We start from the raw sequence: 72,089 nt of genomic DNA, 5'->3' as shown, positions 1-72,089 counted from the left end.
TCTTTCAGGAACTTGATGTGTTACTTCATTCTAAAAATTTGTACCTCTCATCACTTTGGAAAAATTATCAAACATTATTTCCTTCAATATTTCTTTTTTCCGATTCTCTAGTGTTTCCTTTTAAACTCCATTTTCTATAGATGTATGTCAGTTTCTTCTATTCTCACATCTCTTAACTTCTTCAGATTTTCTAACTCTCTTTGTACTACATTCTGGGTAATTTATAATTTATTCTCTTCCAGTTAATTTCTTTCTCCAATTGCATCTAAGTCACTGTTTATTTTGACTGTTGGATATTAATGTTCATGATTATATATATAATTGCAAAAGTTCTGGTTGGCTCTTTTTCAAATCTGCTTCTTTTCTTAATGACTTTCTTTTCTTCTTTTTTCTTTTCTCCTTCACTTTATGTATTTTTGTAAAAATTTGGACTCTTAGATGCAGAGAATTGAATTAACCATATGTCTCATACAGTAGTAACAGCTGCCACATGTCGGGCTCCCTAGAAAGCAGACCTGAGGCAGAGATTACACTGTAAGGATTTTATTAGGGAGAGTTCTTGGATTCAACATGTGTGGAAGGGGAGAGAAAGAAGCAAGACGCAGCAGGGAGAGAAACTGAGCTGTGGTGCCTCCCCGTGGAAAGCAGAGTGAAGCTGCTCTTTCCCAGGTGTCTCCAGCAGGGACAGAAGTCAGCCCTTTGCAATTTCACGAACTTGATGCAGACCACCCCAGAAAGGAAGGGTAACTTTGGATGAAGCTATTGTCTTCAGATTAGGCAATTCCCGGGGCTGCCCACTAAGGGCTTTCCCTTTGCAGCACTCCTAGTAGCTGGAGAGAAAGTCCTCCATTCCTGAGGAGAGTCTAGGCAGCAACTCACAGCAGCCGCTGCAATGGCTGAAGGCATGTGGCAAGCATTATATTTTCTCCACAGTCCTATGAGTTAGGTACTATGGTCAACTGTCATTTAGAAATGAGGAAGGTCAGGCACAGAGGGATTAAGTAACCTGTCTAACCAAAGTGACCCAGTTAATTAGATGGCAGCATTGAGATCTAAACAGAGGCCACATGGCTCTAAAGCCTGTGTACTTCCTACTATGTGATAGTGCCTTAGGTCGTGGCCTACTAGCATCCTCAGTCCGTACAGGAGCCTGTTACTACTTTATTTTATTATTGTTTTATCATAACTTCCACTGCTATTCTTCTCACCTATGCATAAATGGCATTGTGCTAGAGAAGTTACATCCATATATATTTTTTAAATTCAACCCTCTTTTTAAGATCTAACCATGTTAAGATGTATGCCTCTATGTCTTTAATCAGCCTAATAATTCATCACTTTGAAAATTTTTATCTTATAGTTTCTTTTAGGTATGATTTGACTATGTCAAGTTCTGGGGGTAAAGAAGGGATATTCTTGTTTGTTGAATATATAGACCAGTGGTTCTCAACCTTTTTAATGCCGCGACCCTTTCATACAGTTCCTCATGTTGTGGCGACCCCCAACCATAAAATTATTTTCATTGCTACTTCATAACTGTAATTTTGCTATTGTTAATGAATCATAATGTAAATATCTGTGTTTTCCGATGGTCTTAGGCTCTATAGCAGCGGTTCTCAACTTGTGGGTCGCGACTGTACAGCCTAAGACCATCGGAAAACACAGATATTTACATTACAATTCTTAACAGTAGCAAAATTACAGTTATGAAGTAGCAACGAAAATAATTTTATGGTTGGGGGTCACCACAACATGAGGAACTGTATTAAAGGGTCAAGACATTAGAAAGGTTGAGAACCACTGGTATAGACTCTTGATTGGGAGGGGTTTGTTCTTCGTGTCTGTTTCAGTGTTTGATTGTTGGAATGTAAGCTCCCTTTGTTCTGTGGTAAGTCCCAACTGCCTAGATTGGGGAAGTTCCTTCTAGAGCTATTTTGGGTTTGATTCTTCCATATGTTTGAGGGATAGCACTGGCTTTGAACAACGTTTATATTAGCTTATCAGTGAGAAACTCAAAATCTAATCCTACTTAAGGAATAAGATTGGCATTCTGATTGCTTACAAGAGAACTTGGCTAGACATCAACAAGAATTAAGGTGTTTTTTTTTTCATTTTATTCTCATGTTAGTGCGCAGATTTTTTTTCCTAGTTCTCGTTTGCTATGTGTGTAGTCCTTCAGAAATCTGGCTTCCATTTCAGCTCCTCTTCACAAGATCTTACCTCTGAAAGGGCAGTAAAACCCAACACTGTGCTGTTATTGGAACTAGTCACCTCCCTTCCCAGTTTGCTCACTTGCTTAAAGAACATGTGTAGTTCTAACATCTGGCACCTATGGAATTCCTGTATTTCGTGTTGACATCTTAAAAATGGTTTGTTGTATTTTATTCAGCATTTCTAGATATTATAGCTAGAAGGTCTATTAGCTTAGAGTCTTAGACTAACATGTTGCCAAAAGCAAAGTCCTCTCACTTAAATCATGTGTTCTTTCTGCCTGAGGTATATAGGGTGGAAAAAGAATAGTTAACCTGCTTGTATAGCAGTGGTCATTTCTTTTTAACAACTCTATTGATATATATAATTCATACCTTAAACCTCACACTTTAAAGTATACAAGTTCGTGAGTTTTAATATATTCGCAAAGTTGTACAACCATTACCATGGTCAGTTTTAGAGCATATTCATCACCACAAGAGACTGGTACTCATTAACAGTCACTCCTCATTTTCTCCAAATTCTCAGCCCTAGGCAACTACTAATCTATTTTATGTATTTATGGATTTGCCTATTATGTTGCTTCATTCACTTGACCTAATGTTTCCAAGGTCCACATATGTTGTAACATATATTCATTGGTTTTTATTGTGGAATAATATTCCATTGGACAGAAAAACCACAATTTGCTTATTTTTGTTGATGGACATTTGGGTTGTTTCCATTTTTAACTATTATTAATAATGCTGCTATAAACATTTGTATACAAGATTTTGCATGAATATATGTTTTTATTTCTCTTGGGGATACACATAGGAAAGGTGTGTCTGGGTTATTGGCAACTCTATTCCAAATATTTTGAGGGACTGAAAAACTGTTTTCCAAGATGGTTGCATCATTTTACATGCCCACCAGCAGTGTGTGAAGGTTCCAGGCCATTTTTAACATGCTAAAATGCCATGCATTCTATAGAATCTTGAGTTGTAGGCTACTGAGCATACTAACACCTATATCTATTCTTCTACTAAATCATTCTTCTTGCCTGGCCAGTGTGACTCAGTGGTTGGGCATCAACCTATGAACTAAGAAATCACCAGTTTGATTCCTGGCCAGGGCACATGCCCGAGTTGTGGGCTTGATCTCCAGTAGGGGGGTGCAGGAGGCACCTGATTGGTGTTTCTTCCTCATCAATGTTTCTATCTCTGTATGCCTTTCCCTTTCTTTCTCTAAAAATCAATACAAATATTATTTTTTAAATCATTCTTCTTGAATGTTCTACAAACACCTCAAATCCAACAAGTTCCAAATAGCAGTAATTATTTCTCCTTTACTATAAATGTGCTTCTCTTGTATTCACCAATTTGTTCATACAGAAATCTGGGCAGCATTGTAGGTGCCCCAGTTCCACTCATGCCCTGCTTTTAACCTTTGCTTCCCTGAAAAGAACTCGCAAAGTCATCCTGCCCTGTATGTCACAAATGTCATTGCCCTAATTCATGTTCTCACTGAAATCACTACAGTGACCAGTTTACAGTACTGATCTCTCTAGATTTGTTCTCAGCTGTCTGTCACCCCACCAGCCAACCTGCTGGGCATGTGGCCATTGTAAATGGCAAATGCAAATCCAATTATATCCTCCCCCAGCTTGACTTTTTTTTTTTTTTCATACTTTCCTATAATTGACAAGACAGTATGAGAATTCTATAGCAGAACATCCAGAACTCTACAAGATCTGGCCCACAACCACACTGCAATATCTGTCCTACCATTTACCACTGTACAACTCTGCTCATACAACACTGAGCTCCTTACCATTCCTCTAACTCAGTGGTCGGCAAACTCATTAGTCAACAGAGCCAAATATCAACAGTACAACGATTGAAATTTCTTTTGAGAGCCAAATTTTTTAGACTTAAACTTCTCCTAACGCCACTTCTTCAAAATAGACTCGCCCAGGCCTGTGGTATTTTGTGGAAGAGCCACACTCAAGGGGCCAAAGAGCCTCATGTGGCTCACGAGCCGCAGTTTGCCGACCACGGCTCTAACTAGCTCTACCACCTCAAAACATAGCCTTCAGAGTATACTTACTTACTTATCACCTAATTTGATCACAATATTTGAAGTGGGCAGGGCAGACTTTTATTTTTCCTATTTTACCAAAGATGAAGCTGAAGAGATCTGCCCAAAGTTTTACAAAGTCTCAGGACAAAAGACTGATCTCACATCCAGGTATTCTGATTCTAAGACATTTCGCACTCCCCCGTGCCACTCCCCATACTGAACATAGAGCCAAGACTGAGCTTTATTCAATTCCTGAATCTCATGGTATTCCCTCTTATTTCAGATCCTTAAATGCTATTCTCATTTCCTCTGCCATTACACCTCTCCATTTTCATATTACATCATTTGACTTTACAATGCAAGCTGATGTTTAACTATATGCTATTTTGTACTTTTTAATGGTCTTATGCCATGACTCCTGGTCTAGATGAGAACTGCCCACATAGTTTGCAAAATGTCAGGCCATGGTAAAAATTCAATTACTATTGCTTGGGTGGTTGCTAGATTCTTACCCTAGCTATCTCTCAGCCTTTATCTATGAGTTCCCTATAAAGCACAAACATTATATAGCATCATGTCAGAACATTTTTATAGTTTACTAGAGGCCCGGTGCACGAAATTCGTGCACGGAGGAGGGGTGTCCCTCAGCCCAGCCTGTACCCTCTCCAATCTGGAACCCCTCAAGGGATGTCCGACTGCCCGTTTAGGCCTGATCCCGGTGGAATCGGGCCTAAAGAGCAGTTGGACATCCACCTCACAATCCAGGACTGCTGGCTCCCAACTGCTCGTCTGCCTGCCTTCCTGATTGCCCCTAACTGCTAATACCTACCAGCCTGAACACCTCCTAACCACTCCGCTGCCAGCCTGATTTATGCCTAACTGCTCCCCTGCCAGCTTGTTTGCCTCCAACTTCCCTCCTCTGCCAGCCTGGTCACCCCTAACTGCCCTCTCCTGAAGGGTTGATCGCCTCCAACTGCCCTCCCTTGCAGGCCTGGTCCCTCTCAACTGCCCTCCCTTGCAGGCCTGGTGCCTCCCAAATGCCCTCCCCTGTTGGCCATCTTGTTGTGGCCATCTTGTATCCACATGGGGGCAGGATCTTTGACCACATGGGGGCAGCCATATTGTGTGTTGGAGTGATGGTCAATCTGCATATTACTCTTTTTATTAGATAAGACAGAGGCCTGGTGCAGGGGTGGGGGTCAGCTGGTTTGCCCTGAAGTGTGTACCAGGTCAGGATGGGGGTTCCCTTGGGGCATGGGACGGCCTGAGCAAGGGTCCTGTGGTGGTTTGCAGGCCAGCCACACCCCCCGGCGACCCAAATGGAGGCCCTGGTATCTGGAATTTATTTACTTTCTACAACTGAAACTTTGTAGCCTGGAGCGGAGCCAAGCCTCCTGCTCGCTTTGTGGCTGGCAGCCATTTCTGTTGGGGTTAATTCACCTCTATAATTGAAACTTTGTAGCCTGGAGTGGAGGCCTAGGCCAGCCAGAGCAGGTGGAAAGCTTGGCTTCCTCCGTTGCCGGGGGCTACCCTGGCCTCCCTCCTACTCTTCGTGGCCTCAGCCATCTTGGTTGGATTTATTTGCACTACTTATCATTATTATTTATATATTTATATTTAAAAATCAAGAATTATATATTGGTTCTTAATGTATATAATTTAGAGGGAGAAATGGTTTTCTCTCAACTAATTATTGATAGTTAAAGTAGATTATCTACTCTGAGTTCATTCACAATTTTATCAACCCTGGAAGAGATTATTCTTGACTCTCATTAATAAACTCTTCTGCCTGGCATCCTCTGACAGTATCTTACATCTCACACTAACATAAATCAGAGGTAAAACCCTCTCATTTCATAAACCACTGCTTTTATGTTGGTTTATATAGAACTTTTATTTATGCCAAATGCTTTAATACTTTGGGGCTTTATTATTTCTCTTTTAAAAAATCCCCATGAATTAGATAACCAAGTTTATCAACCTTTTATAGATGAGAAAAAATAATGAACTATTCATCTAACTGCAATTAGAACTCACAGCTCCAGCCTGTCTACTGCTCAACTTTTTATGTTTTCACTAGGGGCCCAGAGCACCAATTCATGCACCTTGAAAGGAACTGTGGGCCACAAGGCTGCGGTGGGCACAGAGGTGGGTCTCAGTCCATCCTCTGTGCCTCTGCCCGGCCCCTTCCCCCCCAGCCTCCAGTCCCCTGTCTGCTGGCAGCCCCATTCCCACCACCACTGCTCCCACACACAAATGGCGCCAGCCCCACTCATACCCACTGACGACAACGAGTGATTGGTGCCAGAGCCAGCAGTGGGTGCAAGCGGTGGCTGCTGCCCCAATCACCCCTCAGGAGCAGGGGTAGGTGAAGAAGCCCTCAGGGGCGATTGGGGCTGGCAGCTGCTGCTGGCACTCACTGATGGTGCCAAGTGATCGGGACTGGCTCCGGGCACCGGCAGTGGGTGCAAGCAGAGGCTCTAGCACCAGCTGCATGTGTTAGCGGGGCTGTCGTCATCAGTGGATGTGAGAGGTGGCTGCTGGCCCCGATCACTCCCTCAGGAGCAGGGGGAGGTAGAGAAGCCCTGAGGGGTGATCGGGGCCTGCAGCCAACTCTTGCACCCGCTGATGGCACCAAGCAATCAGGGCTGGTGCTGGGCCCCAGCAGAGGGTGCGAGCAGTGGCTCCGGTGCTGGCAGCGGGTGTGAGCAGGGCCAGCACCAGCAGCAGGTGGGAGCACCCAGTGGGACTGCAGTGTGCGGGAGCAAAGAATTTTCAGTAACCACCAGAGGCTCACCTGATGACACGACCGGTGCTCCACCGTGGTCTGGTGCCCCCACCCACCTGCTCCACCATCCCACGTCGGCCGATGCTCACCATGTTCCACACTCTGCCACCTGCTGCCAACACCCATCATGTTCCACACATGCCCCCTGGTGGTCAGCGCACATCATAGCAACTGGTTGTTTGGTTGTTCTGTTGTTCGGTTGTTCTGTTGTTCTGCTGCTTGGTCTATTTGCATATTAGGGTTTTATATAGAGAGATGCCATGTGTGTTTCTTTATATATGTGTATTTCTCTTTATATTTTTTACTCTCTGTGTATTATGTTAAGGTTTTAATCTCCTTCCAAAAAGTAATTAAAACTTATTTTTAAGAAATGCAGGGTCATTTATAAAAAAAAATTAACTTATTAAATCTCTAAAACAGGTACAAGTTAAAAGTTTTATTGGACTGCTGATTATTAAACTTTCTGAAATTCTGTGGGATATAATTTTGTATCAGAATTTACTCATGGGCATTTCAAATTATATGGACCATAAGGTGTTGACTAGTTAATGCAATTGCTTCAATTCACCATCATATCTGACACATTCCTGCTCATAGTATTAGTCAAATATCATTTAATTGATTGGCATTCTAAATCTAGGTTCATACTACATAATAATTACATCAATGTTAAAAGGATCATTCCAGTTCATTGGTCAACTTCAGTTGAACTTTGACAATAAAATGTTAATTTAAAAAGTATTTCAAGATAATGCAACCTAATTTGTTACCTGAACATTGCATCTTAACATTCAAATGAGTCCTTAGTCATCCCACTTTGTGTCACTTTTAAAAATGCCTTCCAGCACCAGGACTTAATGGATAAGTCCCCCCCCCTTTTTTTTTTTCTCTGTGGAAGATTTAGAAGAAATATCAGACACACCTGTGTATAGATACACACACACACACACACACACACACACACACATGCACCCTCAATTCATTATTATCTCGTGATTGCCTCCAAGCAATTCTCTTACTGTGAACTAATGACATTGTGTGTCAGGTAGAACTCACATATTCTCCAGACAGAGCTATGTTGCCTCCAGAATTTTAATTTTAAAATAGTATTTTTTCTGACTATGTGCATATTCAATAGGTGAAATTTGGAAAATGGGAAGCACTTTCACCTATTGAAGTCCTTTGGAGTAAGTCACTTTGTTCCTTTCCAGCTATAAGAATACAGATGATGTTCTGACTTGTACTCATATTCAGAAGTGTTCTTTGGTGCTTATTCCAGCTAAGATTGTTAATTTGGAACTTTGAACCGCTGAATTAAGTCATTTGGTCTAGAGCACCACTGTTCAATAGAAATATAATGCAAGTTACAAATGTAAGCCACATGTGTAATTTTAAATTTTCTAGGTTGTCACATTTAAAAAGTAAAAAAGAAATATGACATTAGTTTTTTTTCCCCTTTATTAATTAAGGTATTACAAATGTGTCCTTATCCCCCCATTGTCCCCCCACCTGCCCAATCCTGCCCTCACCCTCACCCCCTGTTGTCTACATCCACCAAAGGACTTGTATGCATGCGTATAAGCATGAGTAATAACATTAGTTTTAATAGTTAGTTTTGTTTAACACAATATATCCAAAATACTATCATTTTAATATGAAATATGTACAAAATTATTGCAGTATCTTTCATACAAAGTCTACTAGAGGCCTGGTGCATGAACTTCGTGCACTGGGGGAGTGTCCCTCAGCTCAGCCTGTATCTCTCCAATCTGGGATCCCTCTCACAATCTGGGTCTGCAACTCCCAACCGCTCGCCTGCCTGCCTGATTGCCCCTAACCACTTCTGCCTGCCAGCCTGATCACCCCCTAACCACTCCCCTGAAAGCTTGATCGATGCCTAACTGCTCCCCTGCTGGTCCGATTGCCCCCAACTGCCCTCCACTGCCAGCCCAATTGCCCCTAACTGCCCTCCCCTGCCAGTCTGGTCACCCCAAACTGCCCTCCCCTGCAGGCCTGGTCCCTCCCAACTGCCCTCCCTCCCTTTCAGGCCCAGTTGCCCCCAATTGCCTTCCCCTGCAGGCCTGGTTCCCCCAAACGGCTCTCGCTCCCCTGCAGGCCTGGTCACCCCCAACTGCCCTCCCCTGCCGATCTGGTTGCCCCCAACTGCCCTCCCCTGTTGGCCTGGTCCCCCCCAACTGCCCTCCCCTGCCAGCCATCTTGTGACCACATGGGGGTGGCCATCTTTCTTTTTTCTTTTTTTTTAATTTTATTATTTAAGGTATTACAAATAGTAGTACATATGTCTCTTTTTTTCCCCACTGACCTCCCCCTGGCCTCCCCTACCCCCCGCCACTTGCCTTCATCCCCACGGGTGGCCAACTTGTGACCACATGGGGGTGGCCATCTTGTGCGAAGGCATGATGGTCAATTGGCATATTACCTCTTTATTATATAGGATGAAATCTTTTGTGTAATATACACTTACAACATATGTCAATTCAGACTAGCCACAGTCCAGTGCTCATTAGCCACCGGTACTGTATTTGATAGCTCAGGTCTAGAGGTTCTCTTGTCATTCTCCTAAACAGCAGCCACCAAAAGCATTCTCATATCCAGACTGGTTTGTATTTAATATGCTAACAGTTCTCATCCCCAACAGATGCCAACCCATGAATCAATCAGTTAACAACTTTAGTAACAAACAAACAAAGAAACAAACAAAAATTAGTCTGTCAGTTTGGTAATAAGATTTAATCTTCAACTTAGCAAAATACTTGGCTAAAATGATAGCCATCAAGTTACTAATTTCATTCTTTTCTTCTCAAAAACAACGACAAAAATAAACCTTTTTAAGTTAAATTGTAACTGAGGACTGGGTATTTCCATGATGTCATATTATCACGAAGATATGTGTCAACAACTTAAATGATAGCCACATAGAAGAAATGGGAGAGCGAGGGGTGTGTTTCATCAGTCTCAGTGCCCAAGGGCAGAGATTGAAAACCTATGATATGAGCTAACACAGAAATCATAATTGGATGGCTGATTGAATTCATTATAGTTTGTGTCTTCTACTTGCCATCCTTTCTCCCATCAGAAGCATTACTCTCAAAATACATCTAACTGTGCAATACAATATTCTGTAGAGGAAGAAATACTTCCTGATTTCATGCTCCACAGCATTAAGATTGATAGGTCTGTAATTTTACCCAAAGTGGAGCAACCACAAAGGCTCTTCTTTTTCACAGATGAATATTTAATCCCTTTTGAAACATGCTCTGCTAGGTGCCACAGTAATACTTTAGCATCACAAGTTTCACAGGTGAATTACAAATTGCTAAAAGGCAGGACTGCAGTAGCCCAACTCATTAGATCATGGATATAGGACACTACCAAAAAAATCTGCTTCTGTACTCCACAGCAAGGAGAAAATGGAAAACTTTAGGTAAGTGTTTGAGAGGTTGTGATTAGACATATGTTTGGGGTGTGGTATGGTTTTCATATAAGTGGATGTTTTATCTGATTTGAGTTAAAGTGTTAGGCAAGTAATTTATCATCTCATTAGATGCCCAGCATGTGATTGAAATCGCGCGAGGAGGCACCCCACCTCCCACCGTGTGAGGAGGCATCCCGCAGGGGGCCAGGACCTGCGCATGAATCACGCAGTACCGGCCGCCGTGGGAGTCAGGCTAGACCGGCGCCGCGGGAGGCCGGGACCCATGCCTGACTTGCAGTGTCCCCTGGCCCCCCTGCCTGTGTCCGCTCCAGGGCCACCCGAGCCACCGCGCCAGCTCAGGCAAGCCCCCCTTTCTCTGTCTCCGTCTCCGCTCCAGGCCTCACCTGCACGCGCAACCTCCTCCTGTCCAGTCGTGATCTGTTACGGTGTCCCGTCCTAATTTGCATATTACCTCTTTTTATATATATATATATTTATATATATATATATAGAGAGAGAGAGAGAGAGAGAGAGAGAGAGAGAGAGAGAGATCTAAAAGTACAAGAAAGACAAGGGAAAGAGGCATAGGAGAAATAAATTAGAAGAGAAACTTGTGAGTTGAGGAAATTTGTTGTACCCATGTTGAGATCTAATAGAATGTCAGTAGAATTTATTTGTTCCTGTTACTTTTCCTGCTTATATTGCTTTAGGAAAAGGCCTACTAGCTACTCAGCTAATATCAGTTTCCTTGAGTAGCAATACATCTGTTTATTGCCCATTCTATTGAAATGGAAAGGCATGGTCTCACATATTTTTGTTATTAAAAAAGCATTATAAGGTGTCCATGTTTTATTGAATAATAAGTGCACTGAATAATGTTGTGGTAAACTTTCAGTGACTTTAGTTTTATATAAGTCTTTGATCCTTTCCATCTTAATGCAAGAGATGAAAACAGAAACCAACTTTCATATAGAAAAATGTCCTGATGAATCTGAACTCAGAGTTAAGTTTGACAAAGTATTAGTTTCTGATTAGAAATGGATTTTGTGAAAACAGAAATGGATTTTGTGAAATTATGATTGTTCTAGAAATAAGAAGAGCAAATGCTTATATAAGCACATGCATCAGGTACCTCTTATTATTCGAAGTGCTTTGCATTATATTAGCTTTAATTCGTACAAACACCTTCAGATGTAGGTACTTTTTTTCTTCTTCTTCTTAGAAAGATGAGACAAGTTAGGCATATAGAGGGTAAATAACTTGTTCAAGGTCACTCAGTTTATAAGCTGGTGCTGGGATACAAAATCCAAGCAGACTGGGACTAAAGGCTCACCCTTAACTCTCTCTGCAGTATGTGGTCATCATGCCCGGGAGTGGTCAGAATAGTGTTCCTATGAAGTCCTTAGGTTGAAAGTCATATTGGTCTTTAAAACTTTCTCAATATGCCCCAAATTTCTATCAGTCAAGTCTGTCTTTCCAATAAACATAATTTCCAAGAAGTCCTAATTAAGTGCATGTAATAAAACCTATAATGGCTTACATAGTAGCACAAAATGTTTGGCAGTATTGATGACAGGTGTGTTGTTTTTTTTTAATTGCTGAGCTATGAGAAATAGAATTCTGAGAAAACTGAATTCAGAACAGAAATCTCTTAGGTCAGGAAAAGGAATCCATAAAAATATGAAATCAATATCGATTTAGCCAAAAGTTCACTTTGTTCAAAATCCAACAAGGCTTTAAAAACTCAAACCCAATACAAAGTAAACAAAAAGTGAAGGATAACTGTTAATTCAAGTGTCCCATTGTTTCATTTCTCAATTTTTAAACTCAGTAGATATTATAATATAATCATAGCAAATATACTTTTAACATATATGGATCAGGTTCATTTCTAAACATTGTGATTAGAGTATTTATTGAGTTCTCACATAAATCCCATGCAAAAGATAGCATTATTATTCCCACTTTAGAAATGAGAAAAACTGAAGTGCTTGATTTTATTGTAGTGTAAATTCTATTGGGTAGGCCAGATAATTTCTTTAGGTCAAACTTAGTAGCCTGAGTTAGTAAATAATAATGAAAAAATATTAAGAGATCATTAAAATCCCCATTTCAATTCCACATCCATCTGAAATTTAATTGGCCTTTACACAAGAGCCAATAACCTACCCATTTGATTATAGCATTATTTTTAGAAAAAATAATTTTGTATCAGGAAGCTTTATGATATATGAGAGGGGAGGGAGAGAGGAATTTTGTATCTTTCTACTATCCACTTTCTCTTTCTCCATCCTCAAAAACTGATCTATAGTCTGAATGCACTTTTTAAAAAGTTATACTTTAAAATTGAGTGTGAGAATTAATCACAATTAAACTTCTTGCAATTGGTTCATGTGGGTGATCACAAACCACTTCACAGAATCTAATTCAGAGATAGATGGCCCCTTAGGCTCCAGGGGCGGGGAATGTCTTGCAATTCCTTCTAAAATAAGAGCTCTCCTGAGGAAGAACTATCCCTTTTAAGTTTAGCTTCCTGTGGAAATTAACTCTGAATTCCCTTGAAAAATACTGTTATACAGCATGGGATTAATTTTTATAGGCCAACATGTGGGCCTATTACTTCAATAATTCTTTATCTTTTTTATGTCATACACTCCACAGAGAAACCTATGCAATTTAAGAACTCCTCACACAAAGACGTGTATACAGATACACAAATTTCAGAAATTGTATAGACCCAATGGAGCCTATATATGCTATGCTCTTTGTAAGATATCATATACACAGATGAAGACCAATTGAGTTAAACTAAAGGATAGGCTAGCGATACTAAATGTCAGAGGTTGGGGATGTTTCTTTGAAACATCTAAATTCATGGAACAAGAGCATTCCTAACTCCTAGTGGATGTGGATTATATCATAAGAAACATTTATTTTAAAAACCTCCTAGAACAAAGGAAAGGAATTATCTTTGAAGCACCTCACTGCTGGCCTCCTCTTCACTTTGAAATGATGTGTCCTTTTTCAGTGAGTCTCTCTCTTAGGAATACATACAAGAGAATGAATCATGTTCACCTGTAATAGAAGGGGAAAGGATGTTGCTAATTAAGAGAAGGGCAATTCAAACTTCTTCGTAGCCCTGGGGAGGAATACCCAGGTGTGCTGAGACAGATATGCTCAAAGAAAGAAAAAGAGATGCTCTATAGTCAAACACACAGCACTCACCCTTCTTTCATGAATTGATTTTCCCACTGGGTGACATCCTGGCAAATTCTGCTACCCAACCAATGATATAACTAAGTAGTTGAAGTTGAAAGCTGGGTCAGATAGAAAGAGAATGTTTAATCTAACAAGAGCAGCCTCAGTCTTTGCTGTGAAGGGAAGCTGACTTAACAGGCAGTAGCAGATTAAATAGGAAGCTGAAACAGGAAGAAAAAAAAAACATATTAAATCATTAAAAAGTGAAGATAGAAGAATGTCAATGCCAATTATTTAGAGAAAAGGCAAAACATTACCATAGAATTTTCAATAAGATAAATGATATCTGCGTTAGATGTGCAAAAATAGGTCTTTTGTTCTCAGTGCATATTTTAAATTAATGCTATTGTTTAATTAATAGACTGTAACTTTATGCATTAAAGAAAAGAGTAGGTCATTTGAACATTTTAGACCATAAAATTATGGTACTTCTGGATCTCAAAAACAGGGACAGCCAATGTTATTTCAAAGTTTGGAACATAAACCCGCTATGTTTGAATTACATAGGGTATTTTTTTAAATTCAGATTCTTAGTCCCCACTGCCCTGTTGAATCAAAAACATATTGTAAAGTCTAGGAATCTTCATTTTAACAACATCCTAGGTAATAAGCCTTCTAAAATATGAGCTCTTCAGCTATACCCCTACTTGGAATGCTCCAGAAAAATGTTATCATAAGAAAAGTAGCTCTCCATGGAAATGCCCTCTTCACCCAGTGTTATAGAATAAGATTTTTCTCCTTGTTCACACTGTTCTTCCTCCTCACCAGTAAAAACCCATTTACTATTTGGGAGCTCCCACCCTCATCCATTCTTCACCCTATTCACTGCCCAGAATGGTTCCTGTGGGGTAAGAGTACAAGTGAAGATGCCAATAAGAGGGAAGGGAGGGATAGAACTCTTCATTCCCTAATCTCACTATTGCTACTTCCACTTAATTAGATATCTTGTCCAGTCACCCCCATCTGGGTCCATACTCTCACTCCAGTACTCCCTTCCATCCCCATTTGAAACACCTGGATAAGGTAAGTAAGTCCTGTTGGCTACAGTTCGCAATGCTACATTGCATATTTACAAGTTTCTAAGAGAATAGATCTGTAAAGTTCTCATCACAAGAAAACTATTTTGAACTATGTGTGGTGATAGATGCTAACAAAACTTTTTTCCGGTAATCATTTCACATACAAATATGAAATCATTATGTCGTACACCCAAAATTAATACATGTTATATGTCAATTATATCTCTATAAAAATAGAGCTACAGGAATATCTGGGAGAAAAATTTAATTATTTTTGAGAGGAAATAATGTGCAGAGAAGGCTCTGCAGAGGCGATGGCATCTAAGAGGATACCTCAAGAGGTCAGTGTTAGGAAAGAGGAATGGGCTGGAAAAACAGGTAGCCAAACAGAGCGGACCTCAACATTGATCAGGGCCTGGAGGCAAGCCAGAACAGGGCACACTGAGATCTGCAAGTAATCAGTAGACAGAAGAAGGGAGGAGCAGGTGGGTGGGAAGAGATTAAACTCCAGATGTTGGAGAAATAAGACATACTCAGATCCAGGAGGGCATTTCCTGTGCCAGACTGAATTAGGGGCATGTCCTGAAAACATGAGAAGCCATGGAATGGTGTCATAAATTTTCTATTTAGGAAGATCATCCTGGCAAAAGTGAAAATGAGTTGTCCTGTAAAGTACCTGGCACTTTGCAAATTCTAATAAGTGACATTATTTATTAAATCATTTGTATCTTGTATTATATATTAAATCATTTGCATCTTTATTTTTTTGTTTTTTATACTTTTTATTTATTTTTAAAGTATTTTTTCAACTACAATTGACATACAATATTATAAGTTTCAGGTGTACAACATAGTAATTAGACATTTATATACCTGACAAAGTGATCTCCCTAATAAGTCTAGTGCCTACTTGACACCATACATGGTTATTACAATATTATTGACTATATTTCCTATGCTGTATTTTACAACCCCATGACTATTTTTATAACTGGCAATTTGCACATCTTATTCCCTTCCCCGTTTACCCATCCCCAACACCCCTCCCATTTGGCAACCATCAAAATGTTCTCTGTATTTATGAGTCTGTTTCTGTTTCTTTTTCATTTATTTTATTCTTTAGATTCCACATATAAGTGAAATCATACGGTATTTATCTTTCTCTGTCTGACATTTCACTTTGCATAATACCCTCTAGGTCCATCCATGTTGTCACAAATGGCAATATTTCAATCTTTTTTATAGGCAACTAATATTCCATCATATATGTACCTTAACTTTTTTATCCATCCATCTATCTTCTTCCATCTCTTGGCTATTATAAATAACTAGTAGCCCATTTGCAGGAAAATCCTGCAAGCGGCTGTTGCGGCCACGTACGCTGCCGCCGCCTTTGCAGCCACCACGCCTGCACCCGCACACCACTGCCACCCGCCCTGCCCCGCCCCGCCTGGGCTTTCCCTCTGGCAGCCACCTTGCTTTCCGCTTTTCCTCCCTCTTCCTTCTAAGTTGTCTTCAGTCTTCATTCCACCCTCCCTCAGTGTATGCAAATAAACCACCATCTTTGTTGGGTAATTTGCATACTTGCCCTGATTGGATGGTGGGCGTGGCTTGGGCTGGTGGGCGTGGCTTGGGCATAGCGAAGGTGCGATCAATTTGCATATTACTATTTTATTAGGTAGGATTCTGCAATGAGCATAGGGATGCATATGTCTTTTTGAATTAGTGTTTTGTTTTCTTCAGATAAATAACCAGAAGTGGAATTGCTGGATCCTTCTTTGTTTCTTATTATAGCTTTTGTTTTAAAATTGATCTTGTCTGATAAATGTATTACTACCCCAGCTTTTTTTGTTTTCATTTTCACAATATATATTTTCACCCATTACTTTCAGTCTGTGTGTGTCTTTCCATCTAAAGTGGGTCTATTGTAGGCAGGATATATATGCATTTGCATCTCATTGATTAGAATAACCATGTGTTATGCTCAGGGGATATTTTTCAGGGGAGTTTTTCCATACTGAGGCACTGTGTGTGTTGCTTAACACATCACAAATGAAGTTATTGGTATGGTTACCAGCAGAAATAGTGGAAGCAATTCTGAACAATATTAACAATTTCCCATGTAAAAGACAGCTCCACAACTAGTGATGTTCAAACACATGCAGGATTTAGAGCACAGTAGCTCTGGCTCCTTATATATCTACTAGTGGCCCGGTGCACGAAATTCATGCATGGATGGGGTTGGGGGAGTTCCCTCAGCCCATCCTGCACCCTCTTCAATTGGGGACCCCTTGGAGGATGTCTGACTGCCGGTTTAGGCCCAATCCCAATAGTTGGACATCCCTCTCACAATCTTGGACTGCTGGCTCCTAACCACTCACCTGCCTGACTGCCTGATCGCTTCTAACTACCTCTGCCTGCCTGCCTGATTGCCCCTAACCCCTTTGCCTACCTGCCTGATCACCCCTAACCTCTATCCCTGCCTGCCTGATCGCCCCCTAACTGCCCTCCCCTGTTGACCTGATCTCACCCCCAACTGCTCTCCCCTGCTGGCCTGATTGCCCCTAACTGCCTCTGCCAGCCTGATCTTGTCCCCAACTGCCCTCCCCTGATGGCCAATTTGGTTCTGATTAGTTGGTTTCTATGCCAGTGTCAAAAGCTCCACCTCCACCCTAGCTGGCTTGGCTCAGTGGATAGAGTGTCAGCCTGTGGACTGAAGGGTCCCAGGTTTGATTCCGGTCAAGGGCACATGCCTGGGTTGTGGGCTTGATCCCCAGTAGGGGGCATGCAGGAGGCAGCCAATCAGTGATTCTCCCTCATCATTGATGTTTCTATCTCTCTCTCCTTCTCCCTTCCTCTCTGAAATCAATAAAATATATTTTTTAAAAAAGCTCCGCCTCCTAGGCAGCCATTGGCTCCTCATAGTTCACCCTGATTTGATTCTGATTGGTCAGTTTCTATGCCAGTCAGTGTCAAAAGCTCCGCCTCTTAGGCAGCCATTGGCTCCTTACAGTCCACCCAGATTTGGTTCTGATTGGTTGGTTTCTATTCCAGTCAGTGTCTCCGGGCCTGATTAGAGAGGCAGGGCTGATGAACAGCTGCCATGGAGGCTGTGGATCAGACCCTGCCTCTCTCTTTGGGCCTCTCTCCGGGCCTGATCTGCAGCCCCCTTGGCAGTCAGTGCTGGGTTGCCGGGGCAACCCAGCACTGACTGCAGGACTAACTTCCAGTGTTCAGTCGAGCCTTCGGTTGGTCATTATGGACCCTGGGTTTTTATATATTAGGATCTGTGTAAGGACATCCTGCAATTCAGATTGGTATTTTAAATACCTGACTGTTTTTAGTAATAGCTAGGACAGTTGATTGCCCTCATTACTCAAGATTGTAACCTAAACTTGTCACCTTCCTTCTTTCATTCACAGCATCAAACCTCAGGAATAAGCCTCAAGTGGAATGAACCCACACAGAAACTACTGCAAGTGGAAGCTGAGAACCTAAAAATTCCAAAGCTATTTTCTTGTGTTGGGATGCTGGGGAGCTTTGCTTTAGTGCCAATGAAACAGAATCACTTTTCGTGTAAAATTTTGAGGCTGAAACTGAATACCATCTATGAAGGCACCACTTAGAGCAGAGCCTTAGTGTAGTAGGTCATTTATCTTCCCCAGTAACATTCATTAGAAATGGGCTTGCCTCATTGAGTGTCTTGAGTCTTCATGAAATGTTTTAGAATCACTTATTAGCTTGAAAACAAAAGTCACAACCAACAATCATCCCCAAGAGAGATACATGTGAGTTACTGACCAATAGACAAGTAAGAAAGTCAACAGGTTCCTTGTGAATCACTCCACAGTGAGTGAACTTCTAGTTTGAAAAGACGATAGCACTAAAAAAGCCCACTTATTTTTATTAGGATTATTTGCACTGGCCTGCCTAAATTTTTTAAATCCATGAGTGCTCTAACACCAACCATAATGCTTATTTTGAAAGTTCTCATTTCCTGGTGTGTGTTTTTTCTTTTTATCTGGTTTTCTTTCTTTCTTCTTTGGTTATTATTTGAGAGTGATCACATTTATTCATACACATTTTGCAAATGTGTATCAAGTGCTTTTTAAACAGTACTGTGTTAAGTAATATGGACATAACAAATAAATATAAATTATTTTGAATGTTGAAAATATCTAAACTGATGTGAAAATATTTGTGAGGTTTTATTTAAGTTTGGTCACTCTCTAGTGGCTATTATATCATTTCCTGTGCTTATTTTGTTAATATGAATACTATAACTAATCCTATCTAATAAAAGAGCAATATGCAAATTAACCATCACTCCGCTACACCCACCAGCCATGCCTACCAGCCAATAAGAGTGAATATGCAAATTAACCCCAACTAAGATGGCTGCAACCACAGAGCGAGCAGGAAGGAGGCTTGGTTTTCCCTGGCACTGGAGGAAGCCAAGCTTTCCACACACCCTGGCTGGGCCAGGCCTCCACTCAAGGGTACAAAGTTTCAATTATAGAAGATAAATACTGTATTTTCCGGCATATAAGACAACTTTTTAACCCAGTAAAATCTCGTATACGCCCAGTCGTCTTATACGCCGGAAAATACAGTAAATTCCAACAGAAATGGTGGCAGCCATGGAGCAAGCAGGAGGCTTGGCTCCAGTCCAGGCTACAAAGTTTCAATTGTAGAAGATAAATAAACCCCAGATACCAGGGTCTCCACTTGGGTCGCTGGGGGGGCGTGGCTGGCCTGCAAACCACCACAGGCCCCTCGCCCAGGCCACCCCATGCCCCAAGGGAACCCCCACCCTGATCCAGGACACCCGTCAGGGCAAACCAGCTGGCCCCCACCCATGCACCAGGCCTCTATCCTATCTAATAGAAGAGTAATATGCAGATTGACCATCACTCCAATACACAAGATGGCTGCCCCCATGTGGTCAAAGATCCTGCCCCAATGTGGACACAAGATGGCCACCACAAGATGGCCAGCAGAGGAGGGAAGTTGAGAGGGACAAAGCCTGCAAGGGAGGGCAGTTATGGGCAATCAAGCCTGCAGGGGAGGGCAGTTAGGTGTGACCAGGCAGAGGAGGGAAGTTGGGGGTGACCGGGCCGGCAGGGAAAGGCAGTTGAGCGAGACCCAGGCTTGCAGGGGAGAGCAGTTGTGGGGACCTGGCCTGCAGGGGTGACCAGGCCTGCAGGGGAAGGCAGTTAGGGGCAAACAGGCTGGCAGGGGAGCAGTTTGGCATCAATCAGGCTGGCAGGGGAGTGGTTAGGGGGTATCAGGCTGGCAGGCAGAAGCGGTTAGGCAATCAGGAAGGCAGGCAGGCGAGCAGTTGGGAGCCAGCAGTCCTGGATTGTGAGATGGATGTCTGACTGCCCATTTAGGCCCGATCCCAGTAGGATCGGGCCTAAACGGGCAGTCAGACATCCCCCGAGGGGTCCCAGATTGGAGAGGGTGCAGACTGGGCTGAGGGACACTGCCCCCCATGCACGAATTTCATGCACTGGGCTTCTAGTGATAATAATATTTATTGAGTTCTTTCAATGTCTCATAAGCATACCAATGCTTGCTTTACATTTATTGTATTGTTTAATTCTCCCAACAAATATATGAAATTGTTAGTATTATTAGCCACAGTTTACAGATGAGGAAACTACAATTTGAGAAATTAAATAACTTCTTCAAGGCCACACAGTCAAAAAGTGGTAGAGCCACTGACTTTCTGACTCCAGGTTCTGTTCTTTTAACAGTAAATGCAAAATGAAATAAAATACATACGCCTGACCTCAAGAAGAGAAAATTCCAGCTGTGCACAAAGCCATATATGCATCGTAATATGAAAAAATATAAGAATTGCAGAAAAGCAGATGCCCAGTGAGTAGAAGAATCAATAAAAATTCAAAGGTAGGCACAAATCCAGCAAACTGGAGAGGTCCAGGAATTTTTATGGTTTTGGATATCTTGAATAGGCTATGCAAGGATAGAAGAGCGTGAAAAATCCTTCAGGCAATGTGGGGAAGGGGGCTGAGTTTGAAAATGTACTGAGGTGTGCCTGGGGAGACAGAGTCACTGGTGTGCCTGGAAAGGGAGGGTGGTCATAGCTTGAGGGGTGATGAAAGGCCTCTAGTGCCAAGGCAGCTGCCTTTGGCCAATGGGAAGACTGACTGGACATAGGAAGAGGCTTTTTGATGTCACTGAAAGACTGTGCAGGCTTCACAGTGAAAAGGTCTACACTCAATCCCACCCACTATGTGTGACCTTGGACCATTCATTTCGTCTTTCTACACTTCAGTTTCTGCAAACAGAGAATTAAAATGGAAATGTACACTTTGAATGGTATTTTCTGGATTAGAGACTATTTGCATACAGCATAGAACAATGTGTTTGGCATAGAGTAGCTTTTTAATAAGCAGCAGTTATCTTTATCTCAGTTTTTATGCATTGTTGCAATGATGGTTCCATTGCTTAAAATAGTGTTGATCTTCTTGCTTATAATTTTCCTCAGGCAGAGGTTGTGTATTCATTGCAAAAAGAAAATCTGCTTCATTATTTTTTACAAATATGAGTTGAGTTTTTTTCTGCTATACATGTATATTAAAAAATCATCCATAATCCTACCACTGAAAAATAAGATTTTAGTGTGTTTTCTTTCATCTGGTTTTCTCTGGGTGTGACATTCTTTTATGTCCCATGATCATAGTATAGATATGTAATTATTGCCATTAATTTTTTTTATCTTTTGCTTTTGCTAAATAATATTACAAAGATCAATTATGTACCAATTTCCATTTCAATTGTGTTAGCTGTTTCCAAAAATATAATTCCACTCAAAAGTTAGATTTTCCATATTAATGCCAAAAAAAAATTTTAATTCTAACAAAGGTCCTTGTTCTATTCCTGAAAGGAAGGTTCTAAAGAAATACAGTACAATCCCTGCTCTCATACTCACAGAGCTCCCTAGAGCAGATACAATGACGTCACAAATGGTATAAATGACACACCACAAGATCTGAGTGCGATGTCAGCACGTTTCCAAAATTGTTTTGCACCATGTTGCACATTGTTGACTATCTTTCAGACAGCATCTCCCAGGTGTTCCTGAGGGGCTTATACTCGATTGAATGTATAAATCCACATGGATGCATTAAAAACTGTTATGTTATTTTATGGTCTTTCTTCACTCATGCCTAGTGAGAAAATATGTGGACTTTCCCACTCATCCACTTTGCCTGTCATTTCTGGCCACTCAGTGAACATTTTGTAACCTGTGAAAGAAAGCAAGGCTTTGAAACAGAACCGAATTCTTTTTTTAGTGATATACAATGTTGACAGAAATACACTCCAGAGGAATTTCATGTGGCTTTTTTCGGGTTCCTGGCACAGCTTCTTTAGTGCATCAGTAAGTGAAAAATGAGCACGGGAAACTCCTGACAGTAGAACAGCAGCAGGGAGAGCCTTCGCCTCAAAGCCAACGATTAGATTCTACTGTACAAACAGGGAAATGTCTATGAACTCCTCACCTCTGAAAGGTAAACACTGAGAAGGAAATAGTCCTCCCACGTGCTTTGAAGCATTCACCTTGTAAAAGGAAAAAGGACTTCTTTAAAGAGTTCTTCATGCAGAGAGAAGAGGAAGTTCTTTGAAGTCCAGGATAATGTTGGGTCACCATGAAACCAACTATGCTTCTATCTACAAGCTATCCTGACCCTTTGGACCACAAACAGTAGAACCACAACCAGGCTATTTCTTCATCCATGTGAACAAAGTAGAAAATGAAAACCTCCAGGAAAGATACTAAAACTATAATCATTCAAAAGGCAGCTCTGTTTACACCTTCTCTCTGCTCCCTCTCATTCATTAGCTAAAAGGTAAACCATTCAGTAGTGGAGAGAGTAATAAATATATTGAGATGTTGTCTCTCATATAAAAAAAAAATAGTTATATGTTATAAAAGATGTACGTTTGTAAATTTCCAAGAACGAGATAATGTAACGTGTCTTTGCTTTTGATTAATGTAGTGCCCAAAGGCTGGATCCAAGAGTTAAGTAGCCTCTGATTTAAATTTAAATAGTAAATTAAATAGCTTATTGAAGGATCTCCAGGAAAAGCTCCACAAATACAGCTGGAAAATTCCCCAGAGGATGGGCCACTGGGGCATGTCCTATTGATTCTTTTATTTGTCCACATGGTTCGCCAGACCAAAGCCCAATAGCTTACAGAGCTAATTCAATTCCTGATATTATCTCTCCTTCAGAGATTCTGAGCCACAATTTATGGCCATCATTCTTTCTCACAGTCACAGTGAGAAGAGCAGCTTAAGCCATCTTGAAGACATATGTATGGGTTTTAGATGATTTGCACCAGAAGGTTTGAAACAGAAGTTTCAGAGGAATGGAGAAAGCTAAATATTTTTATTTTATTACACATAATTATACAACTACTGCTTTTGAATGAAAGGATAAGTTTTATTTACAAACAAGATATGTGTGTGACTTCCAATCCTCTTCTGCTTCTAAATGTCTATGGCACTACCAATTGACCTGATTGGCATGGAGCTAGCGAGGGCAAGATGGAGAAACTATTTGCCCCTTGGACCAGACTATGTTGACTCAGGTGAAATGACGGTCAACACACAGTGCACCCCCTTACCATGGCCGCAGGTCTCTCAGTGTCACAGAGATGGCAATGAATCTGGGCAGATAGAATAAAACGTTGATCTGATTTTTTATCATTTCATAGAGGGTTAGGACTTTACGAAGTCTATGATAGGTCAGTAGAGTCATCTCTTTTTTAAAAAATATCAGACACTATATGTAAATAAGTCAACAGATATATATTTGCCTTATGCTTGAGGATTTCAAAGAAAAATTCTCAGAACCTCCCTTAGTGTCCACTATGGCTTCAAATGGTGTGGTCACCCTTCTTATATCCTAAATCCAGGCAGAAGATTCTAAATCCCATGACATTTGTCAGAGGAGAAGTAAAAGTGCACACTTGAGCCAGCAGATAGGGATATACAGATCATTCCAGCTTAAGGTGTGGTTCAGATTGTAGATATAAGGAGGATCAAGATGAATTTTAAACAAGTTCAACAAATATTTGTGCTTAATTATATGCCAGGCACTCTCTCTTCCCTTGTAGAAATTATAGATTAGGAGTTCAGATGCAAATATGGATGATGAATTCACAAAGGTTTCAAAAGTTAAGTGAGATCCCACCTACTTTATTCTTCTTTCTCAGGATTGCTGTGGCTATTCGGGGTCTTTTTTTATTCCAGATGAATTTTTGGAGAGTTCTTTCTAGGTCTGTGAAATATGCTGTTGGTATTTTGATGGGGAATGCATTGAATCTGTAGATTGCTTTGGGTAGTATGGACATTTTAATGATGTTGATTCTACCAATCCATGAACATGGTATGTTCTTCCATCTTTTTACCTCTTCCTCTATCTCTTTTTTCAGTGTCCTGTAGTTTTCTGCGTATAGATCTTTTACCTCCTTAGTTAAGTTTATTCCTAGGTATCTTAATTTCTTTGGTGCGATGGTAAATGGGATTGCTTTTTTAGTCTCTCTTTCTGTAAGTTCATTATTAGTGTATAGAAAAGCCATAGATTTCTTGGCGTTAATTTTGTATCCCGCTACATTGCCAAATTCATTTATTAAGTCTATTAGTTTTTGTATGGAATTTACAATAGCTAAGATTTGGAAACAGCCTAGGTGCCCATCAGCAGATGACTGGATCAGAAAACTGTGGTACATCTACACAATGGAATACTATGCTGCCATAAAAAAAGAAGGAATTCTCATCATTTGCAGCAACCTGGATGGAATTGGAGAACATTATGCTAAGTGAAATAAGCCAGTCAATGAAAGAAAAATACCACATGATCTCACTCATTTATGGATAATAAAGAACATTATAAACTTGAACAAAAAGATAGATACAGAGACAGTAAAGCATCAAACAGACTGTCAAATTACAGGGGGAAAGTTAGGGAGAGGTGGGGGAGTTATGAAATCAAACGAAGGACTTGTATGCATGCATATAAGCATAAACAATGGATGCAAAACTCTGGGGGGTGAGGGCATGTATGGGTGTGGGGTAGGGGGGGGTAATGGTAAGATATGTACACATATAATACCTCAATAAAAAAAAATAGAAAAAAAAAAGTTAAGTGAGTATCCCATGTGTATTTTCTGAGCCTCTGAGAATGGTAGAGAGGGATTCAATTATGAGGCAGTTGTTCAAAATACTGACAGTGTGAGAGAGGGAATAACAGCTAAATGAAATAATGCTTTAGTCCTACGTGACATTCTTATTAGTCTATTTTATCTCTTACATCCAAATTTCTTCCTTAGGTTATGAATTTAAATCTTTTTTTTCTTACATTTATATTGTGTTTTATATAATTTGAGCCCCATAACATCTCTTGGGGATAGCTATTTTTACCCACATTTTACATATGAGTAAACTAAGTCTCATAAACTAATAATTGTATCACAGTAAAGTAGATAATAATTGGTAGAACCAAACTTTAGACCAGTTAACCCAAAGCTAAATCTTATCAGTTCTCCCCTATATAATGTTAGTCACTCTTCAGGCATTCCCCAAACGACAAATAGCTCATATTGCAATACTTTTCTTGGAATTTAAATCTGAATTGAACCTATTCAGAAACAATGTTATAAATGGCAGTTTAGTTCCTGTCTAGTTCAGAAAAGACAATTTAACCTGTAAAAAGAAAATGAATCATTGTAGACATGTTAGAATTCTGGGACCTGGAAACAAGAGACTTGTGATGACAGCCCTTCAAACTACCAGAAATATTTGCATTTTCACAAAAGGCACCTAGTATGCCAGAATGAAGCTATATTTGGTGAAATTACATGTAATATTTCAGAAAGAAGTTCAAAGCAAACAGCCAGTATGGAAAGAAGAGAGTTTAGGGCTAACTTATAATTCTGACATCAAGGTCACTTCCACTTATTATGCTTGTGATTTTTGTAACTTCTTTTCTTTCTCTACATTAAATAATAATAATAAATGTAAAACATAATACATACATAGAAAAGTACACAAGATATAAGTATACTATTCAATTAATTACAATAACTAAAAATCCATGTAAACTCCTCAATGTTCAAGAAATCAGACATTGCCAGCACTTTGGAAGCTTCCTTTTACCTTCTCCTGCTCAAAATCCTTGCTGCACCCACTCCCCAGTGGAAATATTCTGACTATGCACTTTTATAACTATCACTCCCTTGCTCTTATTTACAGCTTTATTACCCATGTATACATTTCTAAATTAGTTATTAAAATGTTGCCTATTTGTTAAATTTTATGTAAAAAACACACATAAGCATTTTTAATGTCTAGGTCTTTCTAATTAACATTATGCTTGTAACATTCAACTACATTTTGAGCAGAGCTTTAATTCTTTTCATTGCTATATAAATTTCACCAGACATGTTTTTTATAATGTCGATGGTTCTGAAGTTGTTTTCAATTTTTAACAAGGAAACGTAATCCTGAAATAAGCATTCTTATTTATGATATTCACATTTTTCTTTGGGTCTATACCGAGAAATGGAATGTCAGGTCATAGCGAATCCTAATATCTCTATATATAAAAGCCTAAGTGACCATTATGACCGAATGATCAGAACAACTGGAACAACCAGTTGACCAGTTGTTATGATGCACACTGACCACCAGGGGGGCAGACACTCAATGCAGGGCAGCTTCCACAGCTAACCTCCTGCAGCCCCTCCCCCCATCCAGCCAACCTCCCGCGGCCCCTCCTACCCCGGGTGGCCCCCCAATAGGCCTCAATAGCCAGCCAGGTAGAGGGACCCCACCCATGCATGAATTTGTGCACCGGGCCTCTATTATAATCATAATATATAATTGTAACATAATCAAAATAGATAATGCCAAAATATTTTTCAATGTGGTCGTACCACTTTTTATTCTCACAAACAATGGGTTAGAGTTCCTGTGTTTCTGTCTTTGCCAGCACTTGGTAATGTCAATCTTTTTAATGTTAATTTTTTGGGGTGAATGAATGATGTTATATAATTGTGGTTTAAATAGCATTTCCCTGATTACTAGAGGTTAAATACATATTATATGCTAGTAAGTGCCAGTTAAAGTGTTTTGCCCATTTTGTTATTGGGTGATATGTCTTTATATGCTTAATTTGTTGGAGCACATTATATATTGGATGTTTGTTAGTTATGTTAGTTATGTGTCCCAAAAAAACCTTTTCATGCTCTGTGGCTTGCATTTTACTTTCTTGTGTCTTTTGATGAACAATATTTCTTAAATTTTATGTAATCTAAGTTCTTAATCTTTTCCTTTAAGACTAGTAATTTTTATGTTACATATTTTTACTTAAGAATTCATTATACATCATGAACATATTTTTCTATGTTATATTTCAGAAGTTATAGTTCAGTATAATCCACCTGAAATAGCTCTGTGTATGGTGGGAGATAGGGGTCAAATGTGATTTCTTTTCATATGGTTAACCAATTGATACAGTATCATTTATTGAAAAGACCACCTTTTCCCCAATGCTCTATAGTTTAACAATGTCAAACATGAGTGTCTAATTAATCATACATCTATTTCTGAGTTCTCTATTTAATTCTATTCATATTTCTTTGTGACAACACTAGATTATCTTAATGCATGTTTCTTATAAATATGTCTTGATAGGGGAGCCAAGATGGTAGGTAGGTAAACACAATACTTGCATCCTCCCACAATCACATAAAAATTACAACTAAAATACAAAACGACCATCATTCAGAAACATCTGAAATCTGGCTGAATGGAAGTTGTACAATTATAGAATTAAAGAAGAAAGCACATTGAGACTGGTAGGAGGGGTGGAGACATAGAACTGGCTGGTCCACACACACCTGTGGGTTTTTTTTAATCGGGAGGGATATCTTGGCTGAAGAGGCCTCCCTTGAGGAGCAAGGGGTCCCAGCCACAAACTAAGGCCCCAGCCCATGGTTCCAGAGCTGGGAAGAGAAGTCCCTGTAACTTTGGGCTAAAAAAAGCAGCAGGGATTGAGGTTGAGTGACATGGAAGCTGCTGGAGTCGCAGGTAGTTCCTCTTAAACGGCCTGCATTTAAACTTACACAAACTCTCTCCCTCTGAGCTCCAGCCCAGGGGCAGCAGCTTATGGGGATCCAGGGATATATGGGGAAGAACTGGATTGTCTGGCATCAGAGTAAGAACTTGGAAGAAGGCAGTCACATTTTAGTGCAAAAAAGTACAATTTAAAAGCTATCAAGATTACAGCATAAAATTTCCAAAAGCCTCCTAATATTTAAACCAAAAAAGGGGGAATAGTAGAAGAATATCATGTAAGGAAAAATATCCTGTAAATAAATTACATCTAGAAAATTTTTACTTTAGAAAATTAACTTTCATTTGTCATGCTAACAGTGAGACACCCAGGTAAAACATACATGGTGTCAAAACAAGCCAAAGGAAAATCATTTGGGCAAAAAATGAAAAAGGATCGCAAGTCAAATTTATAGAAAAGATTCCTTTATAACTCTTGGTCGAGAATATGTTTGTATATTTTCAGAAAACAAATCCGAGACCATGTGGATTCCTGCAACAGAGAGGAATTGACAGGAGTGCTCCAGCCATGAAGACAGAAGAGAAACAGTCCAGAGATGGAAGATGTTGACGATGCCTTGCCATACTAGCAGTCAGCAGATGTGCATCACTGAAGATTTCCCAGGACCAAACCAGAGAGGGTCGGACCTGCATTACCACCTTTTGTCCACCATCCAGAACTGAGATATCATTGCTGTTATGTGCACATAAAGAATTGTTGGACATAGAAATTAGGACTCAAAAGAACTGTTGGCCCAGAAAGAAACTCACTATAGACTGACTCATTTGCCTCTCAGCATAACCATTATTGCTTGTCTCATTTTCGGTTCCTATAAGTGTATTCCTAGTATCACATGAGCTCAGTCATCTAGGGGAAAAGATGAACAACATAGACTGAAGAACAAGAACAGCATTGATCAGACTTTCAGACCTCAGAGGGAAGGTAGGGGCGGGTGGGGATAAGGGAGATAGATCAACCAAAGGACTTGTGTGCTTGCATATGAGCCTAACCAGTGATCACAGACAACAGGGGGATGGGGGCATGCGTGTGGAGGGGTTTGGGATGGGAATGGGGGGGGAGGGTTTGAGGACAAATATGTGATACCTTAATCAATAAAGTAATTTTTAAAAAAAGAACTTGGAGGAAGCTTTCTCCCAGACAGGGGTGCTTGCAGGGGTCATTGTCCCTATGCTGAGACCACCCCCAATGCAGAGATGACTGGCAGGCACCATATCTGAGTCTCCATCAACCTGACCCACACTGTTAGTCCTGCCCTGGTGATTCCTGAGATCCTCACTCAATTTTAAGTCCCACCCCAGCTGTTTGCAGTGTCTTTTCCATAAGAATGGCCTGTTCTGGCTCAGACTTCAGACTTTCCTAACATCTCTCAAACAAGTAGCAGCTAGACTCAGTGTGACTAATACTTCTTGATAAGAGGCCCCAGGCCCAGCACTAGCAGCAGTTTGCTAAGGTGCACAGCTTGGCCTCTCCGGAGCACCTCCTAGCCCAACACAAGCAGCAGGCATCTTCAGATTGTGCTGTAGCTTCTTCCAGGTGGCTCCAGACAGAACAAAAGCAGTGGCTGACTTTGCACCTCCTAGGAAGCCCCAGAGCCAGTGCACCTGGTGAATAGCTTCAGACCATGCCAGATTACAACTCTATACATCCACAAGCACTATACTCAAGGACAGACTTAATGAGCACCAAAGCCCTACTGAAGTAAGTCCTTCTCCCTAGGGGTGTCTCTTGCACAGTAGCTCTTCTGCTATAGTTGCAACTAGTCCTCACAGCCAATTGGCCTGGGAGTCAATTCCTCCCAGTGATGTCAACAGCAATAAAGGCTCAACTACAACAGGACAGTGCACACAGCCCACAAAGGGGCACACCTAGCATGCCCAGCTCAGGTGACTGGAGAGGCTGAGATACTGGGCCTTACAGGACACCTACTACACAAGACCACTCTACCAATTCCAGGAGACATAGCAGCTCTACCTAATACATAGAAACAAATACAGGGAAGCAGCCAAAATGCAGAGACAAAGAAACATGTCACAAATGAAAGAACAGAAGAAATCTCCAGAAAAAAATTAAATTAAATGGAAGCAAGCAAGCTACTAAATACAGAGTTCAAAGCAATTATTATAAGGATTCTAAAGAAACTTGAGCTTTTCAAGAAAATTAGTGAGAATATCAAAGACATGAAAAAGGATCAGTCAGAAATGAAGGATACACTAACTGAAATGAATAATAATTTACAGGGAGTCAACAGTAAAGCAGAGGACACCAAGAATCAAATCAGCAATTTGGAATATGAGGAAGCAAAACAAACAAACAAACAAACAAATACTAGAAGAAAAAAAAAGAATCAAAAAATGTGAAGATAGTGTAAGAAGCCTCTGGGAAAATTTAAGTGTACCAACATTCTCATTATAGGGTTACCATAAGGAGAAGAGAGGGAGCAAGACATTGAAAACCTATTTGAAGAAATAATAACAGAAAACTTCCCCCACCTGAAGAAAGAAACAGACATACAAGTCCAGGAAACACAGAGAGTCCCAAACAAGAGGAACCCAAAGAGTCCACACCAAGACACATCATAATTAAAATGCCAAAGGTTAAAACAAAGAGAGAATCTTAAAAGCAGCACGAGAAGAGCAGTTAGTTTCCTAACAGGGAGTGCCCATATGACTGTTAGCTGATTCTCAACAGAAATTTTGCAGGCCAGAAGGGAGTGGCAAGAAATATTCCAAATAATCATCTGAACAATAAAGATTTATTAAAAAAAAAAAAAAAGAAATATTCCAAGTGATGAAAAGAAAGGACCTACAACCAAAATTACTCTACACAGCAAAGCTATCATTTAGAATTGAAGGTCAGATAAAGAGCTTCACAGGCAAGAAAAAGCTAAAGGAGTTCATCACCACCAAACCAGTATTACAATAAATGTTAAAGGGTCTTCTTTAAGAAGAGAAAGAAGAAAAGAAAAAAAAAGATGAACAATGAAATGGCAATAAATACATACCTACCTATCAACAACTGAATCTAAAAATCAAAATAAATGAACAAAGAATCTAATGAAAAAATAAAATAAAATAAACTGATGAATAAAATAGAACCAGAGGCATGAAAACATGAAACAGACTGATGAATTTCAGAAGGAAGTGGGAGGGAGGCGGGAAGAGATTAACCAAAGAGCTTATAAGTATATGTGCATTACCCATGGAAACAGACAATAGGATGGTGAAGGCCTGGGGTGGGGCAGGATCTGTTTGGAGGAGGGCAATGTGGGAAAAGCAAGGTGCAGGGGAGACATCTGTAATACTCTTCAGCAATAAAGATAAATAAATAAATAAATAAATAAATAAATAAATAAATAAATAAATAAAATGAAAACATTTGTCTTGATATTTATTAGAGTAAATTCTCTCCTCTAGTTCTTCTTCAAAGAATTCTGTTGTTGAGCTTACTTTAAGTTTCATTTGCCTTTTCTTTTCTCATTTCTTAATTTACAAGCCAAGGTCACTGACTTGTGATGTTTTCTCTTTTTTAATTTGTTGCTCAATGCTGTAAGTTTTTCTCTAAGTTACACTTTGCCTGATTCCACAAATGTTTATATCTTGTGTTTTCATTTTCATTCAATTCAAAATATTTTATATTTTCTTGTTTATTTCTCATTTAACCCATGGGTTATTTGGGAATATATTCTTTCATTGCCAAATAATTTAGAATTTTCCAAAGATCTTTCTGTTGGTTTCTAATATAGTTTCATTGTAGCAAGAGAAAATTTATTTTTACTTTAATTCTTTTACTTTTTTAAAATTTGTTTTATTCTCATAACATGGTCTATCTGGAAGATGTTCTATGCCCCCTGGAAAAGAATGTGAATTCTCCTGTTGACATTTTCTAAAAATGGCAAACTAGGTTAATGGCAACTAAGCACTAATGCTTCAGAAAACAATGAATTTAATATTGTGGATTGACATGGTGCAAACTTGAGTTTCTCTGGTTGTAAAAGTTACTCCTGGTTCATTCATATTCCCAGGATGGAGACTCTAGAGTCCCTTAACCAGAGTAACAGTGTTTACAGGTATTCATAGCTTGAGTGATTCTTGTTCATCAATACCTGTTCCTTAGCCCTATGAGACTCTCGAAAGTGCCACTTATTCTCACCATATTTGGGAGAAAAAGAGGGGAAAACAATAGTTAAAAACTTTCCCCAAAACTGGGGTTGTAATATTAAACTGGTCAACAAAATTATACAGGTTTCAAGTGCACTGTTCTATAACACATCATATGTACACTTGTATTGTGTGTTCACCACCCCAAGCCAAGTCTCCATCCATCACCATTTATGCCCCCTATAACCTCCAGCACCACCCCCAATCTTCTCCCCCGGAAATCACCACACTGTTGTCCATGCCCATGAGTTTTTTATTTCTTTTTTGCTCAATGCTTCCATTCCCCATCCCAGCCCCTTCCTCACAGCTGTCAGTTTGAATCAGTAGCTATTCTAATTTTTTCTATCTCCTTCTTTTACTTAAGACCATTCATGTTATTAAAAATAATAGCTATTCAGTAAAAAAAAATTAGCTGAATGAGGTTTGAATACCCTTCATTGCACTCAAGAAGAATCCCAACATTATTTTGTTGACATTCAAGATTATCATGTCATAGTCTGCCATGGCCATACTCTCCAGCTCTATTACAATCCTGCTTCTCCAGTGCCTAGGCACAGAAAGTCTATGCTCTAATCCTACTCAACTGCCATGCCATGAGCCCCCAAACTCACTATATTCTCATAGCTATAAATTATATTCCTTTTGCCTGGAATCTCTCTCTCTCTCCCTCTCTCTCTCTCTCTCTCTCTCTCTCTCTCTCTCTCTCTCTCTTCTACTCTCTCTTCTACTCTCTCTTTCTTCCCATCACTTTCTCTAACATCCACTAACTTCTGCTGAGCCAGTTTAGACATCACCTCCTCCAGGAAGCCTGATTTACTGGAATAAATGCCTATTGTAGGTGTTGTCTTACCCCTATTACAGAGCGTTCAGCCCTGTATTATAATCACTTTATTTGTATGTCTTCTTCACTGACTATATATTTCTCAAGAGGCTTCATTGTTTATAAATTTATTGTTTTCTAAAATTCTAGATTCTCAATAAATGTTAAATAAGTGACTCAATGAATTGATGAAAGAATGAATAAATATAGGTGAAATTAATAGTCAATTATTGAAAATTACACACATGACAGATTGTAACAATATGGGAATGAATGTTTTAAAATATGTTGTCAGATCTCAATCAGCTATGATAAAAAAAAATTATACATATCAAGAAAAATCCTTAAGGAAGAGAAAAAGACAAGTGAAATGTCCATTTCTAAAAGAAGGAAAAGGAAATATTGGTCAGCCTAAAACACAGTGCCAGGGAAGTTACTAAGATAAATCATCAAAATGATCAATTTGCAATCACCTAGAAGAACATAACGAACTGGGTAGCAAACAGCATGGCTTTTAGAGGAACAAATCATGCCAGACCAATTTAATTTCCTTCTATGATAGAGTGACAGGCCTTGTAGATAAAAAGGATGCAATAGATGTAATCTCTCTAGACTTCTGTAAGCCTTTGATTCTGTCCTACCTGACATTCTCATCAACAAACTGGGGAGATCTAATCTAAACCACACAACTATTCAGTGGGTGCACACCTGACTGGACAGAGGCATCTAGAAAGCAGTCATCAGTAGCTTAACATTAACCCAGGAGAACAGTACTGGCAATAGCCTTATTGTGGGGCCTACAATCAATTGAAATTTTTACAGTAAAACAGAAAGGTAAAATTATAAATATAGGCATATAGGTAATAAAGGATATGTTTACACAAGAACTGCTACAAATATATTGGGTGTTAAATGGGGTATTTCTGCATTAGGATTACTTGGCATAAAATAAATGGATTAGCAAGCAAGTAAATATTTCGTGAGTGACCTATCTTCACACTGAGGAGATTGTTTTACATATGAATTACAGTCCCAAGTCTATAAGAGTAACCCAGGAGTGTTATAACTCAAACACCGCCAATACCACTGCCTATGTTATTTTCTTGAGTGAAATCTCTGTTTCTAGTATTTGTTTGTTCTATGTTGCCATGGAATGATGGTTCCATCTTTCACTATTTTTTTCCAGCTTCCTCAGCTGTAGAATTGATCATTTCAACCAACCTTCCCTCTTCTTGTTCTGTCTCATGACATCTCCCTTCACTCACACCATGTGACCACCTATTTTTATCCATGTTTTCTTCTCTTGCTTATTATCCAGAAAGTGCAGATGAATGAGATAGAGTTAATGGAAACTCAAGGTAATAAATAAATTTGGGAGCAACATTTAAAGATGAAGTAATCATTAGGGTATCTGGATTTTTTTAAGACAGTTTCAGTAGGTTTGGGGGTGGGTCCTGGAAAATAATGGATGAAAGAGTGGACTTGATGGGGTGGGCAACTAGAAAGGATTAGCAGAAAATAGACTATCAACCATCATAAAAAAGATAAAAGATAACAGATGCTGGCATGGGTGTGGAGAAAAGGGAACCCTTGTGCACTGTTGATGGGGTATACACTAGTGTATCCTGTATGAAAAACAATATAGAAGTTCCCCAAAAAATTAAAAATAGAACTACCATATGACTCACTAATTCCATTTCTGGAAATATATCCAAAGGAAATGAAAACACTAACTCGAAAAGATACCTGTAATCTCATGTTTCTAGCAGCATTGTTTACAACTAGAGGCCCGGTGCATGAAATTCGTGCACCGGGAGGTGGAGGGGAGGGTGGTCCCTCAGCTTAGCCTGCAACGACACAAGTGTTCCATGCCTGGCCTGGCCAGAGGCCCTCCACGGGGTGGAATGCTTGCCTCGTCGCTATGGTGATGAAGCAAACATTCCGCCAGGCTGCTCACGCTGCCTGCTCTCATTGGCTACCCCTCTGGGGACTGGAGGACTCCAGCGGGGCTGAGAGGACTGGGAACCGCCATCTTGTGGCTATGGGTGCTGCCATCTTTGTGGCAGAGTGATGGTCAATTTGCATATTCCCTCTTTATTAGATAGGATATCTAAGACATAGAAACAACCAATGATGAATGAATGAATAAAGTTGTATTCTAATGTAAGGTACAACATAAGTAACTATAGTTAACACTATTATATAATATATAGAAAGTTGTTAAGAGAGTAGATCCTAAGATTTCTCAACATAAGGAGAAATTTTCTTTATTATATTTATATGATATGATAGATGTTCATTAAACCTAATGTGATCATTTCACAATAGAGGGTGGGGCAAATGTAAGTTTACAGTTGTGAGTAACACAAAACAGTTTTTCCTTGTTTTATTATTTATTAATTGTTTTATTATTTTCCACGTGAACAACTGTAACCCTACATTTGCCCCACCAGGTATATGTAAATCAAACCATTATGCTTTACACCTTAAACTAATGCAGACATGTATGTCAAATATTTGTCAATAAAACAAGAAAAAAAAATCCCTTCTAAGACTTAGTTTTTTAAAACTTAATGGGGAACATAGTTAAGATCCTTCTTGTCTTGGTACAAGGCTCTCCACAATAGACATTTCCAAATCTTGTATATTAACAATTTCCCAAGTAGTGAGTTCCCACCTCTTGTCCTGTTGTGTGTGGTCTTTCTATCCGGACAAGAGACTTTGTACAACATTCAGAAAGAGATGACTGGTCTTTAGGGGTGAGGGAACAGCCTCCCAGCAGCTGTACTACTGCTTTTTTAATGCAAACTTGTGGACTAAAGATAAGGGGAGGTCTGTTCTGCTCTCTGGGGAAAGAATCTTAACTCTAAAATGGCCAATTAGATTAAATGTCCCTTCTGGAAAGAATAAACTAACAACTAAATGGAATTTGTATTATATAAAGAAGAGCAAGTTAGATTTTGTTTAAGATAACTTCAGAATTCATTTATAGGCCTCTTTCTTCATAGAAACAATTAAACAAGACTCTAGCAGTAAATATCTCAGGTGGTGATGGAACATATGAAGTGAAATAAAAAACTGAGGTTTAAGCAAGAAAGTACAGGCTAAAAAACATTTTTAAAACACTTTGTTCTAGATGTCTGGTCAATATTTAAAATAATGCAAAAAGGGGGGGTGTCTAATTTATTTAGATCTTCAGTTTGCTTTGTACATGTGGATTACAGCACGTGATCCTAATTACACTTGTCATAGGCTTAACTCATTTGTGGGGTTGTAAAGTTTCCCCTGCATACTTTATATTCTTTTGTCGTCACACTATCTCTATAAAGTTACAGTAATATTATTCTTCGCATTTCATGGATGAGGAGACTGGGATATGTAATCAACACAAAATCATAAAATAGAATATTGGTTGAACTGTAGCTAAACCAAGATCTTTGCTTCCTAAGAGAGAACTCCACTATATCATAAAAAAATTTATAGCTGTTGATATATTTTGAATATAAGTTCCCAGTAAAGGTTGTAAATATCAGTCTCATGAAGAAACTTGTAAATTCTAAATGTTCATTTGTAATGAATTTTATATTCATATGCTCTTTAAAATCTAAATTTGAGGGTGTGGAAAAAGTGGCTCTCTGTCATTCAATTAGATGACTCAACAAGCCTGTGGCAGGTAAAGTCTGAGCAAATGAGGCCCTGGGATGGAGGAAAGATGAGTCAGGGATGGAGCCTGAGCAGTTATGTAAATAAAGCCAGTGACTGGAATTACTAGCTCTGAACTAACCTGCTTTGGAGGAAGAATTATATTTCAAGTTATAAAATATGGGATGGTTTTACTCAAAGAAGCTTTTAAGTAGTCTACTTGAATTCAATTTATTTTATAAACCTGAATTAATTCATTTTAATCCCATTCCACAATAAAGTATTACTATACAATTTTTCTCCAAGGCAAACTGAGTTTCAAAAAAAGGTGAGTAGCCTAAAGTAGAATATAAAATGTTGCATTTTTAAATTTATTAATTATGAGTTATTGATCAAAAATAGTATTCAAGAGACAGAAATAAACTTAACTCTTGGTTTCAACCTCAATTAAATACATAAGAAATTTCAATCTTAAATATACCTAAAGGAACTACCTAATGAGGTTTCTTTTTCTTTCCTTTATAATATAAGATGAAAAAACTTGGAGAATAAAAAGTTAATAGTAGCTATGATTAAGGAAAGAGATGGCAAACCAATGTTAGATTAAGAAAGGAAATGGTAAACCAATGTTAGTGGTTACCATTGTGTTTCATACATCCAAAAGTGAGCAGAAAATCTCAAAGGCAAGGACATTTGAACCTACCATCTATGAGAGTACTTTGATAACTTAAATTTATTCTTTAGTGTCCACCTTCCATCCTTTGCATCGACTTTAATGCTTTCTTAGAATGCTGGCCAGCCGCACTGGTGAAGTTCAGAATAACTTATTAAATTATAAACTCAGGTCATTGTTCAGACCCAAACAGAAAACAGAACACTACTGTGGTGGGAGGTGCCAGAAAAATGTGCTATAAAAATACAAGTAGAATTTAATGATGAGAAGAGGGAGAAGGAAAAACTGAACAGAGCTCAGGGTCTATAGAGAAAGAAGAAAAAATGTTAAGCATGAGACTGTATGTGGATATTTTAATGATTCATGTAGGATGCTATGGATATTTTAATGATTTGAGGAGAATAAACATTAAGGTACAAATTTACAAATAGTAGATAAATAAATAAATTCTGGATATTTAATGAACAGCAATACAATGCTGTGTTATAAACTTCAAAGTTGCTAAGAGAGAAGATCTTAATTGTTCTTACCGCAAAAAAGAAATATGTTACGTGATAGAGCTGTTAGTTAATCCTATGTTGGTAATAGCATTGCAATATGTAAGTATATCAAATCAACATTGTACACCAGTGATTTTCAACCTTTTTTTTAATCTCATGGCACATATAATTACTAAAATTGTGCAGCACACCAAAAAATATATTGTATTTTTTACCAATTTGACAAAAAATAGGTATAATTTTGATTCATTCATGACAGACAGCTATTGTTGTGTTGGCTGTTGTCATTCTTTTATTTTACAATCTAAGGGAAAAGAGGTCAGGTCAGTGCCCCTGACTAAATAGTAAGGTATTGCATGTTTTAAAAAATTCTTAGGGCACACTGGTTGCAAACCACTGTTGTACACCTTAAACTAATACAGTGCTCTCAATAAATTAGTTCTCAATTTTAAAAAAAGATGAAACAGCATAATTTTACCAAGAAGTGAGAATGAGCCAAAACACTCATTATTAGAGACAGGAATTTACTCCACGCCCAGCTCTGTGTTGAACCTTTTCCATGCATTACCTCAATTAATCTTCACCAAAATTCCATATTTTTCCAGCTTTGGCAATGAGGAAAAAGAGGCCCTGAGAGATTAGTTAACCCAAAGGCATATAGACACTCAATAGAAAGCCCTCACTGCAGGACAAGGAGTAACAAAATAATAAGCATAAGCTAACATTTATTTAGTGTTACTATCTGTTATGCATTGTTCTAGACATTTTACACCTATGGCCTTATTGAATGCAATTACTCCATGAGGAAGCTACTATTCTATCAATGAGGAAACTGAGGCACAAAGCGATTGAGTTGCCCACAACCTCCCAGTTAATGCTGGCTGAACCAGGATTCAGACCCTGACTGCAGAACTGTTGCCCTTAAAATAGTTTTAACAAAAGCACCAGCCTCCCGGAGTCATTGTGGGTATCAAAATTAGTTGATGTACGTAAAGTGCTTAGAACTGTATCTTGCACATAATAAGCATTTAATAATAATTAATTAATTGCATTATTAATAATAAGATTGTACTCTTGCTCCTCTCAAAATGTAGAATACAAACCTGGTTAAAAATATATATATAAAACTGGGACAATCGATGTTCTAAGAAAAATACATTAAAAGAGAATAAACAACATCTATAAAAATGTGAGGTTTTTTCCCCCCGAAGGGTAATTCAACTTAGATTTGGGCACCAGTGAGTTTGAATGCTCAGGGGAATCCATATAGGATACTGAGGCATGAGATTAAAGAGAATGATTGACCAGGAGGAAACTGAACCAAAAGTTGCCTGTGACGCAGCCTGTAGTTGGAAATCTAGCACAGTAGGAAAATCAATTTATGCAAGCATGCTGTTTTTGGAGGAAAGGAAAGCAGTGTAGCATATTCCTAGAATTTCCCTCTCCATTGTTCCCCAGGCTCCTTATCTTGTCGTCTGAGTTCCCAGGACCCTCATTCTTCCCTTACCCTATTATTATCAATGAGAAAAATTTGAACTATCCAGTGCAAAGAACCTACAGGATAGACAAGAGGCTCAAATCTGTGTGTGCATGCCCAGCTGGTCTTCTGTTCAAGTTTACCCGAATAAATTTTGGGCAATAATTTATCCTCGCTTCTGAATAATCAGTTTGTATTTCTGGTTTGGACTTTTACAAGATGAAGGATGGTTGATCTCTCAGCCAAAGAGTCAAAGAGCAGAGAATTCAGCTTGATCTTTTGACCTTGCTTTTTTGTCTAAGATGAAATTGTGTTGACAGCAAGGCAAGCTTCGTGGGCTTGCAAACTGTGTGATCACCTCAGACTCCATGTCAGAAGGAACCCTGTGCTTGATTTAATGCTTTGCTGTCACTTCTCAAAATTCTTAATAATTTTATCTTTGAATGAATGTTTTCTAAGTAACATCCAATGAGACAGTGGAGAATATAAGTAGAGGGGTCACACACAATGTTACCTCCCACCCTTGTCACCCCATTCACATATAGCCTTTGTGATGCCCCATGACCCACAATGTATGGCAAGCATGTCAAACTTGCCGCCCCAACGAATATTTTTGTGGCCCAGCCAATATAACAATATGTAAGAAATACTTTAATAAAAATTTTGTAACAATTTTTACAATATCCTGTTATACATAATTATTAATAACAAACTACAACATTCACTAATGACTGATTACTATAATCGTATTGCATTCATTTCCCTTACGCGCCTTACTCACATGTGCACCATTTCTCTCCACTAATACCAGCAGCGAATATTTTAGCAGCTGATTGCCACGTTATTAGTCTTGGACTGAGTTGTTTGGTGTGCGCAACAGGAAATATTTCACTTTCGGAGAACAAGAAAAATAGGTTTATTTGTGTTACGCTTATTAATTTGTGCAGTTATTCAGTGTCTGGTAAGTTAACGTTCAAGAAAAAATATTAGTTTTTATTAAAATGTTCTGTTATTTTATGTTGACGATTACTCATTTATTTCAGCTCTTTGTATTCAATATGTCTCTATCGAAATAAACCTACACTTCTATGAAAATTTAAACTTTTGTTTTTTTGTGGCCCACATAAACTTAAACCTTGTTTATTTGGCCCATGTTAGCCTTTGAGTTTGACATGCTTGATGTATGGAATTCAGAGAGACTCCAGGAGAGCATAAGATAAGATGCTAGAATATGCATATATGAAGAACTGAAATAAAAATAGTTGATTAGCTTTCTGAAGCATTTTTACTATTCTGGTAAGAATAAACTAAAAATGCATATATGAGCCACATAGTTGCATTGTGTAATTGTTAAATTTTCTTATATTTGTACTGAAACTGGCATTGCACAATATAAAGATAAATGGTAAAATTCATGCTCATAGTTAAATTTTTAAAGTTTTCTTTACCTAGAATGACCAATAGCAATTAACAGTGTGACCAGTCGAGAGAGAGAGAGAGAGAGAGAGAGAGAGAGAGAGAGGGTTTGTGGAAGAAAGAAAGAAGCTTCATATATTAGTGTATTGGATGGTACTTTTTTCCTGCCTCTTGAACAAGAGACCCTGCTTTTTCATTTTGCACTGGGCCTGCATATTATGGATGTACCCAGCCCTAGTTGACAAGTTCCATGTGCCTGAGAACAAGGTGTCTCTGAGGCACTCCTTTTATATTTGAGTTCATTCCCACATGCCCTGGGTCACTACATATCTCAGGGAACTCCTGGTGTGTTTGGGAAGGCAAGACAATTTATGCCCCCACTGCTTTGGAGAGATTGGATCCCTATTCCTGTTACTTCATTCACTACACCTCCCTCATCTTGGCCAGACTATATCACTTCACCCTGTGTTCCCAGAGTCCTTGGTGAGCTTTACTAGATCACTTCTTATCCTATGTTGACATGATCTTATGTTTCTACTTCCTCACCAAACCATTAAGTAGCTTTTGGATGATGAAGACAAGGAACCAGTATCCTTCATCTTGTCACATCCAGACCCTGAACACAGGGCCTGGCAGATGGCAAGTCATTCACAAACACTATTAAATTACATCTTCTCCTCCCAAAGTCTACTTCCTCATCCCCTTCATACACCTCCTCACACATTTATAACCATACCTTTTCTCCCTAGTCCCTAATGTAGAGAGAACTGTTTACTTGTTATTTTATTATCCCATTGAACTAAATACAAGATTCTACCTAAGAAACACTACCTAATAACAAATCCCTTCTTCCACCTCATGGCACCTTTCAGTCTATCCATATGAGAGAGAAATGGAAGAAGTAAATAACAGTATAGAGTTTTACAGACCAGAGTTTGATTCCCAAATTGGCTTTTAGCACATACCTCTAACCAAATCACTCACGTTTTCTGAACCTCATTTCTTCATTTTATTAAATAAGTGTGTGTAGGGAGCAGCTATAGGGTTAAGCCTCAGACTGACCTGTTGGCAAAACCACAAACAAGTCCCAGCTTAGAAGGCACAGCCCTCTTAGCATAATTAAGCTTGACCTTATGATGCCCCCTAGATCCTATCTGGGTAGCTAATGGGCTGTGGAAGGTGCAGCAAGTGCTGCCAAAACAAGTGAAACTCACAAGAACATTGTAACTATGGTGACCACTACCTTGTTTACCTCTGACTATAAAATAAAGGCTCAGCTTGCCTTCTGGATCTCTCTCTGTGGCCTCAGCCAGGCACAGGAGATCCACCGAGACACAGCTATATTCTCTTATCTATCTTTTCTTCAATCCTTCACCACTCTCCCTCGGGCTCGCCGAACCCTTGGCTGAGCTGGCCCGGCACAGTGTGATAGTAGTACCCCCAAAATAGTATGGTTGTGATATATGCATGTCGTTTCTATAATACTTGCTGTATATTTTGTGGATCCATGATACATAACTGCCTTCAAGGAGTTTATAGTATTAACTTCTAAATTGATGTTGCATTCTCTGAATGTTTGATTAAGACAAAGACCAGAGAAGGCTATAAAGCAGCTGTTCCCTGATGTGGTCAATAGATATAAGCACTATGACTAAGTACCTGCTTCTCTCATTGAGAAAAATTTCATGGGTGAGCCAGAGCCTGACATAAATAGTTCTAGTCTATGATGAGAAGCAAAAGGTAGGCACTCCAAGTTAGTGCCTACCTTTAAAAACCATCTCCCTCTTTAAAAATACCTGCAAGACTTCTCATTTCAAATGTGACCATGATCAAACACAGAAAGTATGCACATGTCTGTGTTATTATTCAGGGTCATACCAATCTATGTACATAGAGTGGACAGTGGGCAAAAGAATGAGTTATCCAAGAACATTTTGTACTGAAAGCTGAGTTAGAATGCTCTCGTCTCCTCTTCCTTTGGAGTTGACTGAACCAGTCACTGCTAAGCCTTAGCCGGTGAATTCTGTTAAATGTGCATCTGTGTCAATAGAGAACTTGGCATATATTTTCTTAGACTCTGTTGTCTGAATCTGATTATAAAATACTTAGAGGTAGGAAGTATGCTTCCTTTATTCTATGGTTCTCTTCCTCTAACAGCCAACAGCTGTTTGCTTGATTGCATTAAGAGTGGTAAGCATCAATGTCCAGTCGCATCCTGATCCATTGATGGCTAGGAGTTCAACTTCCCTTAAAAATTACTTCTCAGAGGAAGTATTTTTAGGAGGAATCCTTTGTCCTTTGATTTTAAATGAGCACTTAATGTGAGGATAGAGGATAATAGGTCAATGTCTCTGCCCTTAAGAAAACTCACAGTCTTTCATAGACTACTAGAGGCCTGGTGCATGAATTCATGCATGGGTAGGGTCCCCAGGCTTGGCTGGCGATCAGGGCCGATCAGGGCCAGACTAATCGGGGCCAAGCCGATTGGGGCCGGGCTGGTAGGGCCTGCCAGCCAGGGGGAAGTATGGGGAGAGGGACCACGAGAGGTTGGCTGGCCGGGAGAAGGGACCGTGGGAGGTTGGCTGCCAGCCCCAAGGAGGGAGCCGGCCCTCAGACCCCCTGGGAAAGGGGCTGTGTCTGCCTCCACCCACCCCTGGTTCCCCGTCCCATCCCAGGCCTTCAGGATCAGGAGAGGAGGCGATGATCACTGGGCAGGGCGTGGAAGGAATGGACACTGGACATTGATGCTGCTGTCAGCGCCCCATCATCATGCAGTTTCCCACCGCCCCCCCTTCCCTCGCTGCCGCACTGCCACCATGGCGGGTGGGCAGCCCCCAGGGAAGGGAGAGGGAGGGAGTGAGACAAACCCTTGTGTTGAAGGCTGACTTTCAATAGATCACAGCAAGGGAGCTGCTCCGCTATGTATGAAACCCTGACCCAGAAGCAGGTCATCTATGAATGGTTTAGCACCAGGGCTGATGGGGGCCGGCCGGCTGGAGGGACCACAAGAGGTTGGCCGGCCGTGGCAGGTTGGCTGTGGGAGCACACTGACCACCAGGAGGCAGCTCCTGTGTTGAGTGTCTGCCCCCTGGTGGTGAGTGCATGTCATAGTGATTGGTCAACCGGTCGTTCTGGTCATTCCGGCAGTTCAGTGGTAATGGTCACTTAGGCTTTTATACATATAGATTAGAATAATGTACCAATTTATGTCTCCAAGAAGAGAGTGGACTTCGTACATCCAACATTAGGACTCAGGTTGTAAATTATGTAAAATTAATGTTTAAAGTGACTGTGTGTGTGTGTATGGGTGTGTGTGTGTGTGTGTGTGTGTGTGTGTGTGTGTGTGTAGATAAGAGCTGGTGAGGGAAGAGTGAGCAGAGATTAGGATGAGATAAGGTGACAGGAGAGTTAATGAGTCAGCAGCTGGTGGCAGCAAGGACTTCAAGAACTGGATACCGAAGCAGAAATTTTTTTAGGTTACACCTTCTTTTATTGTCAAACCTTTTTTAAAAGAGCATAGATTTTCCTTACATACATGGGATTGCTTTTCTTCTAATCTGTAAATAATCTTGGAACAGCAAATATTTAAGAGCCATCTCAAAATTTTTTCCAGGATCTAATTTTGCCATGATTGGTCAGCTCCTTACAAACACTTATTTTATTAGTCATTTATTCTGTTTTCTTTCTTAGTCCTCTCCAGGTGAGCTCTAAAAGTACAGAGTATTCCTGAGGGCCATTCGGGCCATCTAAAGAGAAACTTCTCTACAGACTCTGTTCTGTGTACACTCACCATTCCTATAATGGAATGCCAGCAATGTTGCCCGAAGCAACCTGACACATGCAACAATATGTGTATTCATTGGAATATTAAACAGAGAAACAGTTCTACAGCACAGGCTTTGTGATCTGTTGATCATAAGCCCTTAGATTCTAGTTTCTTCCTCATCACACATCACCCTCTACCCCCAGAAAATACATTTTATTGCACATTTTGTGGCAAGATTTATGACAATTATCACCCAAATCCATAATTAGCAAGTGGTAACAGATAGGCAGATAGATCCACTTATAGTGACATCTCTGACAGATTGACACCTCCCCCTTTAAAAATACCTGCAAGATTTCTCATTTCAAATGTGACCATGCTCAAACACAGTGTTGGCAAGCCTCGTCTCGTGTTCCTGGAGGGGGAGGGGGCTATAAAAGCAACATGTTCTCACAAGCATGGCAGAGCCCATGCATAAACCATTTGGCTTTGCAATTAAAAACAGGTTTGGCTTCCCTCTGCATCAGTAAGACAACGTCAAAGCAACATTCATCCCGAAAATTTTCCCTTGTGAATTCAAATGAACTGTGAGTCTTGGATTTCTCTTTGTTTGCATGTGCATGCCTTGAGAGAGAATTTTTGGAAGGGTGCTGTGTGTTTCTTTCTGGGGGAATGCCTTGATATGTATGTATTGAATCACTGCTACCAGATTGGTCTCAGTGACACTTTCCATTCTGTGTTCCTTGAATACGTGGTTACTACTTTGGATTCATTCCGTCAGGCTTATTATTTCACGTGAGTTAACTCAGTCAGACCTGCTTGCCCCATGATATGATCACTCATTCTAAAGATTTTCTTGAGCAATTGACTCTCATGACTGGACCTGAGTTTCAAAGATACTGAAAAATATAAATATATTTACTCCTGGGGTGTGTGGTAAACTTGACTACAATGATAGCTAATTTTATCTTTATCATTGTCATTCTTAAATGATGCATCTTGAATGATGCCTTATATTAGGAGAAATCATTATTTTACAGCTAAAAATCCTTTCCCTCGTTGTGTAATGAAGAGTTTTAAAAGATATTATGAAAGCCAATCCTAATTCCAGTGAAATCGTCAATTTTCTATAAGATAGTTTGCTTCTATTTTCCTTTCACCCATTCAATTGCACAGAAAAAAATATTGTGTTTACTGTTAAACAATAAGTTTGAACATTCTGCCGCAGGAGAAATTGCAAAATAGTGAGACCTAAGTCATGAGTCAAAACCTGTCAGATCCCAGACCATTCTGCCTATGACAAGGTTTTTGCAATAGAATAGGTCACCTGCATGCAGGCCCTCCCATTGGTGTACAAGGAAAGTCCTATAAAAAGACAATGTATTAGGAATGTCAATTTTTTAATAACAATGGTGATGACCAATAGTTATTAAAACAGAAACAACAACACCAAAAAATAATTAATCTCAGTGCAGTACACTTGATCTAAAAGTTACCAGTGGAATGATTCTGCCTCTATGTAGTCTATAAAAGTCTCAACAAACTTGACTTAAGAAATTTTATTCATAGTTTTTTAGATGAAATTGTCTATGTCACACAATCACCTCAAAAGTTGTCTAATAGAATAATTACTGAAATAGATTTACTTTTTAATTGCATCCTTTTGAAATCCATGATTTGAGATAAATATAAAGCATTTTAATAATGTGTGAAACAAAAATATTTTCAGTACAAAGTAAATAAAAATATACTAATATACATGGTAGTATGTATAGTTGTGCTGAAATTTTTTTTAATTTTAAACCTATTATATCATATATTTACCTTTATATAAAAGTATAGACACATGCACATAATTTTATGTGTCTCAGAAATATGTTTTGCTTGCTTTTGATCTGTGGACTCAGTGAAAAGGAAAAGAGAAAACATACTTTTCTAAATATAAATTTTCATTGTTGCTTTGATAAAAGAAGTCAATTTTCTAAATTAAGATGGCACTAACTATAAATGCATATTTTCTATTTTCAATTCCTTATATTGGAGATTTTTTTATCCACTTGGGCTGCCATTTGCTAGACTAGATGTTTTATTACTTTACATATAAAAATTAAAGTATAAAAAACAACTTTAAATTCAGTCCAACAAAGGCAGAAATAAATTCAACTTTTAATGTCACAAAAATCACATTACAATTTCATTAAAAAATAAGAATAAGCATAAAAATAAAGTAGAAATATAACTGTATGAAAATAAAAATAATTTAACAAATCTGTGACTTGAGCCTTCCCTTTCATTTTCCAAAATATTACTTCCTATTGAAAATATTTTTAATGAGCAAGGAATTGCTACCAATTAATTTAAATATTGATTGGAGGGGAGGAGAGTGTATGCTTTTATAAGCTTATAAATTTTACTAGCAAAGCTACATTATATGCATATGTTCTTTATTAATTCAGTGTTAATAGCTTCATTTCCTCACAGTTATGTGTCTGAAGTCTGCTAAAAGAGAAGGAAGAATAGAGGGGATTATTAGGACTTTAAATGTAAGTTTTCAAATGCCCAATAAAATGACATGAAAAAGTGATTGGAGAAGGTATTGAGATAGAGAAGGGTTAAATAATGAAATATTCTAAACTCATTCGGAATTGTGATTGTTAGTTTCTGTGAGAGCTCCAAGCGGTCGAATGGAAAGAACTGCTTCTAAGAGTGGGTTGAAGAATCAGAAAGTTATTAATAAAAAGTCTTAGATCTTAATCATAAGCTTTCATTTCAGCCCATTAAATACCCTCCGTGCAAAGCAAAAATGTACACGAATCATTACATCATTATACTAATTTGTCATATGTCTGAACAGACAACTCCCATTGCTGAATTTATTCCCAACAACTAGAACTACACAATAGTTGTTTTAAAAGATTGTTGTGGTTGTTTAGTTTTGTTTTTAAGCTATGCCTTCATTTTTATTCAGCTGGAGAATTTGCCTTCCCAAACTTACCGTAAATCATATTTATGAGGAAGCCTTCTTTATGGAGACAATGAAACTAAAGCACCTGCATATTGGAACCACATCACTTACACAGCTTACATAATGCTGAACGTGAACAAGCAGGCAAGTCCTCTCTTTCTCTCCCTGTGGTTTAGAGCCAAGGACGGAGCTGAAATGTAATATTCTTCTTCTCCTGTTTGTATTTTGGGTCACACATGTCCTGTAAAAACATGGCTGAAAGCACAGGCTTACCACACAGATGTGCTTTGGAAGTCGCTAGTAAAAATGATTTTAAAACTTTCAGAAACCACCAAGCTCTGAGGAAATGCTTATTAAAGACTAATAAAATTGCAAAAATTGAGGGAAAAACATCCAGTAAACTTTTTTGTATGTGCTTTAAGGAAGTCAGTTTAGTCTCTGTCCACGTGGGCTAGGCTGTGGTGAACTCAGGCAAGAAAAACAAGCTTGGCCATTGTTTCACAATAGAGTGCTAAGGAGAGTGAAGAACAGCAGTTCAATATTCACGAGGTCGCCCGTGAAGGCAGTCATGTTCACCCTTCACCATCATAATTCTAAATTTTCACAAGTGATTAAAACTTTTGCAAACTAATCCCCCAGATCGTGCCCCTGAGCTCGATGATAAACTGAGTCTGAATGCTATCAGATGACATTGAAAATGGCCCGTGAGTCTGTTTCTGCCAGGTACTTGGACCATGAGACAGTGACTGAGTGAATTCAGTCATTTTAGTGACAAGTCTAGGATTGTTTCATCTTCAGTAACTTTAAGGAGAATCATGGGTACATGGTCTTAGAGATCCTGATACAGTCAGTTGTTGGATATCCCTCTAGGAAGTTATGGTTTTGCAAATGCCAAAAGGAAAAAATTTTCCTTCAATTTTATAACATAGGTAGAATGTTTAATTTTGTAACTTAAAAATTACTTAAGCTAACTCAATCAGCTCAATTCTGCATAACCACCTTATTTCTGAGCATATACTGACTTTAGTGTTCATTCAGTAGCAGTTTTCAAACCTGTGTAAGCCTAAGAATCTCATAGGATGAGATTGTTAAAAATACACACACCTGAGCACAGTCCTACTTTTAAGGAATCAAAATCTCTAAAGGAGAGTCCTGAATATATGCAGTGTTTTAAAGCATCTCGGGTACTGCTTATGATCAAGCAAATTTGGGGAATCCAACTTAATTGCAATAGATTTGATGTTGGAAAAAAAAACAACCAAAATGCCCAAGAATCATAGAGAGAGGTCCTTATTATATTCCCCTAAGAAGCGCAAGGATCTATTTTCTCAGAGACTTCCTGAGGTCTGGTGTATAGATTTAGAGATAGCACAATAATCAGTAGCTGGTGTCTAGTCTGAACATACACAAACACACAAATGTAAACATTTTTAAACACTGTCTCAAAAGCTTTAGGGAAGGAACAGCATACAAATTGTAAAAAAAGAATCTCAAATATAACAGTAAAAAATTGTGAAATTAATGAAATAAAAATTATTCAATTATATAAGGATATCTAATTATCCAGTAGCTACTTGGTATTTCATTAAAATCTACCTGGTGCCATAACTTTAATATGTCATCTTGATCTGAGCCTAAGGAAAATGTGTCTTTATACAGATATTCTTGCAGGCACCCAAGAGTGCAACTTCTAAAGATAAATGATGCTTTGAGTGAGATGGGATAATATAGTCATAAAATATAGTGCTTTATTTTCTGGACTATTACTTCTGTATTGAAAATAATATGCTTTATAACGCCAAAAAAGTCCAATAAATATAGCATAAGAAAATGGATTTTGTTTCACCTTTTGACTAAGAAAACTGTATCTAACTATAGCATATACCACAGTGATTAATAATTCTGATTTTTTTCTGTAGAAAATGCAAAATTATCCAGGTTGCCTATGCATTAGTCTACATAACAAACAAGTAAAAAAAAAAAAGATGGTTCACACAAACTTTATGTAATACAAGCTCCTCTAATGTAATACCTCTTATAGGTCAAATGTCCCTTTCCACTCCCCATATCCACCAAATACACATAAAGTTTACATACTAGGGTATAGATGAACAAGCTTTCATCTCATAATGCAGTTAATATTCTATGTATTTTTCCAGAGAATTCTTTTGAATAAATTGCTACCACCACTAGTAGTAATACTGTATCAAAAACATTAATATTTAATAAACCAATAACTTCATATCACCCTGGTACAAAGAAACTGAGGTACTCACAGAAGCTGGAAGAGACTTTCATTTCAGATCCGTGAGGCTGGACACTATCCCAGAAAAACCAAGACCCAGTGGCAATCAGGGAGAGAGTAGTAATTACTGTAATTATTAGTTTTATCTGTAAATCCAGTTAAATAATTGTCACCTCCATAAAATTTCACAAAGAAAAAAAAAACGTAATGAATAATTTAATGCAAAAGTAGCCAAATGAAATTTCCACCTCCAGAAATTTTAGTAACTTTGGCTGCAGTGGCAATCTGTGCACAGATCATTGCTTGCCCTTTCACTTCGCTTAAATGCCTCTAGGGGATCCTAATAGCTATATGATATGTTTGCTTTGGAATCAGATACCTGGAACAGTTAGCAGATGACCTGAACACTCAGTGATAAATTCAACCTTGTCTGTTTGCTTATTTGTTACCTGTATGTTGTGACTGAACATTCCCACTCAAAGATTGGCTTTCAAATTAAAAAGCGAGAGTCTGGAAAATTGTTCAGGTGATATTCATAGGTTGAAGTCAGTGATAATACTTTAATGCTATTTCCAAGTGGAGATTAAAAGGAGATGTAGCTGCCTCTCCATTTTTTTTCTTTTCCTATAGACAGAGACAACACTTTGAGACCTTCAGAGAGCCTCATTTGTTGTGAAAATAAGGTTTAACCCTCAAGCTCTGTCTGCTTCTTTCTCACTTCCCTGGATTTGGCTGCAGGAAAGTGTGACGGAAATCAGATAGCAACCCAAAGAGCTTATTCTTCATCCATTCTCCTGTCCTTATTCCCTACCCCTACCAAGCCACCAGTATAAGCAAGACAAAGTTGTAAATTCATTGAGAATTTATAGACAAGAGCATAATTTCTCCTAGACTCACGAGTGAAACAACTTGGAATTGTTCCAATTGTGAATAGTTCTGTGTATGGGAACATTGCATGTCTAGGACAGGGGAAGGTTGGAGCAGACAGGGAACCTGGCATCTTGTTCTCCTTTAGTGGACAACAGAGAAGTCCAGTAAATGCCAACCACACAGCCCCTGGAAAGGAGACATCTGTCCTGCTGTTGTTGTACCAAGCCACATGGAAAAGAGAGTCTGTCTATCTACTATCACTCAGACATCAACTACCTATTGAGAACCTATTATTGTATGTAGGAGCCTAGCACATGGATAAAATCAGTATAAGATATGGTCTGGCCTTCAAGGAGTTTATAATCTCTGTGAGTAGACAAGATTTAAGCTCGGAATGTCTTCAACAAAAAAAGGATCACATGAAAGGTATACAACTTAAGTATAACTATAGCAATAAGTACATCCTTCAGGATTTCTGAGAAAAAGAAGATCACAGGCTCTTAAGATGACTGGGAAAGAAATAAATTATGGATTGTGAACAGTTAAAATTAGGACAATAATTATTTCTAATATTAAGAATTTACCCTGACATCTCATCATTCCTGACTCTCCCTAATTAATTTAAAATACTCTCTAACCAATGCAAAGCTGTGAGGTGAGCCCATCATCTGAGAGGAAGTGGCAATAAAAACAAACTTTAAGAGGTATTTTTTTCTTTTTGTTAGGTTTTTAATTTGTTTTATTCCTCTCCTGTGAAAATGTTAGGGGTTGAATTTGCTGACTTCTATCCTAAGGAGAAGGCAGGGGTGTTTAAGAAATCCCTGAGCACACTGAATAATCATGCTCTGTTTTCCTTTGTCTACCATTCCAGTATTACAGTAATGGTGTTTGCAACAAGTCAGTACAGATTCACAAAAACAAAGTTCATGAAGAAGTGAAGACTACAGTCAACTTGTCATTTTTTTAAGTTCCTTTGTTATGTCTAGCTGTTTTAGCCCAAACTTTCTCCGCAATTCTATACTTGTTACTAACATTGATTTAATGTGTTCAGACAATTTACCCACCGTACATTTTTCACAATTCAGCGCTGACAGGAATGTCTCTTTAACTCTGTGGCAGATAGAAACAAACCTATACTTTTGCAATGGCCTATAATACACAGGTTACCAAGGTTGTTTCAATGGCTATCACAAATGTAGAAGAGCTGACTTCCAACAAGAAAAAAAAATGGTGGAGGGAGCAGGAGGGGGGGAGGGAGGGAAGACCTGATGAAAGGAAGGAAAGGGGGAGAAAGAAATAGAGGAAAAAAGAACAGTAAGCATATATTGTTTTAGGGCGCTGTCTTAGCTTGTTACACAGATATTTCTCTTGACTGAAATAATAGTGCTATAAAGTTATAACATCAGTTACTTAAAAACAAGCCTCCCACCCACACAACCTTGCAATTCAAATGTCTTGCTCGTTTTTCTTGTTACATTACTATGAGCAGTCTCTTAGTCAAGTCTCAGTTTGACTGACATATTGTCATAGGCTACTAGTTAGTCAATTCCATTTAACAAAAGCAATGAAATGGCCCTAAACACTCCTATTGCTTCCACTACTCTCAGAAGCTCAACCAGATAATCTAGCTAATCAGATATGTCTGATATTGAGGGGCCCCATAGGACCACAAATTCTCTGTGGTCCTTCTTTACATAATGAAGATGCTGTTTGGGCTATGTTCTCAAGTTAGCATTCAGTTCTTTGAGACATATATTAATTTTTTTCCCTTCACATTTACATTTGAAGAAGGGGCATGACAGTAACTTGTAAGGAAATGAGGAACCAAAATTGTGGCTAAAATAAAAAAATTATAATAATAATTGACATTAACATGTTGCTAAAACATTTCAAGCACAGTTCTGAGAGTGTTGCCCAGATCACCTTATCCAATCCTCAGCACAATTCAATGAAGTGGGTGCTATGATCACCCCATTTTGTAGACCAGAAAATTAGGGTACAACAAAGTCAAATGACTTGCCCAAAGTCTCACAGCAGGTAAGTGGCATAGTCAGAATTCAAATCCAGGCAGCTTGACTTTAAATATACACTCTTAACTCCTACTGTTCCACTATAAACAGTGTAGGAACATTGCTTAGCAAAGTTGTGTTGCAGTCAGAACATTTGTAAATTCTGATCCAGGCAAAAATTCTAAATACAAAAGAGTCATGTAAAAAAATGACAAATAGGTTGAGGAGTGATTTCCTAGATCCACCATGATATTTTGAGAATCTGAATCCATTCAAATTTTCTACATCTAAAACCTCCTATGAACAAATATCCAATAAGCATTGAGTCACAGTTTCTTCATCCATGTAATATAAATAACAACCTCCTGCCTTGTAGTGTTGTTGTGAAGAATAAAATAATATGCAAAGCCCCTGCATAGAGACCAATACACAATTGATGATCAATAAGAAGTAGCTACAACCTGTTGACAAAAAAAAAAAGAGAAGTAGCTACTATTTATATCTATTATTGGATTTTCCCCTTCCTCCTCACTATCAGATCTATCTTGCACTTACATGTCCGCTGTCACTTCAGAAAGCAAATGAATGTTCCCACTCAACCCATCAAAATACACCGAAATGCTAGGAAACAATATCTTGGACAGAACTCCAATTGGGAAATAGGGAATACATAAATTAGAACTCCCTGGACTTAATATTATCAGCTTTGAAAGGAAGTACTTCCATATGATGGTGAAAGTTATTTCAGAAAGATCTGTTAGAGCGATACAGAGATGGAAACTCAGATAGGCATGCTGATTGAAAGAAGAAAGTTACAGCTGTGTAATTGTAATTAGAGAAGGCGCATCCAAATACATTTATGATTCAGAAAGTTAACTCCACGTGTCTGGGAACGATCAGGGCCTGTTTCTACTTCATATTCTCCTCAGTCTGATTGTCTCTGCCTCTCTTCCCTTCAGAGCAGGCAGTCCAAACATGTGAAGGAGTATGGCTCCCAGATTTCACAGAAAGAGGCAGGGTGGGGCCAACTGCACATTTGCAGGTCTTTGTCCCCTTGCTCTGGCCATGGCTTTCCCAGTCTGCGCTGAAACACAGTCCGAGTCGTGCTTTCGGTGGTCACAGAGGCCACTGGCCTTCAGGAGCAATCCGAGAAGGTGTTTCTCATACTGTGACATGTGAAGATAATTACAGTGCAAATGGTAGAAGGCTACGCCTAGCCTAACTCATACATCCTAATTTCCGGCTACTACTACTATGTCCCACACTGAGGGAAAGAAGTTTCACTGAAGTGGTTGTGATCATTGGTTTAATAAGAAGGGCTGACACATGTAGCTGTGTCTTTGTCTTTATTTGTGTATTTCTGTGTCTTAATTTCTGTCTCCACATATGCATGTGTCTACATATGTGTGTCCATCTCTGTATGTGTCTGCATGTGTCTAAGGTGGGTCTGTCTAGATGTATGTGTGCATTTCTGTGTATCTCTTTGTAAGTGGTGTCTGAACGTGCTTGTGTGTATCTGTACAATGTGGTTCAGTTTTTGTCTATATGCTTGTGTGCTTGTATGCATGTGCATCTTAAATTTCATAAGAAGAAATAAGGTATTGGGAGGCCTCCTATCACAAAATTTTGGGAAAGATTGGAATGGCTTAAATAGTCATTTATTAACTTTGGGCTAAAAATCTCTTCTTAAAAAATATTTGAACTTACTAGCTTAATGAGAACTTTTACAGCCTGATTTTTGTCTCCCATTATGAAACTAACTAGTGGCCTGATGCACGGATTTGTGCACATTGAAAGGAAATTAATTAGAAGAAATATTTTAATATCACTATTCCCCTTTCCTCTATAATAGAAGTGTCAGAGATGAAAGAAAATTAGTAAAATGTATATGAAAATAATATATAAATTGATTAATAAATAAACAATAACAACATGATATAACAACAAAAACATGATATAAAAACAACAAAAACATGATATAAAAACAACAAAACATGATATAAAAGCAACATTGATAAAAGCATGACTGATAAATTGATTAAACTTATTCTAATATCTCCCTGTATACCACATTAAAAGTAAAAGCACTTTCAGAGTGCTTGACTAATTTCCCTTGTGATGAAGTATTTACAACTTTAACTTTAATGTCACACGCTCTTCGAACTCGAGAGAAAGCAACATATAACTGACCATGTCCGAAAACGGGTTCAGGTAGGAATATTCCTACTCTGTCTAGAGTTTGTCCTTGTGATTTATTAACAGTCATCACAAATGCTGGCATCACAGGAAACTGTCTTCAAATTAATTTAAATGGGAGGCCAGTGTCAGACGGGAACAAATATTGCGCATGCACAAGTCAAGGTTTATTTTTAAATTGCCAGTGCACATCATATGTACCGGCCAGTAGGTTGAACCATCAGATAGACAGTCGGTCACTTAGCCTTTTATATATATAGATACTCAGGATTGTTTCTCCAGATATATTTTTCTAAAATATTTACTGATTACTATCCTCAGGATAATTCTTCATAAGAGTCCAAGTCCCCATCCCAGCCCGACACTTATATTAAAAGTTATTATAAGGTGATCTGAAATATAACTTCGGAAAAGTTTATAAGCCAGAATGAATGTGTGTGTGTGTGTGTGTGTGTGTGTGTGTGTGTAATTACACTGGACTTAGGCATCAGGGCACAATTTACAGTGCCTTGGGTTGGTAATCAGAAGACCTGAATTCTAATCTCTGCCTTTCACTGATTTCCTGATTGACCTCAGGCAAGTTACTTCAAGTCACCCATGGTGGTTACCAGGGCCCCTCTCAGCCAAGTTGTGTTGATTTGAATCCTTCCTCAACCACTTAATAGCTGTGTAACTTCGGGCAAGTTACTCAACCTCTTGTACTTCTGCATTCTTATCTGTTATAGAAGGATAATAATAGTTTCTGGTTCGTAGGGCTGTGGCAAAGGGCAAATGAGATAATAAGTGTAAAATATTGTTTGGACCATCAAAAATCCGCAACAAATATTAGCTAGCCACTGTTATTAGTTCTGAGTCACAGTGTCCTCTTGGGAAAGGGTCAGAGTAGGTGACCTCATTAATCCTTTCTATCTTCAGGAAAAGCCTCATATGGACACAGCCAATAACCCAACCTCCCAAAATCTCTGTGGCCACAAGGAGCCCTCCTTCAGGTCTTATTTACCAAAGCTCATTCCCATGCTGCTGGAGGGCCCCCAGGCTTTACTGATTCCTATTTTCCATGCAACTCTACATACCTTGTTTATCCCAGTTCTCAGACTACAGAACATTACACGCTCAAATTAGGAAGGAGAAAAAATGTTGGAAGAAAATCACTTTGTAAGCAAGAGTGATTCCAAAGAGTTTAACATTAAGAGATTAAACAAACCTGGTTGTTGTGGCTCAGTGGTTGAGTATTGACCTATGTATGAATCAGGAGGTCACAGTTCCATTCCTGGTCAGGACACATGTCTGGATTGCAGGCTCGATCTCCAGTAGGGGGCACGCAGGAGGCAGCTGATAGATGATTCTCTCTCATCATTGATGTTTCTCTCTCTCCCTCTCCCTTTCCCTCTCTGAAAGCAATAAAAACAAATGTAAAAAAAAAAGCAAGGAAACTAAAACATTTTTAAAAGGACCGTAAATAATTCTGAACACAGAATGCAGTCTGTGTACACCACCATGATGCCATGTCATTAAAAATCTTTGAATTACATTTAGTACACTGCTCAAGGCAGTTCTAATTCTAGAACTATTTCTATCAAAAATTATTAGCATGGTATAGTCTGGAGGATTATCAATTTTCTGACAAGTTTTTATGCTCAGAATGTCCCTGGTTTTGTTTAAGTTGCTGGCCTTCTTCTGTCTCTCCCGGCTTGGCATCACTAGCACCACACTGAGTGTGGGAGGGTATCCAGAACTTTTTTTTTTTTGTCTCCCAAAGGAAAGGTGGACACAGAGTGAGTATCGGGCCAGGTAATCAGCACTGACTACAGCAATGCCTCCAGTGTAAGCTGACTTCAAACTCCTGGCCACCTGCTCAGTAGTAACTTCTTCCCTTGGCCTTCACATTCCCTGCCTCTTTTCAACCTAGAAGGTACTGGGCTCAGGAATTGGGACACACTAAGATCTCAAATAAGATTTCCATCCTGCCTCTGCCACTTGCCAATTAGGCCACTTGAGGCAAAACATTTTCACTTCTTTGTACATCATTGTGGCATCTACCAGTATAAAATGTGAATAATAATGCCTTACTTCCCAGGGCCATTGCAGAGAGTGAGATCATGGAAGTGGAGCACAGTCCCTGTTGTAGGGAGTGTGCTTAAGATGCCTTAGTGATTCCTGATGCCCATTCTAATTGTATCTAGGGTTTTAATGGGTCTTCCCCAACCATAAGCTCATCACATCATGTAGGATGAATAATGGGTGAAGCATAGGTTTGGAGTCAGTCAGACTTGGATTGGAATCCCCTAGTATGGCTTTGGATACATTATGTAGGCTTTCTGATGCTCCGCTTCCTCCATCTTGTATATTAGGGATACCATCACTTACCTGCAATACTTTTTGATGAGGATTTAGTTAGATAACATATTTAATTAAACAGCCTGCCCTTGGGTGTGGGTGACTGACATTTAAAATATCTTGCATCAGTAGTCTTCAAAGTAGTCTCCTGACATTATTCTATTTTATTTTCACAGAAACATTGTGAGGTAGATGGGGCAGATATTGTTATGCCCATTTAAGAGAAAAGGAGAAAAGCTGGTGATGTTGAGCAGTTTTTCCAATGCCACACAGACCAAAACTGTATCAGGGTCAGGACTGGCACCAAAGCTGCTGCCTTCTAGAACAATGCTTTGCCGCTCTAATTTTTGTTAATGTAGTTAAAATAATACATGAGCTGTATATTCCATTGAAAACAGAGGGGAGAAAGGATTATCAGTGAACACAGCTTTCTTGTTCATCTTCTAGCATCAGCAGAATACCTGTTACGATGTTTACAGCAGAAGCTAATAGAAAGCCCCGTCACAAAATGGCAAGGATATTTATCATTTCATGTAACCGGAAGTCCAGAGAGTGAAAGGGAGGGTTCAAGGCACAGTATGGTCAGCAGCACAGGAATGTTAACACAAACTTTCTCTCTCCTCCTGCCATCCTCAGCACCATGCTTGGTCTTAAGGGTTGTTGCCCTGTGGTCATCAGATGGCTGTCAGTGGAAAATGGAGCTACAAACTATCTTGTCCATGTCCACTAGGACCAAGATACTAACATTGCATATCTATCCTTTTCTCGGTCTTTGGAGTCAATTCCAATCAGAGCTTACCCCAGGGCCAATAAGAGGAAGCAGGTAAATGCTGGAACTCATTGCCTCAGATTAAGCAGTGAATCCTACAGTGGAGAGTAGAGTTGCTGCTTCTTTGTCCCCTGAGGGAAGGGTGGACACAGAAATAATTAGGGTCTCTATGAAGGAATACAGGGAATGGGTGTTGGGAGGGTAACAAACAGTATCCATTCCACAGAGTAATAATAATATTCACTATTGAATTGTTAAAATGGCATTTCCTTTTTTAATCCTCCTGTACTCTTCTTAAAGCATTGATTTCAGATGATTATTGGAATAAAAATTGTGAAGAAAATGAGCAAAGAGATTTTCCCATAAAGTTTTTGGTGTGGTTTTTTGAAATCACATTGTTGAAGTATGATTGGCATACAAGTTTCTTCTTGGCTTTATTATTATTATTATTATTATTATTATTATTGATAAGAACATGTGGCATAAGATCTCCCTCTTAGCAAATTTTTAAGCACATAATACAACATTGTTAACTACAGGATCTATGCTATACAGTAGATCTCTAGGACATATTTATCTTTTTTTATTTAAATTCTTTATTGTTTAAAGTATTGCATATGTCTCCTTTTTCCTCCATTGACCTCTCCCCAGCCATTCCCACCCTCCAGCATATGCCCTCACCCCCCTAGTGTCTGTGTCCATTGGGTATGCTTATATGCATGCATACAAGTGCTTTCGTATTTATCTTGTATATCTAAAACTTTGTACATTTTGACTAATACCTCACCATTTCTCCCTCCTCTAGCCCCTAGCAACCACCACTCTAATCTCTGCTTCTATGAGTTTGACTATTTTAGATTTCTTATATAAATGATATCATGTAGTATTTGTCTTTCTATGTCTAGCTTATTTCACTTAGCTAATGTCCTCCAGGTTTACCCATATTTTCACAAATGGTGGCATTTCCTTTTTTAAGGCTGAATTCTATTCCACTGTATGTTCATACATTTTCTTTTGTCCCTCCCCGCCCCCGCTTCTCTGAATGTCTTTCTTGTATGTATTTTAAAGTTTATTTTTATTGTTGACACTATTACAGATGTCCCCCATCCCCCTCATCTTAACCCACCTTCACCCAGTCCGTGCCCCCCTTCTTTCTTTCTGGCCATCACCTCACTGTTGTCTGTGTCTATGGGTTGTGCATATATGTTCTTTGGCTAATCTCTTCACCTTCTTTCATCCAGTTCTACTGATGTCCCCCTCTCTTCTGACAGCTGTCAGTCTGTTCCCATAAATTTTTAAAATTTATTTTATGACTCCATTATTTTAATTTAAAGTCAAGCACCAAGATCTTTCAACTTTTATATAAAGCCTAAGAAAGTTGATGGGAGTTTCCATACAACCAAGTTTTATAAAGGAAAATCAATTTGGAACATGGACAGATTTTATGTTTCTAAAAAGGAAATAAAAATAAAATGTAGTAGATTAACTTGATAGAGAAGACATATAAAGAATAAAATTGAGAGCATGATAAAAGTGGGAAAAATATAAGGGTAGAAATGAGAGCACCTCTGTTTTTATTATTTAACTAGAGGCCCAGTGCATGAAATTCGTGCACCAGGTGGGGGGTCCCCTTAGCCCAGCCTGGATCCTCTCCAATCTGGGACCCCTCGGGGGATGTCCAACTGCCAAAACCGGCAGTCAGAAATCCCTCTCACAATCCGGGATTGGCTCCTAACTGCTTACCTGCCTGCCTGCCTGATTGCCCCTAACTACCCTCCTGCCAGCCTGATCACCCCTAACCACCTCTGCCTGCTAGCCTGATCACCCCTAACTGCCCCCCTGCTAGCCTGGTTGTCCCCAACTGCCCCCCGCTGGCTTGGTCACCCACAACTGCCCCCCCCCACTGTCCTGGTTGCCCCTCACTGTCCCCCTCTGCTGGCCTGGTCACCCCAACTGTCCCCCTCTGCTAGCCTGGTTGCCCTCACTGCCCCCACTGCCGGTCTGGTCACCCCCTGTTGGAAGCATAGTAACAAAGAGCAAACTTCTGAGAGTAAACACACCCAACCACCAAAACCCTAGAGCTCAGACACTAAAGGTTCAGAGTCATAAACAATGAAAATATGTTTAGGCAATATCCTCAGAGGCAATAAAGATCCATTATATTTTCAACATATCAAGAAATATATGTCTTGATTCAGAATTACTGCTGCCAGTGATAGTCTCAAGATTGCTTATGTAACAGAAGTCAAAAAATCTCTTTATTACCCTATATTATATGACCCAGATCTGTTTTTTAAAAATAGGGTAATGTTTTAAGGAGACAAGTCCCCAATTGACTATTCTACAGGTTTTAATTTCACCTCATATTGGAGTAGAATGAAGTTAATGCTTCTTAAGAGTCCACATGTGTCCTGGACATAAAAATTACCTCTTCCATGGAACCAGAAGAGTTGGCTATTTGTGCCTATGGATGCCTCTTTGACTCACTTCACTTGCAAATAGCACCTGACTCAGTTTCACCAAATGATATTAAACCTTTGTCTAGTTGGACAGTATTCTCCCTTCACAGAAGTGCTACCCACCACAGAGCTCCTATGGGCGCATGAAATGTGTCTCCCAGTGCATGTCCCAGAGCCTAGTGCAGATAATGCATTTTCCTTTTCACTGCTCAGAACTCATTCATCAGGATTAGCAGTTTTTGGCACATCTTGAGCATTACATATTCATATATTGGTATAGAAGGTTTTAGCTTCTTGCCACTACTCATACTAAGGTATCCTCAATGTTGTGATATCACTGATATCTCCAAGAGATAACCAAATGTGTCTACTGGCTATATAATTTGTCAGCCATTAATAAAGACAATGTAGAGTAATTTTTGTCATATTTTTTCTGATAGGGCTTTTGAAAACATTTAAAAGTAGCCTCGGGTTTAGCTTCCTTGAATACTAGTGTTTGTTTGTTTACTTGTTTGTTCGCTTGCTTGCTTCTTTCTTTGCTTGCTTGTTTGAAACAAGTGACTTACAATGCCAGAGGTGCTAATCTTCTGTAACTATATTCTAAAGACTTGCTAAACTTTCTGACTTTATGTTCAGCTTTGACAGCTGCATTCTCTTGCTGAAAAAAAAATTGCTATATTCAATGTTTAGTCCTTGATCTCAATTAGTCTAACAAAAGCTAATCTCAAGGAAATTGTCAGGAAAGTCCCAACAAAAGTTTAAAGGGTGCGCCTCCCTTAGCAGATGAAAAGTTTCCAAAGATCCTCATTAAATTCTTTTTTGAAAACTTAGCAATTTAACAGAAAATAGCAAATAAATTCTGTATAAAATTCTGATTACTTAAATGCAATTGATTGCTGCAAGAGCCTGAAGGTTTTCCAAAATTGTGAGTAGTAAAATGAACAAACTTGATCAATTTAATCAACTTAATCAGTGCGGTGGAATTTCAGAAATCTTCCACTGAATTGATCACATATTTTTTAAGATAATCTGATAAAATAATTCAGGGGAAAAACTCACAACTTTACTGACTCCCTTAGATCAATATTTTAAGGCTCTCCAACATCTGGCCCACTTGACATTTATAGGTTTTTCAATATGGCGTCACGGCATGAACCATCTACACCAGCCAACCTGGTCTACTGACTGCCAAGCATGCCTCCAAGTTTCCTTCTCCTGGCCTGTGTCTTGGGGCTGAGGTGCTTTCATTTTTCTCTCTGCTCATCTTGTAAGCTAAATTAAGTCGTGCTTCCTCCATGAAGTTTTTGCCAATGACTCCATTCCACACATTGTAAGATCTCTTATATTATTGCTATCATCTTGTATTGTTGTAACTATCCTTAATTGACCAGGCATTTCTGTTTTATATGCCTTAATTATCAGTTCCCAGAGATATTGTATCTTTGTCTTTATGTCTGTCCACTGCTTTAAATAATGCCTTGCACATGCCTGCATTGATTATATTAGTTAATATGAATAATTTAATTGATTGAGTGAAGTCATTTAATCAGAATACAACCTTTTAGGGAGTAATTGTAAAAATTGCAATTCCATCTGTGGCCCACACACTTGAAATAAATTTCCAAATCTACCACTTTCTAGATAGTGACTTAAACTTGGACAAGTCCTTTCACCTCCACAACTTCAGTGTTCTCATCTGAAAGAATCGAAAGAATAAAAATGACTCTCTTGTCTCACAAGATGACAGTGACAGTCAAATGGTGTAATAACTTTGAAAGTGTTTGTACAAAGTGAAATACCTTTCAAATATGAATGTTCATTGTTATGCAAAAGAAATACTACCTTTAGAGATCCCATATCAAATACAGTAAGAGCTCCTGAAATTATCAAGACTTGTGTTAGTTTTAAGATATATTTGATCATATGTACTACTATTTGTAATACTTTAAACAATAAAAAAAGAAAAAAGGTATATTTGATCAACTTTAAATGGTCCTCTATGTCAGGTTGTTATTCTTATTTTCATTTATAGATGAAAGTTTGAAGTTATCTAGAAGCTCACGATTGAAGTGAAATTAATGATGGCACCAAAATGAGAGCTTTCATTGTTCTAGTTAGTAGCTGTAAGCTTAATAAGCACTACTACTTCTTTCTAAATTTTTCTTTAAGCCCATTAAAGCTCTGATTCTTAGAGACTAATATAAAGCAACACACTGAACATATCACTTTGTCCTCTGTAGTTTCTTGCACCCTACATTAGCATAAATTTTATCCCTGGATCCATAATTTGGCTCCATGTCTCTTTAAGATCTTCCTGTATTCTTCTAAAAGTTCTCAAATCCATACTCCTTTTTCCTAAATCTAAATCTTTACCATTTCTTCATTGCTAAATTCTTTTAAAACATTTCCATTTGGATGATTCACAAGAATCTCAAAATTAAAACCAAAACTAAACTTGCCATCTCTTTCTCCCCACCTCCCCATCCTGAAACCTGTAACTTTCTGTATTGTCTGTCTTAGAACATGCACAACCATCTATACAGTACCCAAAAACAAAACCCTGGAAGTCATCCTTGCCCATAGGATAATTTCCGCTAATTCTGTCTCCTTTCCAAGTCATCAGTTCTACACTTCCATAAATCTCAATGTTCAAGAGCTGAGATTAGTCCATCTATTGTGTAGATTACTACCATAGTCTTCTAACTATAGTCTATATTCAATTTTCCTTGCTTCAGTCCAAGGTTTATTCTATAATCAGAGTAATCCCTTTAAGATGCAAACTAAATTCTATCAATCCTTGACTTTCAATCTTTCATTGGGCCCCCATTTCCATCTACAAAAGGGATGTAAGATGTAAGATGAACCATGAATCCAAACTCCTTCACATGTATCCAGGTCCTCCCTCACCCAGACCATCCTCTCTCTTTCCTCCAAGCATCAACTTAGATGTAAAGATATCCTGAAATATTTCCCTATTCACTCTCTTCCAAAACTTGACTGCTTGGTTCTTGGGTCAGGCTGCTAGGATTTATATTTCGTCCACATCCCTTCCTGTGCCAGCCTAAGCGATTATTTAATGGTTCTGTGCTCAACTTGCTAATCTTTAAAGTGGGTGTAACAGTGAGTACTTCATGAGATTATTAGAAGATATGATCAATGAGAAGTATCTGGAATATCATAAGAACTCAATAGATTTTTTTTTGTTTGAATGCTACAATAGAGTAATAAACACTGTCCCATGGGAAATGGACAAATGACCAGAAAAGACCATTTATGAAAGAAGGAATACAGATGCCCATTAGTCATAGAAAATTAACTTTGGCCTAATTACTAGTTGAGATGTGCTTATAAAAAAAAATGGCAACTCTCTACTTAGTATAGAAAATGTTAAATTCTTACTAGTATATATGCATACTGTTATATACAATATGTTTGGAAATTACTAAATGGGCATGGGAAGAAATGCATCTAAAACACAAAAATTTTGCAAGAGTCAGGATATGGCTCCTGAAGAAAAATAGAAGTTCCTTGGTTGAGAAAAATTGGGAATTACATTCCAGGAAGGAGTTAGGGGCAGAGATGCCAAAGCCTCAGAACACTCATAGAGGCCTGAGTGATCAAACACCCAAGAGTGATTACAGTATAGAATTCCCATGAAGAAATGACAAGATACAAAGCAAAAACTAGCCATCACCAGTTTTTAAAAGCTTGGGATGTCATGCTAATGGACTCTATTTTTCAATTGCAAACCATTTGAGCTTTTTAAGAGAGGGCTTAACACAATTGTTTTACTTTATTTATTTTTTTCCAATTCAATTGTTTTATTTTATTTATTTTATTTTTTTGGGGGGGACTTTATAGACAAAGCTTTATTTATTTATTTTTTCAATTGTTTTACTTTAAATGACACCTCTGGTAAGGACCATCCCCCTGTCCCCTTTTGGACATTTACCAAATAGAATTATATATAACAAAAGTTAGCTTAACAATTAATAGCAAGGGATATCCCCAAGTTTTGTATACTAAATAGGTGACTACAAGTACAGCAAGATGCATGATAGTTTAAAACATTTCATAAAAGACTGACAGTGCTGTTGAAGTCATCCTTTTCACTGGAAGATAAGTTTGTTATTTTCATCACTTTTTTTGTTGGTTGGGTTGGATATTTTTCTAACAAAGGCATGTCTCCTCTACTTTGATCTTTTGTTCTACCTTCTTGGTTATTTTCTCCCACTTTATAAGCATAGTTCAACTCTTGGGTATTTTTTAATGTTTGTTTTGTTGTTGTTCTTTTATTTATTCTTGGTAGGTTAAATAGCTAAAGTGAGTGCTTTTTAGAATCCCAAATCAGCAATCCAGTTAAGGTGAGCTATTCCCCTTTGTGTTTCAATCTTTGAATCATCATTCTGTGAAATGATAGTCACTGCTTCTAAATGGTAATCAAGGCTTGGAGTGGTTACACCCTGAACAAAATATCATCTCCTTGGCCAAACTTTTATCAGAAGGCGTTGCAGAAACTCATTAAGTTCCTTGAGTCAAAGATCCAGGTGAATCATTCTGAACCTCCACCCAGTTCAACTTTTTCCTCTGGTAGCAATTAATTACATTTTTCTCTTTTCCCACTCCCTCCTCCATCAACATTCAATCACATGTTCCATGTGGCCACACACACTCACTCTGAGTTTACAAGCTCATATAAGGTTCGCTTGCTTGGCACTCACAGGAGGGAGATAAGAAATAAAGTGTTTATAGCTTTTCTACGGAGTGCCTGGCAGTATAAAAAAAAAAAAATCCTAAAAACATAGTCCTAAAAGTCATGTAGCTTCTTAAACATAATTCACTATTTGACTTCACATTTTAACTTCTTAATAAACAGAATGTAAGGCAAATAGGTTATGTGAAAATATTCAAGTGATAGTGTGCTATCTTATTAATTATTCAAGTAATTAACATAGCTTACATAATTAGAGTCAGTCTGAGTGTAGAATCAATGAATCTGAGAACTGTAAACATATTCACAGAAAGTGTCTGGCCTCTGCAGTTAATCAGACTAGGTTCAATACCAGCTTGCTCACTTACTATCTGTATGACTTTAAGCAAATTAGCCATGATTTCATCTATTGGACTGACACCTAACTCAGATGGCCACTATGGGGATTCGTTGCAATAATATATTCAATGCTAAGCTCAATGGGACAGAATAATGCAACAATACCAAACAGCCTGGTAACACCATTCTAAGTATTCTACCTAAATTAGCTCACTTATCCTCTCAACAATCTCATGGGAGAGATATCACCACTACCTTATTTTACAGATTGGGAAACTAATACACAGAAAGGCTACTTTCTTTATTCAAGATCATGAAGACATGAATTGGGTAAACTGAATTTGAACCCAGAATTCATACATTTAACCACAATGCCTCTGGATACATTCCCTTCTCTCCTTAAAAATTAAGAAGGCTAACTAACAATCTCAAAAACTCCAAGTTATTTGAAGGTTAGTAGGTGAGTTGGAAGCTAGGACCTATGAACCTAAGTCTCCCAATTCCATTCTAGTACAGTATGATAAAACAAAGATAAGCAAAAGACAGAATAAAGCATTAGATAAATGTAGATGGTGGGTTTTGAATAAGAAACTAGAATGTTTCACTACTGTTTTGTGAAAATGAAAAGTCCAGTTATAGTGACTAATTAGTTGGTAATGACTCATTTTGAAATATTCATGTCAGGTCCTTACCCTTAAAGTCAGATTCATAATGCTTTAGAAAGATCCTATCTTAGGAGTTCTAAGGAGGAAATCATCTTCGCTATTAACACTTCAGTCCACAACACTCTAACGTAGGCAAAGCTGAAATTTGGTGCTGCATCCTTCTTTCTTCCAGGTGTCACTTCCCCTTCCCATCGATGAATCTCTGAAGGGAGACTGACAGTCAGTCGAGTTGATACGGCCTAGCTGGTGATGAAGCCCCTAAAATTTGCCTCATAGAAACAGCTGTCCACCCCTCTTACCCATAAGACAGCCTGTTTCCTTTATTATTTATAGACCCAAGCAAAGCCTTCTAAGTCTCCTAGCCTTTTGTAGTCACAAACAACCAAGTCATGCTTTAGCCTCCATATCCACAGGGATTTTCCCACACTCACCCAAATAGCTAAACTAGCCACAGGAGCTTAAGGCCAAGGACCGTGAGGCTAGAGCCAGCTATAACTGAAGAGATGGGAGGTGTGAATTTGTTACCTGTGCCTCACCAGCTCCTGACCTGAAACAAGAAGAGCCCAAGAAACCAACCATTCCAGCTCTCATAATGTAGGTCAATGAGATGTGGTGAGAGGAGACTTGCCTTCCTTAATTGAATTAATCAGTCTTGGGGCTACTGGGTGTTAAGAGTGATTCATACTGAATATAGGGAAAACTTATTAGCATAATAAGGACAATAATAGTAAACATTTGTTTGTGCACTTACCTTGTGCCAGGCATCCTTCTAAACCCCTCCGTCCAGCATCCTATTTCACATCCTTACTACAACATTTTGAGGTTAGTGCCATTAGCCCCATTGTACAGATGTGGAAATAGAGGAAGGAAATGTTAAACTGTCTTTCCCCAGCTGCTATAGCAAGTGAGGGACACAGGGTACAAACCCAACAATGAAAAGTGAAAGCCTTTGTTTGAAACTTCTTTACCATGAAAATCAAAAGCGGGGGATTGGCAAGCTTTTTCTGCAAAGAGCCAGATAGTAACTGTTTTAGTCTGTGCAGGCCAAAGGGCTTTGCTCTCTTCCAATAAAATTTTACTTATGGATACCGAAATTTGAATTTCATACTATTTTTATGTGCCATGAAATATTCTTTTTTGGATTTTTTTCCTAGCCATTTAAAAATGTCCAAACCATTCTTAGCTCACAGGTCCTAGGAAAACAGGCAGCAGGCCAAGCTTGGCCCAAAGGCCATAGTTTATTGCCCCTAGATCAAAAGGATTGAAATAAAATGAAAACAAAGACATTTGGAAAGAATGTGAATCATGATGTTCTTTTTCTGCCATTTTCACATTGCATTTATTGTAATCTAAAAATTATTGTCCATCATTCTTGTTTATATCATTTGAACCCACACATTTCAACTTCAGAATCTAGTTTGAATCTCCACTTTTAACAAGCCATGTGGCCTTGGGCAGTTTACTTCACCCTAAACCACAGCTTCCTCATTGTAATAACAGTGGTTATCTCACAGGTTTGGTTGTTGTAGGCATTAAATTAAATAATACATGCTAAGCAATTATCACAGCTCCCCAGTACATTGTAAACTCTCAATAAATGTTAAGTCTTATTACTACTGCTGTAATTATTATTACTACTGCTACTGTTATCAACATCATCATCACCCCAGGCAAGAACATCAAAATAGCACCTCTCCTGAAGCTACCTCTGTAAATCTCTATTGACGGAGTCTCTACCAGAGTTGGTAAATACAAAAGTCCTTTAAATATTCTCCCCACTCTCCTCAATATATGCTATCACTTTATCACATCCCAAATTACTCTCCCCCCACAAAAAAAAAAAAAAAATTCGTTACTCCATATTCTCATCATTCTAGAAAAAATAAGCCTCACTGCACAGCACCTAATAGAATTCTGGTTGTGGGTCTCCAGCACACTATCCTGTAGGAATTGGCTACCTTCGAATTTGCAAGTCACCAACATTTCAATCACCGATCTTTAGCTTTTTTGATGGTGTTTGCAATGCTCATAGGTCAGTGTAAGAAGGAGATACAAAACCTTCATGGGAACCTCCGTGAATGAGAACAACCACATTTTATCTCACGGGTCTTAGTTATCAGGCCTTGTGTGGAATGCTACTTTACTTAAACCACTGAGAACAGCTCTCATCACCACTGTGAGCCTCTTTCTCTACGATTTATTGAATATTTACTATGTCTCTGGCACTGTGATGTTCTCTAATAATGTCTGTTATAGCACCATTTGCTGAGGCAGGGTGAAATGCACCAATAGGATGCTGATGAAGATGCAGAAATTACCGCTATCGCGTGTGGGCCAAGGGAAAGCATGACTCTACTCTAAGTCCTGTTGCCTCATTATCTCAGACTCTGGCCGTTTTCTTCTCAAAAGACTTGTGGGCAGGTAGTGTCGTTAAAGTTCATCATTTATCAGCTGGCAAATCAGCTGAGCATGACTGAATTATCTGATTCTCTATTTCAGAGGACTGATGGGTTATGTTCTCAGAAGGGCATGACAATTCATCAGGACAAGGAGTGAGCGATGGTTTCCAGAAAATGCCTTACTTGTCATCTCAAGGTTTCCATATCACTGGAGCCAAATGTTAGTCCCATGGGCTTAAATAGTTAGAATGATTCTGGCCCTTTTGAAGAATGAAATAAGCTCTTTGTCATTTCTCAAATGTGTTGATATGAAATCAAATAATCATAGCTCAGATAATTGTAGACAATTATGTGTCTCACCTGGACATGTTTGCACCAAGTGCAGACCTTCCATGTGCATTCAAATAAATGCCCGACTTCTGTGGTGAGGCTGACCCCCAAATATCTTCTCTACATTTTGTTTAGTGGTTCATTAGATTAAGAACTTTTCCTGCTTCCCCAACCAGTTACTATAAATGGAACAACTCTGTTGATTAAATATTTTATTTAATTTTTTTCTTGAACCACAAAATTATTCAATACATTATAGGTCTGATAATGAACCTACTGGCCCAGTTAATTTCTTGATTTGGTTATAAAATTAAGTACTCTAGGAAATGAATAAACAGATCGCTGGACACAGAATTCTGTCTCTCCCCGCCCCCCCCAGAAAACCAATCGTAGGCAAAAAGTGTTAAGTAGATAGAGTTTATCTCTACATAACCCCACCTCTAAGCTCCCAATACTTTTGTTTTCTTTTCTCCCCTCCTCATAGCTACTTCCTTGGAAGTAATTTAATGATTTCAGCTTTCTCTTAGTTACCACAAATAATATAATAATAATGCATATACTCTGTCTTCCAGCACAATGGGATATTTTATTTTAATTAATTATAATAATGCTTAATACAACACAATGATTATCTAATAGCAGCATCTCACACATTTATAACAAGACAGTGGGCATGAGATTTCTTAGTAGGACCCTACCAAGGATCTCTCCTCCTACCAATAGGCAGCCTCCTCCTCATTCATATCATCCATTGGCTATAAGTTCACAATCCATTATCCAACTTTTTTGGGGAGAGGGGAGTAATAACAGTTATTAGTGCCTGCTGTAGACAAAGCTTTCTGAAATCTCCCAAGGAATTAATAGATAACAGAAATGTAATGCACTATTTCCTGTATTTCTTGTTAGAAGATACAGAGAATCTGTAAGAAACTCTCTCTCTCTCTCTCTCTCTCTCTCTCTCTCTCTCTCACACACACACACACACACACACACACACACACAGGTGTTATAAAAGCAAATATGCATCTTTATTTGTTCAGAAATATCCTTTTCTCTTCATGATCAAGAACAGTGCCTAAAGAGTGGCTGACACATAATAGTCAATCAATATTTGCTAAGTGACTGGAAAAGGGACTAAATTATCAACTATTTGGAAGCAATCTGAAGACATGCTTTTTTTGTTCTGGGTGCCTTATAGTTAAGGTCTATAGAGATTCTTATTTAGAAAGTTTAAAGTATCTGGGTGAATAATGATTTCTCCTGTATATTGTTTCCCAAACCTGTTACAGAGCTGCTAAACATTTATCATAATAAAGGGGTAATATGCTAATTAGACTTGACATCATTCCAGACAAAGCCGGGGCCAGAGGGAAGCCCAGGTCCCGGATGCCTGCCGGTGGCCGGAGCAAAGCCCGGGTCCCGGGTGCCAGAGGGAAGCCAGTGCCAGCAGCGGGGGAAGGAAGGCCTACTCTTGCACGAGTTTCATGCATCAGGCCTCTAGTACTTTGTATAACCATACATTTGGTACCATGCTTCAAGTACCATATCCATCCTTATCTTACCATCTGAAAAAATATTTTTAAATATAACCCTACCCAAGAGCAACAAAAACTTACACCCACACAAAATCTTAGACACAAATGTTTATAGTGGTTTTATTTCGAAACCAGAAACAATCAAATGTCCCTCAGATGCAGAATGGATTGACTAACTATGGTACATCCACACAGTGGTACACTATTCAACAATAAAAAGGAGCATATTGCTAACACACGCGACTCAGATGAATTCAAAAGCATTCCAATAAGTAAAAGGAGCCAGAGTTAAAAGGCTGCATATTATATGATTCCATTTATATGATAGTCTTGCCAAAACACAACTCTAGGGATAGTGTTGCCTGAGGTTGGGGGATAAGTAGAGATTGGTGGGGCAATTGGTGTGCATGATGAACTTGTTTTATATCTTAATTGTGATGGTGGCTACTCAGCTGTATTCATTTGTGAAAACTCACACAGAAGCATCTACTACAAAAGGTGAATTATAGCTTTTTTTTTTTAAGAATAGGAAAAGTATAACCATACTTAGCAGCTCAGTAAGGTAGATAGATATTTTACAGGTGTTCTGTTTTAGTCCTGCTCAAATACACTTTTTTTGAGGCTTAAATTTGGAACCAGCAAAGGCAGCATCTACTTTGGAAGAGGAATGCTGTAGTGACTCAGTTACTATTGAAGAGACTTCTGTTTGGGAGCATTTTGCAAGTACCAGGGACCTAATATTGTGAGCACTTCTGAATCCCCTAATGTTATAATCCACCATGAGTGTACCTCTTACCGGGAAGGTGTGTCATAAGGATAAATTTGTTAATGTATGCAAAGAACTTTGAAGATGAAAAGCAGCGACTGGACCGAAGTGAAAACATTTGCAAAGCCAGTGCCTGGGCAGGTTTTTCTATCACTCTGTCTCGATTTTTCAACTCACAGCTCTGCATCTCTACACTGAAGCCTGGACACTGGAAAGAAGAAAGGCGCCATGCAAATGCTACAAAGATAATGAGGAGGTGGCAGCTTGGCTGACCAGACATTTCAAAGCCAAAACAAAGGTCTGAAAGTGAATACCTTTATAGAAATAAATAGAGTAAAACATGTTACTGATTATAGAACTTCTCATCTTATAGAACAGATATGTGTTGCAAAGTGCATGCGCACAAAGAATTATTCTACTAAGAGTTTATTTTTGGAGAAATTAAGAATCTCTGTTTAGCATAAAACATCACATCCGAAACAATGTGATGATTAAGTTCAGAATGTTATAGAGGACATTTTTTTTACAGAGAGTCACATTCTTCTTCAGTGAGGTTTGCAACTAAAGACTCATGCGCTCAGACCTCAGCGTGTACATCTCCTCCTTCATAATAATGCAGCAAGCACAGCTAACTGCATTCTACAGGTTACCCAAACCCTCACGCCAGGCCTATCTTCCCAAAGGGCTGCACTTATTCTTTTGATTTTTATCTCTTTATTTCCCCTGCCTCTTCTCTTGCGGAAGTACAAAGCAATAGCAAAGACCTGGCCAAAAGCCAGTGAGTCTGAAGGAAGAATAGAAAGGAGACATTGGGCTAAGCATCTAGAGAGACATCCTAGCCTTGAGTTGTTAGATGACTTTCCACTGTAAGAGCAGCACTGCAAATCAACCTGCAGGTACACCTGCCTAATTGAAAAGTGGAACATAGGAACAGCCCTCATTTTTTCTACCTAAATGTTAAATGAGATCAGTAGAAGAATGAGTGCCTATACAATTCTGATAGGCAGCATGATATAGTAAAACATTTTGTTGGACCAAGTATTAGGATACCTGAATTCCGAACCCAATCCTGCCATAACATAGCTGGTAGACATTGTG

At 38.7% G+C, this 72,089-nt stretch overlaps 1 long non-coding RNA gene across 1 annotated transcript; it reads right to left on the bottom strand.

Annotated features, from left to right (window-relative positions):
* Positions 1 to 13,485: 13,485 nt before the first annotated feature.
* On the bottom strand, positions 13,486 to 49,919 carry LOC129151452 (uncharacterized). Its single transcript, XR_008558129.1, has 3 exons — positions 49,638 to 49,919; positions 13,722 to 13,915; positions 13,486 to 13,571 (listed from the first exon to the last, which is right to left on the bottom strand). It is a non-coding gene; the product is annotated as an uncharacterized LOC129151452 (long non-coding RNA).
* Positions 49,920 to 72,089: the final 22,170 nt, after the last annotated feature.

The sequence above is a fragment of the Eptesicus fuscus genome, chromosome 2, assembly GCF_027574615.1.
Source record: "Eptesicus fuscus isolate TK198812 chromosome 2, DD_ASM_mEF_20220401, whole genome shotgun sequence".
In the NCBI taxonomy this organism is placed as follows: Eukaryota; Metazoa; Chordata; class Mammalia; order Chiroptera; family Vespertilionidae; genus Eptesicus; species Eptesicus fuscus.
This window is presented reverse-complemented; position numbering and strand designations above follow the sequence as displayed.